This window comes from Stomoxys calcitrans, chromosome 4, assembly GCF_963082655.1.
Source record: "Stomoxys calcitrans chromosome 4, idStoCalc2.1, whole genome shotgun sequence".
Lineage (NCBI taxonomy): Eukaryota > Metazoa > Arthropoda > Insecta > Diptera > Muscidae > Stomoxys > Stomoxys calcitrans.
In genome coordinates, this window is record NC_081555.1 from 135,784,227 (window position 1) to 135,856,315 (window position 72,089).

The following is a 72,089-nucleotide window of genomic DNA, read 5'->3' on the forward strand; positions in this document are numbered from 1 at the left end:
TTTGACATGAACGTCCAATATGCCTTTTGGGACTATTAGACTCCCATTGAAAAATCCGTATTCGTATTTTACTCTCCAATACCTTTCATTTGATATCCATATTGTTCTAATCGGTCCACTTTTGATTTTGGGTTTACGGGGTAGGATGCGCCCCTTCCAATATCAACAAATTCTAAAGCCTATTCCTCCTTCCTGACCATATTCATACCGAATACCTTTCACTTGAGTCCCATATTAACATGATCTTCCAATAAACCTATTTTAGGGGATTTTGGAGTTGCGACGACCCCCCCAGTTTCTTAGACCCAATTTTTGATATGATGAAAAATTCGTACTCTAGTTCTTAATACCTTTCTTTTGAGTCCCATATTGTACCGATCGGTCCTCTTTTATTTTTGGGTAAGGAAGAAGGTCTGTCCCCTTCTGATATCAAAAAATTATATACCCTATGTTTCCTTCCAGACCAACTTACACAATCTGTGAAAGTTTCACGGTAATCGGTTCAGCAATTTTTGAGTCTATACGAAACAAACACAAATTTATGTGACATAAAAGATATTGTGGTCCTCACATGAACTTCAAAAAGTACCAGCAGATTTAGTGTTCCATCACTATTATGAGTATTGATTGCGAGTGAGTAGAGTTTGGCATGGTTGTAAAACGTAGTACTGCCCATAATTTGAAAATACAACATTTTTGAAAATTTAAAAGTACCTAGGTATTTAATGAAAATGTTTGAATATATTGAATACCTAGATCGTTTTGTTTTTTGTTTTGAACTATATGAATTACTTACATATATACAAAAAACACGCCAAAATATTGATCATTTTGATTTCAAACGGAATATTAAAGCTTAATTGAAAAAAAATCTCATACATATGTACCTAGGTACCCTTTTTTATTGAGAAACATTTTACCTCTTATTCATTCCTTAGCTGATAATAGAACTTAATATTAGGAGATATCTTTGTCAAATAGCAACAGATTACTTTGGTGAAATAGGTAATTACCTATAATTAATTTCAAAATTATTATTAATTTTAATTTTATGCCTTAGTGCAAATTTAAAATTTTATTATTATTAGCTGGGTGATTTTGAAGAAGATTTAAATTGAACCGTCAATTTCCCTTTTTGTGCACACAACATAAATTTATTCTTGTTATGTTGTTGTTGAGCTATTTTGCAGCATACCTGAGATGTGATTAACACAAACCGCACCGCCCCCCTCCCCTCCGCCCCCACCATAAAAAACTAAGAAGAATTGATTCTAATATACATTCCGTTACTTAGAACATAAACAGGATGAAGGTGAGAGAGCGAGAGACAATACACCCTCTTCATTGCTTCTTTAATTCCATGGCACATAACGGCTAACACTCAAACTCAATTCTCCTAGCTAGGATACAGGCTTTGTAGTTACTATGTAAAGTGAGTGCCACCGGCATCAGTGTTGCCAATATTGGGAATTTTTCCCCAAAACAGAATTTTTTTCTCATAAGTGGGGATTTGAAAAGGGTTCAAAGCGGCATTTGCGATTAAATTTTAAAATTTTTGATAAGATAAAGAGGATTGAAATAACAGAGAAATTTATGTGCTTTCAAAATTTGACAGCAAATGTCAAGTTTATAGGTGGCGGTAATTATTTAATTTTTTTTAAGCCAAAAAAACTTTAACAAATCAAATTTACAGCAAAAATTCAAAAATCTCCACAAATTAACTTAGTCTGAGGTCATATATATGGTTTAGGTAACAAATTTCTGGTAAATAAGGCAAAAAATTAAGCTTCTAGGGGGCGATAAAAGACGACTTCGGAGTTCGGTTTATATGGGAGTTATGCATACGAGATTATAGACCTATTTGAACAAAATTGACGATGGTTATGGGAAATCATAGTAAAATACTAAGTGCATGTTTTCAGCCAAATCAGATAAGAATTGGAACTTCTCAAGGGCCCAAGACTTCGAATCTGCAGATAGGTTTATGTGGGAGGTATAAGGAGGAGGTTATAGATTGATTTGGACCGTAATTGGCACGATTGTTACGTGAAAAATTTCAGAACAATCGCAAACTGTGGTGATGCTGTTGCAAATACTGGCAACACTGACCGGTACAATGTTGTGCTTTCGCGCCGCATATGATTTTTTGAAAAGAAAATTCCAGACTTGCTCTTGTTATCTATATATTCTATTTTTATACCCACCACCATAGTGTGGGGGTATACTAATCTAGTCATTCCGTTTGTAACACATCGAAATATTAATCTAGGACACCATAAAGTATATATACTCTAGATCTTCTCGACATTCAGAGTCGAATTAGACATGTTCGTCCGTCCGTCTGTCGAAATCACGATAGCGGTCGGACGCGTAAAGCTAGCCGCTTGAAATGTTGCACAGATACTTAATATTGATGAAGGTCTTTGGGGAGTGCATGTGGGTCATATAGGTTCAGATTTGTATATAGCCCCCATATAAACCGATCTCCCGATTTGACTTTTTGAGCCCCTGAAAGCCTCAATTTTCATCCGATTTGGTTAAAATTTTGCACATAGTGTTCTGTTATGATTATCAATAGCTGTGCCAAGTACGGTCTAAATCGGCCTTTAACCAGATATATGTAGCTATATTTTAGCAGAATCCATGGTGGTGGGTTCCCAAGATTCGGCCCGGCCGAACTAAGCACGCTTTTACTTGTTTTATATAACAAGTAAAATCGTGCTTAGTTTGGGCACCCCGGTAGCCGAGTTTGTAGCGTGCTTGGATTTCCAGTGCAGGTCGTGGATTCGATTCCCGCCAGAGGCCTTGGTCTGTCGCTACAAAGGACCTAAAATTATTTAAGTGAGTCTGTAAACGACTGCCACTCTTACCTAACCTAACCCTGAGCCGGGCCGAATCTTTTTTACTCTCAACTATGGATCGCATTTGTCCAATCCTTTGAATGACTTTCTGAATATATTTATATATGAGCAACACCAATTTATTGACCGATATGGACCGTACTTGTCATGGCTGCTAGAAGTCATAGAATAATACCAAATTTTTAAATTTTGCCCATGACCTAAGGAACAGGGGCAAACTTCTCACATATCAATGAGTGCAGTCCGATTCAAGTTTAAGCTCAATTATAAGGGGCCTCCTTTCTATAGTCCGAACGGCGTGCCGCAGTGCGACACCACTTTGGAGAGAAGTTTTACATGGCATAGTACCTCACAAATGTTGCCAGCATTAGGAGGAGAAAACCACAGCTGAAAATTTTTTCTGATAGTCTCGCCAGGATTCGAACCCAGGCGTTTAGCGTCATAGGCGGAAATGCTAACCTCTGCGCTACGTTGGCCTTGGAAATACCACCTCCACAATAGAAATATACCATCTCCACAATTTTATGCAAATCGAGTACAAATTTTGCCCTTCAGTGGCTCAGAACGTGCATTGATCCAATCCTTAGACCAGTACCGGGTGGACCCGGTCCTTAGAGACTGGATAAACCATATGCTAAGGAACAGGCGGATAAATTGTGTGTCCCATGGCATAAATATAAGGGAGAAAGTGGCACAGGTCACGCCACCCCCGAAAAATTGCGCCCTCTATAGGCGCAAGGTATCTTAAAGGATACATTCAGTGTCTGATAGCCTATTTTTGTTTTTGTTCTGCAAAAAAATTAAACTTTTACGATAGTATCCATCGGAAAAACATCAATCGATATTCAGTCAAAAAAAAAAATAATATCGGTTGCATCGATAGTGCCATCGATATTTTGCCAGCTCCACATTCAACCTTGTTCGATTAATAACTAGTTGAACTCGAATTTTCAATTAAACGTTTAGTCAAATAATCCGAAAAATACAATTAAAGGTACACCTCAATGAAGACTATATCAAGATATGGCATATCTTCGAACATAATCTGCCTATGGGAAAAACACTTACTTGTGCCAAGTTGTAGCTCAAAATAATATAACGTTTTGTAACAACTGTAGATTGATTCCTATTAGATACGAACGAATATGGCTAGGTTGTCTTAGAATTTTACTACTTTATTTTTTTAACTTTAGGATCGGATATAAAAGTTTCGATTTATAGAAATCTGAATAAAAACATAACAATATCTTCAACATTCGGTTGTGAGCAAAGAATTAAAAAAAAAAAAATTTTTTAAAATTTTTAAGAAAAATCTTCATTTTTAGAGTAAGAATCGGAAAATTGGCACTTTGCTGTTTTTGAAGTAAAAAATCACCAAAATGCCGAAAAATCAGCAAAATTGGCAACCCTGCCACCAATGATTATAATCTTTCTCTCTAAGCCGGCATTTTCATATGTCCTACCGGTGTTTGATGCAGTCCCTGCAAACATTTGGGTGTGAATTTTTTAGGTCATTTCGAAAGATATCTTGTGGGAATTTCATGATTTAAAGCAACAAAATACACAACTATCGGCATTTTCATTAGTTTCACATCATCGACTATTTTATTAGTAAAAATTGTAAAAACATATTTTTTTGTTGCACATATGCGAATTTTAAACATATTTTTATTGTTATTTCGTCTTTTGTGGGTGTATAACGCAAAGTGGCATGTCTTCTCCTGCACCGAGACACCAATTAGACTCAAAAGGGATATCGCCTGCGACTGTTTTCAACTCCCTTGTGAGCAGATTTAAGGACTCGCACAATAGAAAATGTAGGGGTGGTATACAAAATAAAAGTAGGACTGCATATGTGAGATGCTTTGCTAAAATTTTGAAAATTCTATGCAATTTTTTTGAATTTAATCATGAACATGATCTGGTGTGTTCTATGATTCACGTCCCCTTTTCCCTTCAAATCAAGTTGTTATTATCACGCAAACAAAAGTACCCAATTAATTATTTGTTGTGAGATCCTTTTTTTTTTGATCTAGGTAGGAAATCTCATGATGAAAATTTTGAAACTTTGTTAACGCGATAATATTGTAACTAGTTCATCTTAGGGGAAAATGAAACGCAGAACACACGAATATTAAGGAAACTTAAATAGTTGTCCCTTCTCTTTAGCGTTCGGAACAAAAACAATTTATAAATTGAAAACGGAAAAAAGGTTCGCCTACTTATGCCCATGTTCATTCGTTGACGTCTAAGCAACGACTGACTACGCAAATGAAATAGTGGTGTTAAAGAAATTTTTATTTTACACACCACCACTACTGGTAACATAATTTTTTTATCTCTCTGCAAGTTTCGCTGTTGTGAAACACTCAAAAAAAAATTCTCTTTTGCTGGGTTTTGAGTGGTTTTTGGGCTGCGGAATTCGAAATGCTATTGAAAACAAGTAAAAGAAGGTACTTTTTGTGGTCCAAAAGGTACCATTTTTTTTAGGAAGGCAAACAGAGCGTATTTTTCATTAAATTACTTTTAAATAAGAAAAAATTAGGTCCATTCGCCCGCGCTATATGGTACCAAATATCCTATTTCCATACGCTTGTTCCAAATATTTTCTACACAGGCTCACATTTCGATATAGCCGCCATATACATGATCAATTTTTAGTTCGCCGTTTTATGCTCACGAAGGGCTCATTTATTCGATTTCCATGAAAGGCTCAGAGAGGTCCACTAAAAATTCATCCCATTTGGACCGTATTTGGCACAGTTGTTGAGAGACATAACAGAACACTAAGTGCCAAATTTCGATTTGTAAGGGCTCAAAAAGTCAAATCGGGAGATCGGGAGAAATGGTTGAGAACACTATGTGCTAAATTTAAGCAAAATCGGATGAAAATTGCGGCTTCCAGGGGCTCAAGAAGTCAAGGAAGAAACTGTATCCAAATCTGAACCGAAATGGCCTATTTGCAATCCCCAACGACCTACATCAAAAATAAGTATTTGTGCAAAATTTCGAGCTGCTAGCTTTACGCGTACGACCGCTATCGTGATTTCGACAGACGGACGGACATGGATAGATCGACTCAGAGTGTCGAGACGATCCAGAATATATATACTTTATTGGGTCGCAGATCAATATTTCGAGTTGTTACAGACGAAATGAGTAGATTAGTATACTTCCATCCTAAGGTCGTGGGTACAAAAAGGTTACGAACAAGCGGCTTCAACTATTGAGAGACTACCTTACATCCTTTATTCCGCTGAGCGGTTGATGATACGTACTCTCTTTCTCGGTGGTTGTTGCTTCAGCCAATAGGTTTTGGCGCGTTCAGTTTTTTGATCATTCCACTTTGTGACTCAGATGTGAGCGGTCGTGTGTGTTGCGCTTACCTTTCTCACACAACTCTGTCAAATCTGCTATTTTTGTGTGTGTGTGTTGTTGTTAACACAGCCGGAACAGCGACGCCCGAAAGGAAATTTGATTTAAGCAACAACAAATAATACTTTCTAGCAGAGTTAACTACAAAAACCATCATTATTTAAGTACATTTTTATATGCGCGCTCAAATACTATAAGAGAAGACCTGGGCCAACCATCATCAGTGTTAAGGGAAAATCAAGAAGTGTTAAAAAAAAGAAAAGCACTTCTTAGTTGTGTCGGAATATAACATTGGCCGAAGCCATACGTCTCGTGAGAACTTTTTGTCTGTCCACGGTTATTTGTATAATGCAGTGTGGTAACTTGATTGCCAACAAGAAAATATAATAAAGATATAAAAGAAACTTATGTGAAAATACTAAAAATCTGTGAGCGACATTTTTGCTGAGCAAAAACAAGAAGAGAGAATAGGTGAATCAAAAACTTAACAAGCCAAACAAGAATCATTCTCATTTCAAACCTAAAAGTCACAACAACACTGCAAAAGACGCGCGGACATAACAACTCGAATAACAATATAAAAAAGTTCTATTTGCAATTTTGTTCTTACGGCCGCCAAAAAAAAAAAAAAAAATCCGGGATTTTACAAAATATCCCAGAAAGTGAAATTGCAATTAAAAATAGTGTTTTGTGTTCTTGAAATAAAACGGTTGTTATAAGTGCAAAAAATAATAAATAAAAATTCTTAAAGAATATCCGCAAGGTGGTCATGCCTTATTTGACAAAATTAACAAGAGCATCATCATCAACTGCAAAGAGCGGATTAACAAAACCAACACAAAAAACAAATAGTTTGCAGAATTGTTTGGTAAAAATCAGCGACAATCGCAGCAACAACAACGACGCAAAAAATTGTTGCTGTCAGCGGCTGGAAAAAAATTTGGTGGATAAAAATTTACAAATCACAACAATCATCTTAAAGAAGAAAGGAATATTTTTATTAAAATAAATTAAAAAGAAAAAAAAATTTGGTAAAATAAATTTTGACAAAACTTGATTTTTACCGCAGAAAAGAACACAAATTTTTGTTCAAGTTTAGAGTTTTTATTACTCCCCTCCCCCCTGCCGATCACCCTAAACGAGAAAAGAACACACTTACATTGTTTGTTATTGTGTTTTGGACAATGCATTGCATCCCACAGAAAAACAAAACCAACGTCATCATACACACACACACATGCCAACGCAGTGTTTACAGTTAATTGCAAATTAACAGCAGTCGCACAACGAAGACATCAAAACTATAAACAAAAATTCACCAACAACACAAGAAAGAAAAAGAAACAAGCATTAAGAGTGAATGCAAAAAAAAAAAAGTTTAAAGGACAGTGTTTTCGACAAAATTATAAACGGTGAATTTCAAAAAGTGCATGGAAACTAAGTTAAACAAAAAGTGACCACATTATAGAAAAAAAGAAACAAAAAACTTAAGTTATTTTGACCCCTATTTATTTGTTTTACAATAAGCAACAAAAAAACCAATTGCCCTGCTTTAACCAAAAAAAAAAACGAAGGATTATTTTTGTTATTTCCTCGCAAGCAACCAATCAACAACACCCACACATAGCATCCCTAATTACTCAACATTTAAGAAAAATCACCAACTACAACAACAAAAATTGGATTATATAAAGGAAATAGATACCTATATTTATTTTTGAATTAGCATTAAACAATAAGACAAAAGGTAAGTTTTAAGTAATTTTTCAAAAATATTTTACATAGGTAGGAAAAACAAACTTTTAACAACTAAACAAAAAAAAACTTCAGTTTATGGTTAGGGTAAGTGCTCCAAAGATCGGTATGTACCAGTAGTCGGCACTTTTGCTTTTTTTTAACTCAAATATGAATATGAAGAGCTGATCAATAAACATTAATACTATACTCGGCTTCTTGTGAACAAAAATATTTGAGCTGAGATTACAAATTACGGCAGAAATTCCCTTATAGTGAGAGGGTTAGAAAGTGCCTGTGTATCAAATTTGTAAGTTACAAAAGCATAGACAAATTTTATATTTTTAATCACAAATAATTTTAAATGACAAAGGACGGACAATCACAACAACATATTGGTCATGAAAACTATACAAACAAATATTTTTTTATTCGGTGCCGCCTTGAGGCCCATTACAAATTGGGTTTTCCGTCGGCAATTGAGTGCCGAGTGAAAAATGATTATTCTGCGCCCTTCAAAAATATGAGGAAGAGATATCAATATATTGTCCGATGTAGCCTATCTTAGATATTACCCTGCCTATGGACGAATTCATAGACTGTACTACTTTGGAGGCCTTTGTGGCACAGAAGTAACTTGTCCGTCTGTGAATCTCAAACTCCGGTTTCGAACACTGGCGACAAAATCCGAAAAATTACAGATTATTTGTATAACCAGTGTGGGGTTCAGTTCGATTATAGGGGTCCATTTTAGACCTTTATCTTTATACAGCCTCTTCATAAGTGAACCTCCAGTTTACCGTCTTCAGCTCACAAAAGGAATATTTTTTTACAAAATTTGTTCGAAATTTCAAAAAATTTGTTACATTAGATATACTTTTGTTTCAAAATGGTCCATATTGTACCACAGTTTGATAAAGCTGCCACATAGATCTATCTAGCAATGTTACTTTTTGAGCATATATAAGGCAAATTTGTTTTTACAGAGAGTTTTTTTTTAAGAAAATTTTTATCTATGGAGATTTGTTTTTCTACAATGCCAAAAACTTGATAAGAATATCGAACAAATTTTCTCAAAGGATGAAATACTAAAAAATCTTTCTCTAAAGACAAATTTTCCACGTTTGCGATAAATTTATTTGATCTTGAAATAATTCATACAATCGGATATTGCTCGGCTGGAAACCGTATGGTTCTCAGTTTTTATTAAAAATGAATATATAATATTTGTTTTCTTTTTTGCTGAGTTTTGTGTGGTGCCATACGAAAACGCGATCTACAATAGGAAACCAGTCGAATTCTATTATAGCAAACAAATTTTCTGCTAACTTTATGTTTTTAATTTTCCATTTTGTAATAGGAAAGATAAACCCTACGGTCTGCAACCGGACAATATTCGATTATAAAGATACATTTTCTAAAATATTTGTTTACGAACACAAACGGCCCCATTCACAAAACTTAATGAGACTTTAAAATAGGTTCTATGAAGGAAATCTGTCTAATGAACTTTTTTTTTAATCTATATTAAGCTTTGTGAATACCGGTGAAAATGTCTTAAGTTTTCCAGAAAGAAATAATAATAATAAATAAATAAGTCTTTATAAACAATTTTCTTCATAGACAAATTTTTTTTAAGAGTAAATTCTTAAAAATTAAAAAAAAAATATCTGTGAAATTTTATAATAATATTGAAAAAAATTTACAAAATACAAATCTTAAAGAAAACTTTTCTGAGTCCTAAAGTTCCAAACAATTTGCTTCATAGACAAAATTTTTATAAAGAGTATATTCTTAAAAACATATAAAAGAAAATACAAATCTCAAAAAAAGCTTCTATGCAACCAAAAAAAAATTTCTACAAAAAGTCCAACTTTTTTTTTTTTCAAAATGCACTTCTCAAAGAAAATTCAAAAATAATCTTAGATATCAATAAAAAAATATTTAGAGGCACAACTGTCAGCAAAAGTTTCTCGATTTAAAAAATTTTTCTCAAAAGACAAATTTTATATACACAAATCATGAAAAAATTGTTTTAATAAGCTAAAAACAATTTTTTAGTGGAACAAAAAATCTTTAAAAAAAAGTTTAGGATAAAATGACTTAATAATTAAGTTTTGAAGTCAAAAATATTAGGATATTTTTAAAGGCAGTTTTTTCCAAAGATAAAATTTTTAAGAAATTTCCTCAGAGCATAACATTTGAAAAAAGAAGCTCTGGTCAGCATTTTCTTTAAAGACAAACTGTTCTTAAAATTTTCTTAAAGTTAAATTTCTTTAAAAACAAAATAATTTGAAAATTTTAAAAAGGTATGCAAAATTGCCATTAATTTTGTTTTTAAGAAAATTTTTGCTTAAACTTATTTTCTTACAAATATCAAAGCAAAACAAATATTGAAAAATAAGTTTTTGGAAAAAATAATTTATTTATTTTATTCAAATGTACAATTAGTTTTTTTTTTGCCTTAAATACCGATAGAAAAAATAATTGTATGCAAAATCAAAAGAAAAAAAAATTATAAATAAAATATTGTAATTAAGTACTAATATATTATTTTTTTTATTTGCTTGGATATGCAGAGTATTTTTTTTAAACAAGTAACCAACGTATAAAAATTGCACTATATATGCAAAAGTTTCAACTTTTTTTTTTTTTTTGAAGTGGAATTTGCCTGATTTTTGTTTTGTTTTATTTTAACCACTGTCCTGCATACCATTCCATCATGTATGCAAATGAAAAAGAAATATAAACACAAAAAATACCAAGTTATAACGGTAAAAGACAATAATGTTGTCAATTTGATCGATTGCATCCGAGCTGTTCGCTGTTCTCTGCTCTCTGAGCAGCGGTGGCCATAAGCCCCCGTCAAGCAGCATGCTATAAATAAACACAAACAAACACAAATAATTATTAACGTCCATGTTGTCGTAGGTCGGTTACAATGTTTGACAAACGCAACGAAAATCATTGCAGACAGCAAATGCACTCTCTTCTCTTTGGCTAGAGTCTAGCCATCCATAAAGAGCATTATTATGTTCGATCATACAATTCGAGCAGACACAACCTTGTTAAAGGTGGTCGTTTTTTAATCGACCAATTGCCAATCGACAATTTGCCACTCGGTAAACAAACACTCGCAGAAATGTTTGCTGTTGTGGTTATTGCTCCTTTGCTCGTCTGGTGGTTGAAAAAGAATTTGTTTGTTTATTTTACTTACTTACTTACCTTTTTATTATTTATTACTGACCTTTTAAACAGTTTGCTGTGATTAGTAAAAGATGACGATCCATACGCTTAGGATTTCTTTACAGTTGCGTCGATCGGTAGAATTTGAATGCAAATAGAAAACATTTGTAAATATAGATATAGGCCATTTAATAAGGTGTCCATCACATCAAGTGCAAAAGTGGCTGTTCTTAAGAAAAAAATTAGTGGAAGCAACGACTTTATAAGTTAAGAAAGTGTGGAAAATTTTTAAAATTTTAATCATAAATAATTTTTAATGATACAGGACAATCAAAAGATCATTTTTAAATGAAAATTAAAAAAAAAAAATCATAATAGTTTTTTTTTTTTGTTTTGATGTCGCCTTTCTTTGGTGACTTGATTAGAATTATTTGCAAATTTAGCGCGACTCCCTTTCTCTTCATTTTATACTTTTGTATATGTTTGTTATCGTCAGTTATATAATGTTTACAATTGTTTTTCTGCGCAACGTAATACTTCAATTTGTAAATGTAAATATTTTCCGTCACGATAATGTAATGAAAAATTAATAAGGCGTTACACAAAAAAAAAAACAACGCAATAAAAATTTCAAACCTACCTATACAATAATAATGCAAACAGTAATTATCAATATTTTTATTGATTTTTCTTGAGAATAAAGAAGATTAAAATTTGCTCTGCTTTTAAACTAGGGGCCAATGTAGCTCAGAGGCATGTCCGCCTTTGACGCTGTGCGCCTGGATTCAAATCCCGGTGAGAACATTAACAAAAAGAACTTCTCTCTCGGACTGGGTAATAAGAAGTAAAATAGTGCGACCGATTTGAACCATACTTAGCATAGTTATTGGAAGCCATAACAGAACATCACATGCAAAATTTCAGCCTTCCAGGGGCTCAAGAAATGAAATCGGGAGATCGGTTTATGTGGGAGCTCTATTTCTTAACCTATTAAGACCGCACTTAGCACGGCTGTTGGAAGTCATAAAAGAACGTTATGTGCAACATTTCAGCCAAATCGGACGAAAATTGCGGCTTGCAGGGGCTCAGGAAGTCAAATCGGGAGATCGGTTTACCTGTGGGCTATATCAGGTTTTTACTGATTTGGACCGTACTTGGTACATTTGCTGGAAGTCGTAACAAAACGCTATGTGCAACAATTCAGCTAAATCGGACGAAAATTGCGGCTTGTATAGGCTGAAGAAGTCAAATGGGGAGATCGGTTTGTATGGGCGCTATATCCAAATGTGAACCGATATGGCCCATTGGCAATGCGCAACGACCCACATCAATACTTAATATTTGAGCGTTCAAGCACGATATATATGTATATATTTATATATATATATATATATATATATATATGTATATATATATATATATATATATATATATATATATATATATATATATATATATATATATATATATATATATATATATATATATATATATATTTATTTATATATATATTCGTTATGGGGTCCTAGATCAATATTTCGAAATTAGTATACCCCCATCCTATGGTGGTGGGTATAAAAAGAGGTTCCCTATCATTGAGGTTAAACTTGTGGCGGACATCACTCATGGATGCCCGCCACGGGATGGCAATGAGCAACACACGGGTTGTAACGGTTGTGGTGTGCTGTTCATTGTCATTACTAGAAGCTCAGCTGGGAGTTACCGAGCGCTTCCACAAGTTGCGGTTAGTGGGATTCTTTGTATACGGGGTTGCTGCAATAGCTGACGCGAACAATTGGCGATATCGAGTAACAGTTTTACTATTGCACTCGATCATCCATCTCTTCTAATCACTACGATCTCATGTTTACAATAAATACACTTGTTTTAATTTTTCACTCAACTCACTTCCCGACTGTGCACTCTTCATGCCATAGTCATTAGCGTAACCAACCCGCTTTTCTGGGGGGTGCTTAAACCCTTTGAATGGCAATAACATTAAAAATTAGCTAACAATGTCAATTACAACTCAATTTTTAAAATTCCCGTGGGCTGGGGGGCTAAAATTTTTCTTGCAGGCCCTAAGCCCACATCCCAGAGGCCTTCTACGCTTGTGGCCATAGAATGATACCATCAAGCCATTGTTGTTAGTGTCTTATAACACAATTACTGCTGATGTTGTGGCGAATGACGTTGCTTGGGTCAGCTTTACAAATAGTTGACAAAGATCTGCATCACACGGACGGCTTACATTTGCATGTGTGCATGTACATATGACAATAATCTCTTGTCGTGGTAGGTAGTCGGCCGTATATAAGAAACATGTTTAAGGAAGAGAAATTATTTTTAATAATGTCTCGAGGTTAACGGATCTCATAAAAAAAACCCATTGTCGCCAAATGGATTAGGTGGGATATATGAGAGAGCGAGGTAGAAATGCACTTTCACCGTTTTGTTCTTGGGCTGCAATGAGTGCTATGGTTGTGGGGTTTCTCTTTTTGTTTTATTTAACTTAGTGTGGGTGGATAATTGTTTTGATTTGTGCTCCCATAACTTTCTGACGATTATTCTAAAAGAGAACAAGTAAATATGAGTTAGTTTTGGCCGAACCAAATATTTTATACCCTCCACCATGAATCGCATTTGTCAAGTTATTTCCTCAGTTTCTCGTTATAGGCAGAAATTGTAAAATGTATAAGGTGATGCCGGCCAAGCAATGAACGGATCGATTCTGAACATCAAGACAGTCAAGAAAACTATATACTTTATAGCGTTGCAGATCAATATTTCGAGATGTTACAAACGGGAATGACTAGATAAGTATACCCCTATGGTGGAGGGTATAACAACGACAGACTTCAATTTGGGATTAGAGCTTGTTGGGACTGTCGCTTGTTGTTGTTTTTTTTTTGCAAAATATTTGCAAAACACATATACACCTTAATCATAACTCAAGTGTAGTAAAGCAAATGTGTTATAATTAAAGCAATTAAACAGCAAAACCAAAAGGTAAACATTTCAAATGAAATAGGGTTGCCAAATAGTACGTTAAACTTGCTTAGAAACGCCATAGCAAAGTTATTGCCACCAAAAAAAAATTTTTTTTTTAAGTATATAACTTATTTACGAAAAATTCGGAGGGGGAGAAGTAAAGTTAACTAAAATTTATAAAAAATATAAAAAATACCAAAAATTAAAAAAAAAAATATAAAAATAAACAGAAATAAAAATAAAAACATTTTAAAAAAATAGGAAACATAAAAAAACAGTTGAAAAGCAAGAAAAAATAATAAAAAATTTTTAATATAATACGAGAAAATTAAAGCTGAAATAAAGAAGTGAAGTTAATTAAAATTAAAAAATATCAAAAATTAACAAAACAAAGAAAAACTGAAAAAATAAAAATAAACAGAAATAATAACATAAAAAAGAAAATAGGAAACATAAAAAAATAAATGAAAAGAAAATATAACTAAACAAAAAAATTTTAAAAATGATAATGAAAAAAAAAAATTAAAAAATCTGAAAAAACCACAACAAAAAAAAAAAAACAAATTTTGATTTCAGTTACAGATAAAACGAAACCAAGCCACTAAAATAAAAATATTAAAAATTATAAAAAATATAATACAATACAAAAATTAAACATGTGGTAATTTGGTAGAAAAAAATAATACAAAATTCTAAACAGTTAAACAAATCAGTATTAATTTTTAGTACAATATACCTCTTATAAAATAATCAAATTTATTTCTTATTAGCATAACTTTTTATATCTCTATTATTCCTGCTTAATTTTAACATTTCTGTTTCACTTCTTTGTCTACTTTCAGTTTATTGATTAAACTATAGAGGATCTGGTATCTTCTTTAAACTACAAGAAAAACAAACAAAAATTACAAAATACAACGAAATATAATTTATTTACAAAAACCCAAAAACCTTTAAACAACCTTCAAGCAAAAAGTAAAGGTTTAACTTTAGAAACCAAAAAACAATATATATATATATATATATATATATATATAACAATCAACCCCAGCTATACAATACAACCATTTTTTTTTAATTGTGATACAAGCTTGGATCTTCAACTTGACCCAATGGCGAAAACTCTCAATCTTTTTGGGTGCTCACCCCCTACGAATTCAACCTATTTAAATGATTTAATGCCTACTTTATTATATGAAGATTACATTGCACATGATACATTTGATAATCTTCCGGATTATACGCCTCCCTCCATTTGCAGTGATATACAAAAAATTAATTCCGATATGGGGGGTAGCAGTGATTGTTCTTCATTTGGTTGTCCGTTGGAATACAATTGCATTGATGTCGATATGAAGTTCGAAATATGTAATACAGATTTAATGTGGTCACAGTCTAGCACTTCGTTGGGTACCTCAGCCTCTTCCACCAGCACTGATATCAGTTCGGCAGTCCCACCATCGGCTGTTATGGGAAACTCACAAATTAAAATCGAAAGATGTTTGACCCCCGAAACACCGAATACACTGCCACAAAAGCAGCAACCCACAGTGGTTACAGCTCGCAAATTCAATAAAATGGGTGGGATTGTCATAAAACAGGAGCCAGATGTGGAACAGCAATTGGATCATCATAGTATACCTAACATTAAAGTAACACAGCATCAGGCACAGTCAACAAACATGCAGAGTTTACCACCAGGCGCTTCATTGCTGCTTAAATCTGCCACCATTCAACAGCAACAACAGAAGAAACTCCAACAGACTCGTCTACACATGCCCAAAGTTGGCGATCAATTACTGCCGTGCGCCTCCCCCAACAACTCATTCTCGTCATCATCAGCCAATATATCCCTCAATACCAGCAGTTGCAGTAGTGATACATCCTTATATCAACGTCCCGATACTCCATACAGTTTAGACGATGACAGCTCCACAACTGCGTTCAGACATAATGTCGATTTGACAGCCTGTGTTATGGGCAGTAATAACATATTGCTGGATGATAAGGGCAGTAATAACATATTGCTGGATCATAAGGGCAGTACTAACGCCGTGCTGGATGCTGAAAAAAATTTCATCAACAATGTGAGTCAACAACTGCAGGATACCTCCAAGAAACAGATAGACGCTCGCCTAAGTAATGACATCTCCTTAAACGAAGTGATGGACTTCATTACACAAAAAGACACGGAATTCACAACGACGTCACAGCTGTCGGTAACAACCAGTAACTATGATCATTGTCTCTCAGTAAATACCCCCGGGTCCCATTCGTCCGACCCTGATTCTGATGAAGAATCTTCAATAAGTTCAAGTACACCATCGTCACTGGATCATGAGATCCCCTATGGGGCCGGTGGGGTGTCACCGGTATCAATTCAATTCTCAAACATCAGCAGCAGCCACAACTACATGCAACACAGCGATCATAGTTACACGCGCTGCAAAGATGGCATGGGTGATATGAACCCGCACATAGATACACCCTCGGATTCCGGTGAGTTGGTCAAGTCAATTTTTTTTATATGCTCTAACATAGTCTAAGAAATTTTAAAGAAAAAGTAGTAGACGAGTTGAACGTGATATCCTAGATTTGCTGGAACTTCTAAATATCTATGGGTGGCAACTTTGTTCGTTGTCATTCGTCTGAGACTTGCCGTCCCAGGTTTTTGCCTTCACTTTAGCAGCCCTTTATCACGATTTCAAAATATTGTGAAATTATCAAAGCCATTTTAGCGCCAACGTAATTTTAGCAAGTAGTTTTTTTTTTGTTTTTGTTTTTGCTAAAATAACATTTCTCACATAAATGGCACTACGAGTGTATAGGCAAAAAACACTCGGAGGGCAGAACAAAACCCCACAATTTCTCTCTCTCTCTCTCTCTCTTTCTCTGTCTTCCTCTTCACTAAGAATGACAAAAGTTCAAAAGTTCACAGTATCCACGGGCACATACACACACACACACACACACGAAATGAAACAGGGAAAACAACAGCGTCATTCTATTCAAACTTAGACGGCATATTTTTTCGGTCTCATCGAAGAGAGCACAATGCAATGTGGTAGCGACAATGTAGCGGCATTCAATATTGATTTGAAAAAAATTTGGAAAATTTAAATTAAAATAAGATGCAAGTTTAAGAGGACTTTAATAACAACTTTAGTTCGTTTGATTTTAAACATTTCTTAATGTTTTGGCGCCTTTTAATAACGACGTATAAAGAATATTATAGCATAACACCTAGGCGTTTTCTCTTTCCCCCTCCCCTTGTCAGCGTGTTGGTTTATATGGTGATGCTATACGTTGCCTCTATCTTCTAGACTTTTCTATGGTGCTCAGCTCATGTGCGCAAGTCTCAATAAGCTACATTGCTTTTTCAAGCCGCCTTCAGATATGCTTTTGCGTTGTTCCAAATGCCAAGTTGCTTGCTTTAGAAGGAGAGTAAGAAAGAGAAACAAATGTCTTTTTGGTACTCTCTTAGTTACAGTTGCCGGCTACACCCAATTTTTTGATAAAATGCCAAAACCACGCTGTTTTCGTGTTTCGAAGAAATTTGAAACATATCCCAAAGGCCTTTTATGGCCACAAAAAAAGAATAAAGCATACTTTGTGGATCAAATTGAAGGGAGTGTACAGGTATTCAAAGTAATTAGTTTTGGAGACAAAAACAAGCAAAAGCGTGGTAAGTTCGGCCGGGCCGAATCTTATATATCCTCAACCATGGATTACATGTGTCAAGTTCTTTGAATGACTTTTTTCAAATACGTATGAGCTATGTTCAAAGTTATTGCCCGATATGAAAGATTTGGATATAGCTGCCATATATATGTATCGCCCAATTTCCACTTAAATGGTCGAAGTTACTACAATTTTCAACCGAATTTAGCACGGATTGTTTTGTTACTGATCTTAGCATATTTGCAAGTTTTCATCAAAATCGGTTCAGATTTGCATATAGCTCCCATATATATGTATATCGCCGGATTTGCACTTATGTGCCCGAAGTAAGTCGGTTCAGATTTAGATATAGCTCTCATGTACATATATCTATTGCCCGAATTTATAATTGTATGGTAGGTGTAGATTATTATATAGCCGGCTCCGCCCAGCTTTCTTTATTGGTTTCTTTTAAAATTGTTTAATAATTTCTTTATATTTATATTTTTATCTATTTTTAGTATATAAAGCTTGTATGCCAATTCATGCTATTATATTCTGTTAAATTTATTAACTTATTTTTTTAAATTCAGTTAGAATATTTTTATTTGCATTTTCCATGTTATAACTTCCCTACCCTAACACGTGTAAGCCGGCCGGGTTTTATCTCATCTCACCCTCTCTCTCTCCCTCTCTCTCTCTCTATTTCGATTTATGGAGCTTTGCTCTTACAACGGTTAATTGTAGTTTTTACAATAAATGCGTCGTTAGACGTTGCTGTTGTTTTTGTATTGTCTAGTGTGTCTGGGTGTACGAACACACTTACTTGTCTTCGTCGTCTAGCCAGACATGCGCTTTTTGCAACTCATAAAGGCGTGGGTAATGTGCATTCTGTTGCCCCCATTGCTCGCCCCAGCAGCCACTTCTTAGTAATATATAAGTATAGTTTTTTTTCCTGGGTGTGTGCAACAGGAAGAATTTCAAGAGTATAGGCAATCCTACTCAGCCAGCTTCATATTTTTGCTACACTCTACAGAATTTAGTATACAGTACTGTAGTACTATTATCACTGTAGTGGTGGTAATAGTACTACAGTACTGTAGTACTAGATAGCCAAAACCACAGCATACTTCAGAGCTGAGAATAATATCGTATTCCCAATTGCGGTGAGTTTCGTTAGCATCTTTGTTGATGTTTTTGGCGCGAAAAGAACAAATGCATCAACTTCAGTTGTATATACATTCGTTGCACTATAGCAACGTCATTCATTGTTTTCGGTTTTTTTTTTGCATTCTTCATGCGCACAGTGGGCGTAATGACCGAACTAGCGCCTCAAAACTTATTTTTAAACTTTTTTGCTATCGGAAAAATAGTACCTCAGTGGATCACTAACGCTCCAATGACCTTAAATCTCAATTCTACATTGATTGATTTTGTTCAGTAGAGCAGCTGTAAGCTGTCCAATGGTTCAGCCGGTGCTCACGTAGTATTAGCATATGTTTTTTTGTTCATCGTTTTTAAGTGCAAAAATATTTGTGTTATTAGCGAGTGTTATGTCTTAACAAAAAAACTTTCTGACCTTTGCTCAAATGTTGTAGAAGAAATATTGTTAAGCGAAATAAAGAAATCTTTAAGATATTATACAGCATATTTAATTTTGCCAAGAAATAGGGCAATTATTTGAAATAAACATTTTTTCTTAATTTTTTAAGACGAAAACTTGGTTTTAAATCCAAAGAAATAAATTTCCCACGTTATTTTGAGCATGAATTCGTAAAAATTCAAGCTGTAAACTTTTTTTTTGCTTTATACAATGCCATAATACCAACACCATACAATAATTGTAGTAGACTTCATGCCATGGTAGTTGTGTTGTGTAAACAAATAAAAGTGTTAATTTTTCATGCCCTCTGCTTTATTATGCGAAAATGTACGCCTCAAGATTGAGAAATGCCATAGAAGTCCGAGTCGTTGAGCAGTTCTACACAAACTTAAAGTATAATTATCACCTTCATTTGTTTGCTGAGCAAAAGTTAACAACAAAATATTGATACGTATATTCTAGAAGATGAGCTTAAACGCGAAATGTACAAAATATTGCAAAGAAAAAAAAAGTAGGTATAATATTTGTTAGTTTAGTCCAAACCCCTAAATGTAGGCAATTTTTTTATTTTTTGAAACAGGCTTTCAACAAAAGCACCCCTAATAAAATTTTAAATTTCTTCTAATGTTTATATACTAAAATGGATAATATTTTCATTTAAAATATTTGTGCCAAGAGTAGTGTCTAATCTGAATCCTCAAAAGTATGCAACATTTTTTATTAAAAAAAAAAATTAAGCCTTCAAGAAAAAAACAACTAAATTCGAAATTTCTCCTAATGTCCATTTTTGAGTATATTTAAAATGGATTATTTTCTCTTTTGAAAAATTTTGCCAACAGTTATTTCTAATCTAAACCTTAAAAAAAAGTATACAACATTTTTTTATTTTATAAAAATCATCAAGCTTTCAACAAAAACACCCGCCTAATAAAATTTGAAAAAAAAATCTCCTAATGTTAACATTGTGAAATATATTTGCCAAAAGTTATATCTGCTTAAGCTGCTAAAAATAGCATACAATTCATTTCACAATTACGATTTCATAGAAACATTCCTTATTAGCCATCATATGTCTATTTCATAGATATATTTAAAAATTCAGCATTCATAAATTTTTTTTCGTGGAAATTGTTGCTCTTAAATTTAAATCTTTTTTTTGTAGAGAATACGATACAGAAAAGTGATTAATAAACAGAAAAGCAATATTATTATAAATGAACAAACGTTTCAAATTTTTGTATTCGGCTATAAAGCAAATTTCAAACAACACATGTTAATCAGCAAAAATAAACATATAATCTTGAGTAAAGTACACACAGTAACATTAAATTTTGTGAATGAGAAGAATTGCAATTTTTTGGAAACGTGCTGTTTTTTTTTACCGAATTTACGGGTGGAAACACTAATGAGGAGCAAAAGATAAAATTAAATAAAAACATAAAAAATAGCAGTAAATAATACAAAAAAAAATAAAACGGCTTTTATTAGTTTTTTCTTTCATCAGTTTTAGTTGAAACATAATGTAGTGCATACTTTCAGGGCATAGGAAATTAATGTTCGTTATGCTATACATATAGCTTTAGTTCTACAAATAAACAAGAAGGGATGAGGTTTATTGTTAATAGTTAACAAATATATACATTTTTTGTTTTCTTTGAGTCTTATTGCCGCCTTTTTAGCTGGTAGCTGTTGTAAGGCATACTTCAAGGCGCTTAATGTTATTTTCTATACGATATATAAATTATATTCGATAAATAACAAATAAGAGTACGAGTAAGATTTATTGTTACATATACATTTCTATTGATTAGCTTTGAGTCTAATTTTCCCTCTACCTTTGCGGCTACATAATGTAAGGCATACCTTAAGGGGGCATAGGAAATTATTTTCGTTATGATTATAGAACTTTTATTCAATAAAGAAACAAGAAGAGAAAAGGTCTTTTGTCACATATAAAATATAAAAATAAAATAGAAAGTACAAAAATCTGAAGGCATTTAATTAGGAAATTTGTCTACACCCAGAAAAATTAGTCTGCTGATATCAGCAAACATGCCTGCTGACATAAAATAAAAAATTTTGAGCTTTTAAATAAATTCGTTCAAAAATTTTAAACTTCTAAGCATCTATGGAGGCATTTGCTGTAGGTTCATAAAAAAAATTGCCGTTAATTTTTTGTTTAAAAGCACAAATACAATAGTAGTAGTTATTCAAATTCGTTGAAAAATTAAACAATTTTTGAACTTTTGAAAGATAAGATAGAATTTGAAAATTTTTGATACATTTATGATAATTTTGAGTTTTTTTTTTATTTTTTTACGTTTTAAATTTTGAAAACAACAGAAATTGTTTGCCGTTTTAGCTAGAAATTACTGCTGTTGCATTTTCGGCAGATTTTCAGCAGATTTTCTGCTGTTACAGCAAACATTTTTGCTGTTTTTACTAAAAAATTTTTATGAATGTAGTAAAATTTTAGGCAATTTAAGATTGTTTTACAATAAAACTTAAGTAAATGGTGCCTACTTTAGTCATAACAAGTGCCAAATTTTGTAGTCTAACTTTTCTCTATCTAGTTTACACCCTTGACTCAAGTTTCGATTTCTTTGAAAACCTTTTACATGGGAATTAAGTGAAAAAATACTGCCTACTTTAAGGCTTACCAAAAATTTTTCATTACATCTTTCATCGTTGAATCTTTTAAACATTTCCAATGATCTTACACATTTTTCTGTTCGATTTATACCTTGTCTCAAGTATATTTGTCTTTGCAAAAAATGTTGCCTGCTTTAAGGGCATCTCGAAAATTTTCTATAACCTCTTTTAATAATTTGAATATTTCTAATGATCTTACAAATCATCTAGTTCGGTTAACACCCTTTTCTCAAGTACGGCACTCATTGAAGTATATATCTCCCCTACTCAGTCTCTAAATGGCGCCAAAAATTTATGTGTCTGATATAATAAAAAAAAAAAAATAAAAAATTCTTTGCTTAAAGTTCTGTCTTCCCTTACAATCTTTCTATGAGTTGTGCTCATTTTCCCGCAATTCAACGATGCCAACATGCCATCATTTTCCAAAAAGAAAAAAATTTTGTTAAGCTCTCTTGAGGCTTTACTTACATCCCACAGCCATGTACAAGTGTCGCATAAGGCCATGATGCCACACTACTACCACCCACTTGAGTCACCCGCATATTGTTTTTGTTGTTCTTGGCGTCTGCAGTATTTAGGCATGGCAGCGACCGACCGGCTTTCGTTTACCTCTTCCTTCTCTCTTTCCATGGCTGTCTGGAGGATTTTAATTTCAGTACATTGTTGGTGTTATTGACCCTCTTCCCTCCTTTAGCCTCCTTCTAGATGTCTGGCTCATACATCCATATAGTCATTCGCACGTGTAGCCATAAAAAAAGCTTAATGGATATACTCAAGGTCGTGTCACTAAGCTTTTACCGCTAACGAAGACAATGTAGGAGCATATACTATGCGGAGGCGCGTGTCCTTCTAAATTTACATAGCCATTATTACCCTAACAAAAAAAATGAGAGCAACGTTATGCTGAGAGTCCAAAGCTTTACATAATACTCGTATGTATAAAAGCTTATGCTCTCTTAACTCTTGAGAGAGTCACACTTTTATACATCTCTTTTTGCTAGCCCCAGGGTACTTTCTTTGCTTTTTTTAGGGCATGGTTGGTTTTAATTAAACTTATTAAAATTTCCTGCAAGTTTTTCAGTTTTTTTTTTTTATTTGTTTGTAAATTGTTACAATGTGTTTCCAATTCTCTACACAGCCTGACTGGTAAAGACTTTTGGACAGATCAACTTTTCTAGGACACACCCAAACAAATTCTGCCTATAAATATGTGCGTGCATATATGCAGCAGACACCAACGCCGCCAACCGCCGCATTGCCTTCATTTTTTCGTATATGCACCATCAACATATTTGTTTTTGTTCTCCTCCAGTTGCAGTCACAGTCTTTCAGTTCACTTGTCTGCTGCCTGTCTGCCTGCCTGCTTCCTTTGCCCATTGTTTTGTGATATTTCCGCTCAAATTTCCGTTTAATGTTCTACTGCATAAGGCCTCAGTGGTTCGGCTAGCAGAGTGTATCTGATGCTGATGATGCTTTGTTGTATAGCTCCTCAGCTGCGCTCTGTTGAGTGTCATCATGGTTGTGCTTCTATACGATGTGTACGATGGACTCTTGAATCAAATCTACACTTCCGCCTTTCATTTCCATTACCATAATTCCGCTTTTACTCTGTTTGCACATACATACATATAATTCTGCAATGTGCTTTCCTCATGCTTTTATTATGACGTTTATGCCTTTGTGTTTGTAGGGCTGTTCCCTAATAGATCAGTGTTCCCTTCTTCACATATTTGCATGGGTTTGAAAATGAAAAAAAAAAATATTTTGTAGTAATTGTAAAGGTAAGCGAAAAGTATTGCCTATCTTAAGGGGGTGTCAGAGTAGTGCATATTTTTGAAAGGAAATATATAATTTAAATTAAAAAAAACGCGGAAAACTTCTAAGGGCTTTAAACAATCCGCAGAAATATACTTAAAAAAATAGAGTACAAATAAATTAAAAAAACTGAAAAACTTCTAATCAATTCGCTAAAAAATATGCTTAAAAAATAGAGTAAAATCAGTTTTTTTTTTCATTTCAAAAATTTGTTGCCTACCTTTTGGCGTAGATTTAAAATATGGCAATTTTATAGAATGAAAAAGTGAAAATTAAGAAAAAAATACTTTTGCGGGTTTTAAGTTTTCTTTTACCTTTAAAGCCATTGGTAACAGTTTTATTTCAGTTCAAATCTTAAAGAATTTTTATGCAACTTCAAGAATTTCGATTCCTTAATTTTTTTTTAATATTTGCACTTATCTTTAATGTTGCTAGTAATTTTCTCTTTTTTTTTTCTTTAAATTTGTATCATTTTGTTGACTTTGGCTTGTTCACTTTGCTTTCTGTTTGCCAGCAGCAAACATGTAAAACTTAAAAAAGTTCATATTCTCCTTTCATCATATTTAAAGGTATATGAAAAAATTGTATAGCATACCTAAAGGCTTGAGTTCTTTGCCATCTTCATAGGAATTATGTATTTTAATATACTGATCATTGTCCTTATTATATTACACCATATCCTTTCCCCAATCGAGCAACAGTTACATGTTTTATGTACTGGCTGCTTTTGTGTTCGTATTGTTTGCCTGCAAGACAACGCCTATTCTGTGGCAACTGCTTAACGACTTAACTGCCGTTTTATCCACTCACTCCAGAGATGACACTTGAATCTTATTTGCTCTGGCTCCGTGCGGCTTACCGCCTTAAGCTATGCTAGCAAAAAGAAAAACATTGTTTTTGTGCCTCTTGTCTGCATCCATTCAATGGTGGTTATGTCTGCATTCAGAAGATATCTTTGTATTTCTTATGCAGACAACAGACCCTGGCTCTTTGTACTTAAACTTGTTAGTATGTGGATAGAAGACATTGCTCATTTTATTGCATTGCTTGGGGAGTGGTTCTATTTCATGATTTCGAGGTTTTAAAAACTCGATTATTTGTGAATGGGGTGCTTTGTGTCTCTTGGCTCTTCGTTACTCATGTGCACGTATTTTAGTCATTTATCATTATTATTATTGTTAAGTTGCCGTTTTTGGTCGCAGTGTCCTTTGGCACATTGATGTGAGAGTGACATTAGGAAGGGACAACATCCATAATTACTGCGTCAACGTATGTTTTACGACATTTACCAGTAGCAGCAGCACAGCAATCTAAAAGTCAATTTTATTTGACCAATGTGAGCCTTCTGCAAGTCCTAGTGTAGAGGATCCTAATGGCTTTATGCCTCATAAAAAATGTAAATTTGCTATTTTCTTCTGTTAAGTTTTCTACATAAATTTGTAAAAAGTGCGATGAGCGAGCGGCAACATTGTTGCAGACACATAAAATGATGCGCCAGTGTTTACGGCATATTTGCTCTAGGATTTATTGACTGTTTTTTTGTTTGTTTGTCAATTGAGAAGTGATTTCCTTTTAAGTATCCTTTCAACAAAGCTGCCAACAACAACTACTTTGGAGGAAGCTCTCAGATGAGTTTATGTTGAAATATTGAGCTTAACCCCAAATTTGATTTTTTTTAAATTAAATAAAAATTTTTTATGAATTTTTTATGTGGTCTTTTGGAGTTTGGATAAAGAAATGCAGAAGCCACTAGAGAACGCAATTCTTATCCGATTTGGCTAAAATTTAGCATGAAGTGTTTTATTATGACTTCGAACAACTGCGCTAAATATGGTTTAAATCGGTGCATAACCTAATATAGCCGTTATATAAACCGATCTGGGACCTTAAATTCATCGGCCAATAGAAATTTTGCATGTGGTATTTTGTTATGACTTCCAACAACTGCGCTAAATATGGTTTCGTTTCTAGTTTCATATTTTTAAGATTTCCTACATTTATTTATTTCCAACTTTTTCTTAGTTTTAACTAGAAATATCCAATATTGAGTCAAGACAACCTTTCACTTTTTTTGTTTGTTATTATTTGGAATTCCTTGAATTATTACAAATTATTACTCATCACTTATGGACGGGGAATTGTCTTATAGCGTTCAATCATTCATTCAGTTTTTTTTGTAGTTTATATTAATTTAAAACATTGGCAACAACAAAATATGAAATCATCTTCAGTGGAAAGAAAGAATTGTTTTTAATACCCACTACAAAAGGGAAGGGCGTAAAGTCATTCAGTCATTGCGCTGGCAAAACATCGAATTATCCATATCCGAACCCACAAGGTATCTGACATCCTACTAGCATATAGTTCACATCAGACTTTATTGAGATATGGTTGCCATATAGACCGATCTTCCAATATAGAGTTTCATTCCATAACTCGCGGCTTTATTGTTCGATTTCACTGAAACTGTGTGTATAAGAAACTTGTATAAGAGTGTTGGGGACCTGCATCAAATATGAGCCAGAACAGCTCCTAATTGTATACAACCAAAGTATGATTAATATATCCATGGTGGTGGGTATCCAAAGTTCGGCATGGCCGAACTTAATAAATTTTTGCTTCAATTTTTTTTTTTTATTTTTTTTGCATTTTTGTCTGAGTCTGGCTAAATCTTATTGTAGAGTGAAGAAAATGATGTAATACCCAATACAAAAGTTAACTACTCGGCTAGCTGTTTAAGCAGCGAATAAAGTGTGTTAAATGAGTAGAGTAAAAAAATCTTTCAAATAAATCGCCAACATTATTTTCCCACACTCTCGCAGACTATGCGTGGTGTCTGAGAATGATGATGATGTTGCGCTTCGGTAAAGAAAACAAAACCGCAAAACATATGAAGTGTTGGAATTAAACGCCACTTTTCGCCACAGTAAGTGGTGCCAGAATTTCGCTTTCAAGAAATTCTCCCACAGCTTCTGGTTAGTTTATTATATCTTTCCATTGAACTTGTGAGACAACTTACATGAGCTGGGGCGCGCATTTTTTATTTTTACTTTTTTTTTTCAACTTGCACATGATGGTTTAAAGGTTAACTCTATCAGCATTGCTCATTACAAGTCATTGCAGCAGTGTGAAAATGCTGTCATTGGAGTCTGGAGCAATATGATCTGCTGGATATTGCTGCCTTACTTGCCATGAATGAAATGTTGAAGGAACCTCAAACTCTGGCCCCAAGTGATGTTAATGTCATGGATGAATTACCCCAGGGGGAACTGAGAATGAAATAATAAAAATTTCTATGATGCAAAGGTAATGAGTTGTAGCTAACCCCTCAAAGTGGAAAAAGATCAAGAGAAAAGAAAAACAAAACCGCAAAAGACATGATTCTTATGTAGAAATGTGGCGGGAACCTAATAAGTTTCAATTTCCTCTTGTTATTCCTTTAAACGACTAGTGCTAACGTTTCTGCTATAGCTCTTTGTGGTTTTGGTTCATTTAAAAGAAAAAAAAACTCTTACTTTCCTAGTACTGACAGGTTAATAATTTTCCTTGCATAATAGTTAGCTCTAGCTCTTGCCTAGCCACCGTCTTATTTGCCTTTATCCGCTATGAAAATGTTTAATTTCCTTTCCTCAAGACACTTTTTCTTCCTGCCAGCCATTACTTTTGTTTTGTTTTCAATTCTTCAAAACAACTTGTTTCGATTTTCTTGTCGTGTGAATTGAATTTTTGCCATATTCGCAACATGTGTAAACATTTAATATTTCCTTTTTATCATTTCTTGGAATTTTTCCACCATATGAAAATGGAAAACATGAGAGCCTTTTTTCTACGTATATAATTTTTTTCGTTTCAATGAATACAGATGTTTTTGTTTTCGCTGTTTCAAGTACAGGAGGAAGGAAAATTTAAAATTAACATGTAATGACTTAATTTCTGCTTACCACTCACCCTGACTTGATTTCAATTTCAATTGGAAAACTTAAAATGACTGTATCTCCTAAATTATGCGTTGTAGAGGGAAATGGGCCTTAATTCGTAAATCCACTAAAAATCCATTAAAAATCGAAATTTCACTGGGAAAACATAAAATGACTGTATCTCCTAAACTTTGCGTCGTAGAGTTAAATGGGCCTTAATTCATGGCTCCATCACACATTTCACTTGGAAAACTTAAAATGACTGTATCTCCTAAACTATGCGTCGTAAAGGGAAATGGGCCTTAATTCGTGACTCCATCAAAAATCCATTAAAAATCGAAATTTCACTTGAAAACTTAAAATGGCTGTATCTCCTAAACTATGCGTCGAAGAGGGAAATGGCCCTTAAGTTGTGACTCCATCAAAAATCCATTAAAAATCTAAATTTCACTTGGAAAACTTAAAATGACTGTATCTCTTAAACTATGCATTGTAGAGAGAAATGGACCCTAATTCGTAACTCCACCATTTCCCTCTACGACGCATAGTCCATTAAAAATCGAATTTTCACTTGGAAAATTTTAAATGGCTGTATCTCCTAAACTATGCGTCGTAGAGGGAAATAGGCCTTAATTCGTGATTCCATCAAAAATTCATTAAAAATCCTACGGTGGGGGGTATAAAAAACCTACACTTTTCTAACGGACATACACTCACACAGACACACACTGTTTGCCTGCCTTTTTTAATTCAAAACCAATACGGAAGGGCAAAAGCCGGTCGTTGCCGACTGTATAATACCCTATAAGTACAATGTGGGAGTTATATCCAATTTTGTACCAATTCTGGTTGAATTCGGCGGATGTTTTAGATGGGATATTACCACATATAATGCTTTGGTAAGCCTTTGTGTTTTATTCATGAACCTTTCATGTTGGTATCAACAGTGAGTGTCTACTACTAAACTATTTCTTTGGAATTTTATAATATTGTATATTGCCAATTATTTAGCCATGAAAGCTGCCAAACACCATTTCTTTTTGGCAGCCGATAAAACCCCATTATAACCTCCTGCATTTTTATTTTTACAAAGACAAACAAACCACAGATGGACAGACAGACACATGGAATGGCATGGCATGAAGAAAAAGAAACCCAACCGAAAAAATGTCGCAATTCCCCTTAAGAAAATTTGCATAATTCTTAAGAAGATATAGGAGAGAAAAAAGAGAACTGAATGTATGTTGTGTATGTAAGTCAAGAGTATGTGAGAAGAATTTTTCATGATTTGCTAAAGCAGCATAAATATGCAATACACGCAAGAGTATGTCCAAGAATTTCAAGTCAGCAAAAGAAAGACACCACAAATAGAGGACTTCATGTAATGTTATATGTATATATGTACATATGTACAAAGGGAGACTTGGTAATGAATGAATTCAAATGTGCATAAAAGGTAAACGAACGTTATGGGTTTGGGGAGTAAATATCCCACCTCTTATTTGTCATGGCTAAGAGCCCAGAGATCGAACTTAATTTAATTATTTTATGGCAAAGAAATTCCGAATATAATTCCCCTTAGCAGTAATTTAATTGATGTTATGTGGGCTAAGGAGCAACAGGAGGCAACACTATGGGATTCAACCACCGAAATTACTAAAATTATGTTGCACTCAAAGAAATGTGTTAGATTTTGTTATGAAAGTGGTTTTAGTTCAATATGGAAAATCTAAACATTTGAACTAGAAAGAGAGAGGAAGAGAACCTCTGGTAGATTTGTTTTACATTTCTATACCTATGGTCCTAGTTTAGGAGGATTTAGTTGGCATTTTGAATGCCCCGGTAGCCGTGTTGGTAGCATGCTTGGACTACCAGTGCAGCGGTCGTGAGTGCGATTCCCGCCAGAAACCTTGGTCTGTCGCTACTGTGGTATCACAATGGACTTAAAATTATCCAAGTGAGCCAGTAAAGGACTGCCACCACTCTTACCTAACCTAACCTAGTTGGTGTTGTATGACGACTTAGTAGTGACAAACTATGCTTGGTGTACTATTTTTCCATTCTAGGTGATGACGTCGTCGCACTGTTGTCGCCTTTTAGCAGGAGAGAATTCAAAGTGGCCATAGTGACGATGACTTTGTGGAAAAATAAAGCCATTGCCTTTAGCCACAATAAGTTTTTTAAGATTTATTGTAAAAAAAAACTTGTATACAAAGCAACGAACGAATGGTAGAAGGAAAAAAACTAGTTTCTTTTATTGTTGAAACAACGACGTATATCATCTGAATGGGCTTTATCCATTGGTCTTGCTGATGTTGGAATTACAAACATTTTTTTGTTTATTTTTTTTTTGTTTGCTTAACTTTTTGCCTGTTTGTTGGAGTTTGTTGCCAAGTCCAAGTTTTGTATTATGTATTTTTTTTTTTTTGTTGCTGTTTTTTTTGAAACTGTGCGAAGGCAGCAACAAAAATTAAGCCAAGATCAATAGCGCAGCAAGAAACCACCGACTGTTGTTGTTGCTGCTTGTGTTGGTGAATCGTGTTTGGCAAATCATTGCCTGAGCTCTAAAGTATGAGCATGCGCGACTAACAGACGGACGCCACCGTCAACAGTTGAAACGACATATTTACACTATCTAAATACTGTTGCAATAAAAGCGAACGAAGTTCATTTGACAATGGCACAGGGCATGCGCAAGGTTACATTTTCGAATAAAAAAAATATTAAAATAAAAAAAAATTAAAAATAAAATAAATAAAGGAAAATAAAAGTATTTATATAAAAACAATAAAATATAAAAAACCAAAAAAAAAAAAAAAAATAACAAAAGAAATAATTAAAAAATAAAATAAAATAATATAAAATAAAATAAAAAAAAATAAAATAAAGTAAAATAAAATAAAAAAAGATAAAATGAAATAAAATAAAATAAAATAAAATAAAATAAAACAAAATAAAATAAAATAAAATAAAATAAAATAAAATAAAATAAAATAAAATAAAATAAAATAAAATAAAATAAAATAAAATAAAATAAAATAAAATAAAATAAAATAAAATAAAATAAAATAAAATAAAATAAAATAAAATAAAATAAAATAAAATAAAATAAAATAAAATAAAATAAAATAAAATAAAATAAAATAAAATAAAATAAAATAAAATAAAATAAAATAAAATAAAATAAAGTAAAATAAAATAAAATAAAATAAAGTAAAATAAAATAAAATAAAATAAAATAAAATAAAATAAAATAAAATAAAATAAAATAAAATAAAATAAAATAAAATGAAATAAAATAAAATAAAATAAAATAAAATAAAATAAAATAAAATAAAATAAAGTAAAGTAAAGTAAAGTAAAGTAAAGTAAAGTAAAGTAAAGTAGAGTAAAATAGAATAAAATGTGAAATAAAAAAAAAAATAAATAAAATAAAAAAATATTTATTATAGCTTTAATATATATAAAAGTATGCAACTTTTATATTAATTTGAATTTTTTAAATTTTGAAACTGGTCCTAATTCTTTATTACTTTTTTTAAATTAAAAAAAATTAATAAAAAAAAAAGTAAAATAAAATAAGATAAAAAAATAAAATAAAATAATAAAATAAAATAATAAAAAAATAAAATAATAAAAAATAAAAAAATAATATAAAATAAGCAAAAAACAAAATGTAGAAAAAAAATATTTCAGTTTTCACATACTTTTATATTTATTAAATTTTTTATACTTTTTATTTTTTTATATTTTTCAAACTTGGGTTTTTTTAACTGTTGTTACATTTTTTATTTGTTTTTTTTTCTATATTTGCTTTAATTTCAAATTTCATTTTTATTTTATTCTCGTTTGATTTTATTGATGTATAATTAATATATTTTTTATTTTATTTTTTTATTAATTTTTTTAAATTTTTTTTTATTATTTTTTTCATTTTTTTATTATTTTTAATTTTTTTTTTACTATTTTTTATTAGTTTTCTATTATTATTGTAATATTTTTTATTATTTCTTTTATTAGTTTTTATTTTTTTTTTGTTTTTAATTTTTTTTTATTAGCTTTTTATTTTTCATTTACTTTTTATTTATAAGAGCGCAGAACACGCCGATTACTGGCTTAGGTGTATGTCCATTGTGGCATGGGGCGGATTAATATCCGCGCCCTTTTTCAACCTAACCTTTTTTTATTGTTTTATTATTTTTTTTTAAATTTTTTATTTTTTTTTTTAATTTTATATATATTTTTTAATTTTTTTTTTAATTTTTTATATATTTTTTAATTTTTTTTTGATTTTTTATTATTATTTTTTTAAATATTTTTTTTAATGTTATATTTTTTAATATTTTGTATTTTTTTATTTTATATTATAATGTTATTGTTTTTATTTTATTCATTTTTTATCGTTTTTTTTTTATTGTATGTTTTTTATTAATTTTTTTATATTATAATGTTTATGGGTTTTATTTTATTTTCATTTTTATTTTTATTTTTTTTGTTTTATTTTTTGTTTTATTTTTTTTTTATTTTTTATTTAAAATTCTCTTTACAAATTGTGTTTATTATATTTTATTTTTTGCCCATTACTGTATTATTATTGTTATGCTTTTTGTTGTTGTTTTTCTTGGTACGGTAGATTGAGAATTTGTGCCGCGAGCCGGCTTTTTTTTGTGTTGTCTTTTGTTTGCCGGTCTTTCGCGCCACGTCTGTCGGTCTGCTGTTGCTGGTTGACTAAGCACTGAGTGCGCATGGTTGGCTTGGAAGATGAACGCGAACAGCTTTTAACGCATGCACCACGTTCGCTGTTTGTTTATGGTGAGAAAGTATGAAAAGCATGCACTTTAAATTCACATTGTTGGATGTTGAAAATAAAAACCAAAAGAAAAAAATGTTGAAAAAATAAGCAATGTTAAAAAAAAGAAGTGAACAATGATAAATGTAAACCGGTTAAATCTCAGTTAAATTTAAACTTTCAGTTACCAATAAGAAGAATGTGTCTCCGGCATTGGTAATAAATTAAAATTTAATTTTAATTGAAATTTTTGGTGCAAAAAAACAAAAAGAAGGAACTCCAAACCATTACAAATTAAATTTTGAGATATAATAAGAAAAAAAAAATCTCAAAATGCTCAAAAAACAAGTTTAGGTAGTTTATCGTCGTTTTTTTTTTTTTTGTTAAAGCATGACTATAAATTTTAAGATTTTGATCTTATGAAAACGACGAGGACGTGAAGGCGTATAGAGAAAATCTTAACATTCAAGAACAAGTTGTTATGTGTATTTAATGCGAAAAAGGATATGCGTCATGTGAGATGGACAGACAGACAGACAGACGGACAGATAGTTTTAGAAATGTGCATGCCAGGCGGCGACATTGGCGGCATCTTTAAACATATCCAATAACTTGTCTTGTGCACACTTACTTTCTCATGACAATCTTGCACATTTCAAATCTTTCACCAAAGTGAAGGTAATAATGTTGTATTTAGTTGCACATACAAACAGCAGACACATTGCCTGCCGGTAATGCCGTTGGCAACTATAATAACCCATCATCATCTATGAATGAAAAGAAAAACAAAAACAGATATGACCATGAATGTCACTTACAGAGATTCCAATAACTGTCATTAACCATGGTCGTTGAAATACAAATGAGAAATTTAATTTGGAAAATTAAAAAAAAAAATAAAAAAAAAAATATTAAAAATTAAAAAAATTTAAAATAAAAAAAATGAAATGTTAAAAAATAAAATAATAAAAACTAAAAGTTGGTTCATGTTTGGGGACACAATACCAAACATGAACCAACTTAGTTTCGTATTATGGAAAACAATTAAGGATGTTCTAATTAGCAAGAAATTCCTTAGATTTTCTTTTTCGAGGTTATTCTTTAAGTATGTAGAGCGCACAACAAGTCGATTACTGGCTTAGGTGTATGTCCATATTTCCAACCTATCAAACAATTTTCCAACATTAATATTTAATGAGTCCTTGACAACAAAACAGCACAATTTTTTTTTTACATAAATATCTACATATTACGTTTTTGCCAAAGTCTGCATTTGAATTTCAATCAACTGTATCCACCCTCGGTCATGTTACAATGCCTCAAGAGCAACAAGTTGTTGGGCTTGGTTGTTATTTTTATGACGCACATTGGTGTTTTATGATTCTCATTCAATTTCAGGAAAACGCCTCATACGCCCTCCTCCATGCGTCCATCGGCTTTATCCGTCTTGCTATGCCTTCGCTTGGGCATGAATGATGCAGTACGAAAGCTACGAACGTCAAGTTAATCTAAACAAGTTAAGGTTTTCCTAAAGTGTGGGTGTATATATTTTTTTCCATTGAATGGAAAAAAATCCTTCATGTAAGTTAGGAGAGGACGCAAATATGTGAAGGAGGTGCGTGGTCGGCACCACTAAGTAATTTTAGCTGATTTTTGTTTTAGCAAAATGTTGCCTTATATCTATGTCATACAACATATGTGTGCTGTATAACGATGACTTGATCTAAAAATGGCCTAACTCAATTTTTTTCTAAAATGCGGCTTTCTTTAGAAGACAAATGTCAGATGCATCTTGTTTTATAATTTTAGATGGATTTATAGCGATTTCAAAAAAATATCAAAGTCAAGTTTTTTTCTTCTTTTGTAAAATAACAAAAAATCGAGTTAGCCCCTTTTTGTATTAAGCCATCGATATGGAGCAGACTGGTGACAGGGTAGGCCTAAAATTGACTACTAGTATTCCCAAACTAAGAAATCGCAAAACAACTACACCTACGCTAATATCTATACATACACTTCATACGCGATTTTTTTTTTTTTTTGATATCTACTGCGCGAATTTATTCATCATATGACATTCTTATTTCACATTCTCGTTTGATGATGATAATGTAATAAAAAGCTTTAATATAATAATAAACTTTGTTAGTCGTCATGTTGCCGCGTTCAGCTACAGGGAAATGGGCATATAAATGTACATAGGAGCAGCGGCAAAAAAAAAAAAAACGAAGAAAATTTATACAAAGACATAGGTTTAGAGAAGAAATTTGCTGACAAAGATGACGACCAAGATGATGGTGACAAAGATTATGAGAATCATCAGCATTCTATGACTACACATCAGCATTCTACGATGACACAATTTATAAGGCATGCATTGAAGATACTACAATATTTGAATTTGTTTTTGCTCTTGCCTAGAAAATCATGAAGAATTTATGTTGCGAGAGCACTTACAAAAAGCCTTATTTCATAATTAGTATGAAAAAGCTTGTTTTTAGAATTATTGAGGCTCTTGAGCGAAGTTATTGTACTGCAGCAGATATCACATTATAATAGGTAGATTTTACCCCCTTACTTTTAAACTGCCTACAATTACTTCATTGATGAAAGGTAATGACATTTAATTATATTTTAAAAACAGTAAAAATAATAATTACCCATATATACTTAAATTGCCCTGCTACTGAAAAGGTTTTTTGCATGCATTACTTTGTATATGACAAAATCCTTATCTATTAGCATCAAAGGCATTACCCTGTAAGCTCTTAAGGGTCCTTAAATTGAACTGCTACTGAAAAGGTTATCTGAATTCATTACTTTGTATATGACAAAATCTTTATATATTAGCATCAAAGACATTACCCTGTAAGCTCTTAAGGGTCCTTAAATTGAACTACTATTGAAAACGTTTTTGAATGCATTACTTTGTATATGACAAAATCCTTATATATTAGCATCAAAAGCATTACCCTGTATGTTTTTAAGGGTCCTTAACTGCTACTGAAAAGGTTTTAGAATGCATTACTTTGTATAAGACAAAAAACCTTATACATTAGCATCAAAGGCATTACCCTGTAAGTTCTTAAGGGTCCTTAAATGCATTACTTTGTATATGACAAAACCCATATATATAAGCATCAAAGGCATTACCCTGCAAGTCCTTAAGGAACCTTAAATTGACCTGCTACTGATAAGGTTTTCTGAATGCATTACTTTGTATATGACAAAATCCTTATATATAAGCATAAAAGGCATTATCCTGTAAGTTCTTTAGGGTCCCTAAATTGACCTGCTACTGAAAAGGTTTTCTGAATGCATTACTTTGTATATGGCAAAATACTTATATATTAGCATCAAAGGCATTACCCTGTAAATTTTTAAGGGTAATGTGTTGGTTTATGTTTTCTTTGCTTTTAAATTTGATTTTCCCTAATTGCTTAACCAATAATTTAACAATAATTGAAAAATTCTTTAAAGTTAAGTGATAATGACCTAAGGTGGCTTTAGCTTATTATTATTTTATTCCTGGCATTACTGCCAAAGTAGTTGAAGAAAGAGAGGGAAAATACTTAAGTCAAGATTACGAAAAAACTTGTCATCGCTTGCAATTAATCACTTTTCAACCATTATTTGCACCAAATGAAATGCAATGAAATGAAATGTTTTTAAGTTATGGATGTCAGCTAAGGCGAATGGGTTTTCCCCCTCTTTTTTTTTTTTTTTTTTTTTTGCTCAGACTGTAAAGAAGAAAAGCTGGTGCTGCAATTATTTTATATGCCGTAGAGTAGTCTCAAAGACGTGAAAATCCTTTCTCTTCTGACATTTTTCGAATATTTGAAACCATGCAATCGAGGGTCTCCTCTTCTTTTTGTGCTATGCACAATGTAGCTGTAGCTTGATAACATGCAACCACCACTAGTCCCCAGTCAATCATAATGCATTGCTGGCGGCCTGTCAGCAGCTTAAAGTAGCTGTTACTTCTCTCCAAACTCCATTATCTATCTAGCTAGCCCAGCTTAGTTAGCATGATGCTGGCATGACTATCACTGGTGGTGGTGGCATTCATTGGAATCCCATTGCCTTGAAGTGTTGTTGCCGGGGAAACCGTTTCCTTCTCATGTTGCCTGATGAAAAATGCACAAAAATGCATTGGTTGTAAAATAAAACTTGTTCTCGGCAATACCATAGTCTTAAGCGTGTGGTGTATGGGATGCTGAGGCATTCATACATCTAACCAACCAGCCAGCCAGCCAGCCTGCCAGGAATGCAACATAAAATGACAAACTTCTCATGCAGGCTTGGTGGAGTTAGTCTTCTTTTGCTAGTCTTGCAAATGTTTTTAGCTTAGCGCGCGTGTTGGTGTAGCGTTTGTTTAGTATTGAGTTTTCGTTTTTTTTTTTTTTTTTTTTTAGTTTTTGAATCTCAAACAACTGCACGTTTCATTGGAAGCTATGGTTTTCCTGTTGTGGTTACTTGGGGTTTTGGCCAGACAACATTCTCAAACAGCGATTGTTAGCCACAAAACCAGTACCGGGTGTCTTGTCTCGTCATAATGTCTATACGAATTTTATGGCATTATTATGATACCATTAAATTCCTTGTTGTTGCTACGCCTGCTTGTTTGCAACTTCTAAGGAGGTCCCCACAATACCCATACCATACTCATAGCCATAAATGCCTATGGATATTCCATCCTCCCTTTAGTGCATTTTCTAAAAATCAAATTGTCAGAGCTTGTCAAGAGAGTCCCTCCTATTGTCTAACTGTCATGGATATTTTTTTTGTTGCAATTCCATTTGTCTGTCCAACTGGGCTACTATCAAATTCCGGTTTCTCAGCACTGTTTGAAGGAAAACACAAAAAAGAAAAAAACGTACTGAAAACCAGTAAGGAAAGGCAAAAGTCGGGCGGTGCCGACTTTATAATACCCTACACCTACACTATAGGTACAATTTGGGAGCTATATCTAATTCTGAAGCAATTTTGATGGACCTCGGCGGATGTTTTCTGAAGGGTTATTAAACAATCCAAATCAATCCAATCAAATTTTAAGGGAATCGGTTAATAAATGCCCATATTATTGCAATATTTCTAAAAATCGGACGAACATATAAATGGTAGCTATATGCAAATCTGAACCGATTTCAAGCAAACTTCATAGATATTGTGGAAGTCGTCGCAAAAAGCGTGGTACAAAGTTTGGTGAAGATTGCTCAGTAAATGAACATGCAGTGGCTCTAGGAGTGAAAATCGGGCGATATATATATATAAAAGAGCTATATCTCAATTTGAACCGATTTCTATATAATTCGCCAGTAATGTCAAGAGTCATAAAAAAATTCTTCCTGCCAAATTTCGAGAGAATCGGTTGACAAACGATTATTTTATTGCACAATTACCGCAAATCGGACGAACATATATATGGAAGCTATATCTAAATCTGAACCGATTTTTTCCAATTTCAATAGGCTTTGTCTCTAGGCCGAAAAACATGGCTGTACCAGATTTCAAGACGATCGTATGAAAACTGCGACCTGTGGTTTGTACACAAATTAACATGGACAGACAGATAGACGGACGGACAGACAGACTGACGGACATAGCTTAATCGAATCAGAAAGTGATTCTGAGTCGATCGGTATAGTTCTAAATGGGTCTAACTCTCTTCCTTATGGGTGTTACAAACAAATGCACTAAGTTATAAGTTATACCTTGTACCACAGTAGTGGTGTAGGGTATAAATATGTGCAAACATTCACTCCTCATAACACAAACCTTCATAGTCCCCCCCTCCCCACCTTTTTTTTTTTTTTGAGTAACCAAGGCAAAATTGTAAAATAAAAACAAATGCAGCACAAACACGTGAAACTTTAAAGTGAATGGCTGGCTGGCTGGCTCGCCTAACCGGCTGGCAGGCTAAGCAGATTATGGTGCCGAGTTGATAGTTGGAAAAGTATTACATGAGTCCACAGCATTCAAACATCTATGATCGTCTGGCAAATGAAAAAAAACTTGCATCTCCCTCCACATACCTTTGGAGGTCATTTGAAAATTTAAAGAACATTCAAATATCCAGGGGCAAGCAGTTTTTCCTTCATATGTGAGAGAGACAGAGAAAGAGAGAGAGAGAAAAAGAGAGAGACCATTTAAATGGGTTAAAATTTGCATGAATGATGACAAAACTAGTTGGGGGGGAAGTTTTCTTTCTTTTTTGTAATGGTGAAGATCAATATTCATGGGAGAAGTTTAAAATGTTTGATTTTATAGATGATGGATGGATGATGGATTTTGGCATGATGTCAAGAAATAAATAACCATTACTTAAGTTAGACAAATTTGACAAAAATGCCAAACGTGCCATACAGATAATTGCGCATTCATTTGCGCATGTGCAAAGTCATTTTGGAGCTATTCGCTTTATTCCACCGTATTTTGTTTTTTGTCCTATCAAATTTTTATATGAGTTTTTTCTTTTTTAATTTGGTTGTGTCATTGGCTATAAAAATGGCTAATGAATGCATTTTATATATCATCAGTTTAGACTTTAATGTATGCCAGTTGGTTGTATTTCTGTTGCTGTTGTATATGCCGGCCAGGCACTTTAACTGTCTTTAGGTCTCTTTAGGTAACCTTAATTTGATATTTTTTGTTTTTTTTTTTTCATAAAAGTCTTAATGTTGTCTTTACTTTTAAGCTTGATCTTTGGTGATCTTTTCCCCTCTTATTATCTTCGTTCTTATGCATTTTTATTGCATTCATGCAAAATTCTTGGTAAACTTGTTAAATTGAGATCGTTGCTAAGGCTAACGTTCAACTGTTACTGGTAAACGAAGTCTATGAATAAAATTTCCTAAAATCTGTTTATGACCTTTTTCGGTGGATTTATTTGCTTTCACGCTTTTTAAATCCAATGTAAACGTTGCCTTATTGTACTCAGCGAATCGGAGGTTGGTTATTTTTATAAGATTGGTGCTTTGTGGGATCCATATATCAAATGTTTATACCATTCATTAATAGATGCATGTGTTTTTTTTTTTTTTTTGTTTGTTTGCTATAAATAGATTATACATACTATTAGTTGTCACAAACGTAGGCATAAGTATTTATTTATAGCTAAAGAGATAATATGTAAAACAAATTGTTAATAGTATTAACTGAATTTTACATTTATTTTCTTAACTACTTGTTGATTTTTTTTTCTATTATATTTTTTTTTAATTTTAATGCAAATATTATTTTATTTTTTTTTTTTGATTATTTTTTTTTGGGTTTTTTTCAATCTTTTATTTGGGATTTTTTCAATTTATGATTTTTTTTTTAAATTTTAACGTATGTGCTATCGATTTTGTTTTAATTCTTTTTATTACTTAAATATATATTTTTAATTTATTTTTTAATACCTTTTATTTTACAATTTTTTAAGTTTTATTTTTTATTAATTTCTATATTTTCTATATTTTCTTAATTTTTGTATAATTATTTAACATTTTTTTTATAATTTTTTTAATTATTTTGTTTATAATTAAATGTTTTTTGTGTTTTTAATTTCTTTGCTTTTTATTTTAACTTCGATTTATTATTTATTTTTGTTTTTATTTTTATTTTTTTTGTTTTTGTTTTTATTTTTTCTTTGTTTTTATTTTTATTTTTATTTTCTTTTATTTTTATTTTTTTTTGTTTTTTGTTTTTATTTTTATTTTTTTTTGTTTTTTTTTTGTTTTTATTTTATTTTTTTATTATTTTTTCTTTATTTTTTTGTTTTTATTTTTAATTTTTTTTTATTTCTATTTTTGTTATTTTTATTTATTCTTTTTTTATTTTTTTATTTTATTTTTTTATCTTAATTTTTTTATCTTTATTTTTTTTAATTGTTTCGATTTTATTTTTTTTTTGTAATTTTTTATGTTTTTGTTATTAATTTGTTTGTTTTTATATTTTTTGTTTTTAAATTTTTGGTTTCTATATTTTTAATTATGTTTAGATTTTTTTTATTTATTTAACGTGGTCATTAAAGCGACTAACGCGAATAGAATGATTTATTTATTTTTTATATTTTTTAAAAGTTTTTATTTATTCATTTGATATTTGTTTTATTTTTGTTTGGGTTTTTTTTTATTTTCTTATTTTTGTTATTCTTCTTTCTTTTATTTTTTGGTTCTTTATATTTTTTTTATACCCTTCACCATAGGATGGGGGTATACCAATTTCGTCATTCTGTTTTCAACACCTCGAAATATGCGTCTAAGGCCGCACAAAATATATATTCTTAATCGTCATGACATTTTAAGTCGATCTAGCCATGTATGTCCGTCTGTCAGTCGAAAGCACACTATCTTTTGAAGGAGTAAAGCTAGCCGCTTGAAATTTTGCACAAATACTTTTCATAAGTGTAAGGTCAGTTGGGATTGTAAATGGGCCAAATCGGTCCATGTTTTGATATAGCTGCTATATAAACCGATCTTGGGTCTTGACTTCCGGTCCATAACCTGATATAGCTGCCATATAAACCGATCTGGGATCTTGTTTTTTATTTTATTTTTTATTATTATTTTTTGTTTTTTCGCCGTTATGATAGGAAAATACATTGCTGCATGCCCATAAGTCGTACCTTATGTTTAATGTCGGGTTTATAATCCTATTAAAAACTCATCTCAATTTTTTAAGTTTTATTAATTTCTTTATTTTCTATATTTTCTTAATTTTTGTATAATTATTTAACATTTTTTTTATAATTTTTTTAATTATTTTGTTTATAATTAAATGTTTTTTGTGTTTTTAATTTCTTTGCTTTTTATTTTAACTTCTATTTATTATTTATTTTTGTTTTTGTTTTTGTTTTTATTTTTATTTTTTTTTGTTTTTGTTTTTATTTTTTCTTTGTTTTTATTTTTATTTTCTTTTATTTTTATTTTTTTTTGTTTTTTGTTTTTATTTTTATTTTTTTTTGTTTTTATTTTTGTTTTTATTTTATTTTTTTATTATTTTTTCTTTATTTTTTTGTTTTTATTTTTAATTTTTTTTTATTTCTATTTTTGTTATTTTTATTTATTCTTTTTTTTATTTTTTTATTTTATTTTTTTATCTTAATTTTTTTATCTTTATTTTTTTTAATTGTTTCGATTTTATTTTTTTTTGTAATTTTTTATGTTTTTGTTATTAATTTGTTTGTTTTTATATTTTTTGTTTTTAAATTTTTGGTTTCTATATTTTTAATTATGTTTAGATTTTTTTTATTTATTTAACGTGGTCATTAAAGCGACTAACGCGAATAGAATGATTTATTTATTTTTTATATTTTTTAAAAGTTTTTATTTATTCATTTGATATTTGTTTTATTTTTGTTTGGGTTTTTTTTATTTTCTTATTTTTGTTATTCTTCTTTCTTTTATTTTTTGGTTCTTTATATTTTTTTTATACCCTTCACCATAGGATGGGGGTATACCAATTTCGTCATTCTGTTTTCAACACCTCGAAATATGCGTCTAAGGCCGCACAAAATATATATTCTTAATCGTCATGACATTTTAAGTCGATCTAGCCATGTATGTCCGTCTGTCAGTCGAAAGCACACTATCTTTTGAAGGAGTAAAGCTAGCCGCTTGAAATTTTGCACAAATACTTTTCATAAGTGTAAGGTCAGTTGGGATTGTAAATGGGCCAAATCGGTCCATGTTTTGATATAGCTGCTATATAAACCGATCTTGGGTCTTGACTTCCGGTCCATAACCTGATATAGCTGCCATATAAACCGATCTGGGATCTTGTTTTTTATTTTATTTTTTATTATTATTTTTTGTTTTTTCGCCGTTATGATAGGAAAATACATTGCTGCATGCCCATAAGTCGTACCTTATGTTTAATGTCGGGTTTATAATCCTATTAAAAACTCATCTCAATTTTTTAAGTTTTATTAATTTCTTTATTTTCTATATTTTCTTAATTTTTGTATAATTATTTAACATTTTTTTTATAATTTTTTTAATTATTTTGTTTATAATTAAATGTTTTTTGTGTTTTTAATTTCTTTGCTTTTTATTTTAACTTCTATTTATTATTTATTTTTGTTTTTGTTTTTGTTTTTATTTTTATTTTTATTTTTTTTTGTTTTTGTTTTTATTTTTTCTTTGTTTTTATTTTTATTTTCTTTTATTTTTATTTTTTTTTGTTTTTTGTTTTTATTTTTATTTTTTTTTGTTTTTATTTTTGTTTTTATTTTATTTTTTTATTATTTTTTCTTTATTTTTTTGTTTTTATTTTTAATTTTTTTTTATTTCTATTTTTGTTATTTTTATTTATTCTTTTTTTTATTTTTTTATTTTATTTTTTTATCTTAATTTTTTTATCTTTATTTTTTTTAATTGTTTCGATTTTATTTTTTTTTGTAATTTTTTATGTTTTTGTTATTAATTTGTTTGTTTTTATATTTTTTGTTTTTAAATTTTTGGTTTCTATATTTTTAATTATGTTTAGATTTTTTTTATTTATTTAACGTGGTCATTAAAGCGACTAACGCGAATAGAATGATTTATTTATTTTTTATATTTTTTAAAAGTTTTTATTTATTCATTTGATATTTGTTTTATTTTTGTTTGGGTTTTTTTTATTTTCTTATTTTTGTTATTCTTCTTTCTTTTATTTTTTGGTTCTTTATATTTTTTTTATACCCTTCACCATAGGATGGGGGTATACCAATTTCGTCATTCTGTTTTCAACACCTCGAAATATGCGTCTAAGGCCGCACAAAATATATATTCTTAATCGTCATGACATTTTAAGTCGATCTAGCCATGTATGTCCGTCTGTCAGTCGAAAGCACACTATCTTTTGAAGGAGTAAAGCTAGCCGCTTGAAATTTTGCACAAATACTTTTCATAAGTGTAAGGTCAGTTGGGATTGTAAATGGGCCAAATCGGTCCATGTTTTGATATAGCTGCTATATAAACCGATCTTGGGTCTTGACTTCCGGTCCATAACCTGATATAGCTGCCATATAAACCGATCTGGGATCTTGTTTTTTATTTTATTTTTTATTATTATTTTTTGTTTTTTCGCCGTTATGATAGGAAAATACATTGCTGCATGCCCATAAGTCGTACCTTATGTTTAATGTCGGGTTTATAATCCTATTAAAAACTCATCTCAATTTTTTAAGTTTTATTAATTTCTTTATTTTCTATATTTTCTTAATTTTTGTATAATTATTTAACATTTTTTTTATAATTTTTTTAATTATTTTGTTTATAATTAAATGTTTTTTGTGTTTTTAATTTCTTTGCTTTTTATTTTAACTTCTATTTATTATTTATTTTTGTTTTTGTTTTTGTTTTTATTTTTATTTTTATTTTTTTTTGTTTTTGTTTTTATTTTTTCTTTGTTTTTATTTTTATTTTCTTTTATTTTTATTTTTTTTTGTTTTTTGTTTTTATTTTTATTTTTTTTTGTTTTTATTTTTGTTTTTATTTTATTTTTTTATTATTTTTTCTTTATTTTTTTGTTTTTATTTTTAATTTTTTTTTATTTCTATTTTTGTTATTTTTATTTATTCTTTTTTTTATTTTTTTATTTTATTTTTTTATCTTAATTTTTTTATCTTTATTTTTTTTAATTGTTTCGATTTTATTTTTTTTTGTAATTTTTTATGTTTTTGTTATTAATTTGTTTGTTTTTATATTTTTTGTTTTTAAATTTTTGGTTTCTATATTTTTAATTATGTTTAGATTTTTTTTATTTATTTAACGTGGTCATTAAAGCGACTAACGCGAATAGAATGATTTATTTATTTTTTATATTTTTTAAAAGTTTTTATTTATTCATTTGATATTTGTTTTATTTTTGTTTGGGTTTTTTTTTATTTTCTTATTTTTGTTATTCTTCTTTCTTTTATTTTTTGGTTCTTTATATTTTTTTTATACCCTTCACCATAGGATGGGGGTATACCAATTTCGTCATTCTGTTTTCAACACCTCGAAATATGCGTCTAAGGCCGCACAAAATATATATTCTTAATCGTCATGACATTTTAAGTCGATCTAGCCATGTATGTCCGTCTGTCAGTCGAAAGCACACTATCTTTTGAAGGAGTAAAGCTAGCCGCTTGAAATTTTGCACAAATATTTTTCATAAGTGTAAGGTCAGTTGGGATTGTAAATGGGCCAAATCGGTCCATGTTTTGATATAGCTGCTATATAAACCGATCTTGGGTCTTGACTTCCGGTCCATAACCTGATATAGCTGCCATATAAACCGATCTGGGATCTTGTTTTTTATTTTATTTTTTATTATTATTTTTTGTTTTTTCGCCGTTATGATAGGAAAATACATTGCTGCATGCCCATAAGTCGTACCTTATGTTTAATGTCGGGTTTATAATCCTATTAAAAACTCATCCTTATCACAGCTGAGAGTGAAATCCATCTTGGCACCACTTTCGCATTACTTCGAGGTTACTCTCAAAACGGTCTTATAACTTCGTCTATTTCATTGTCTGCGTCCAAGCTCACATTGTTAAGAGCTCTTATGCCTCGTCGAGATCAGGTGTCTTTCGTCTTTTTTAATTTTTATTATTGTTATAGTTATGATTTATTTATTATTAGGTACTATTTATTTATTATTATGTACTTATATTGTATATATATTTGTTTGTTTTATTTTATTTTTTTTTTCCTACATTTTTTTCTGTATAATTTTTTTCTTTTATGTGTCATCTTTAAAGCCCCAAAGTTTAACTGTGACTCCAACCTCCCTTACATTACCCCTTTGTGAGACTTTTGTTTTTTTTTTTGCCTTTTTTCCACATCAACTAGAATTTGCACTATGACTTATCAGCCTTTGAACCACACAAGTCTCTGTGGCCATTTAAAAATTCCCTTTTGGGCAATAGCAGTTTTTCTCTCTTTGGTAAAGTCTTATTTACATTTGCATTCAAAATTGTTAACCAACATTGTTGGTTTTTTTTCCAAGTCTTTTATAAACAAAGGTGAACTTCCGCTTTTAAAGCTTGCCCACGACACTTAGATAGCGCAAAAACAGTAGAAAGCAAAAAATTCTATTTCAGTCTAATACTTCCTGTGTGACAGCGGCGGTCTCCTAGGTGGGTGTTTGCTCAAAGTGCTGCCGGTTATTTGTATTTGCTTAACCTACCAACTTTACTTTTCCTTTGGCAAGAACGCATTTCAGCACACTTAGGTAAATGTTTATTTACTTTGCAATATTACTGCTATATATATGTTGTTGGAAAATATAGCAAAAAAAAAAAAAAACAAAACAACAACAACAAACTGCTGCTAAAAGTTGGGTTGGGCTGCTACCAACGCCCATAAGCTACACCCCTTGCTGATTGTAGCGTGCTATAATTGCTGCCAGCTGACAGCCATAATTAGGTTGTAAAGGTAGCCGGCAAAAATCTCTTCTTCGAGGGGGCTCACCACCCAAAAATGGTCATATTTAAAGGTGCATGACCTCTAATTAATTAGTGAAATGAGTGCCAGCTACAACTTGTATGCATTTGTTTCTTAATGGTAGTAAAGCATTCAATAGAAACATTTGTTTTGTGGACGAATACCAAATACACTAAGAAAAATATTTCATTTCAATTTCGAGTAAATGCATATTTTATGAATGTTTGCATAAACCTTTGTTTCAAAGTTGGTATTCTGCAGTAAGAGAATTGAAAAACTTATAAGAAAACTCGGTTAATTCGTTTTGGAGTTTTTTTTTTCACAGTGTACCAAGACCTATGCGTGAACTTGTGATTTCATTCAGTTGTCAACTTGGTGTTATTGTTTTATTTTCTAGCTGGATTGAGCTCTTAGTGATAGCCCACAATGCCATTCATATTAAATAATCACCAAGATGTTTAGGCGGCTAGAGGAGGCGAGATGACGGTGTGTCAAAAAAATTAAAGCAGTTTTACGCATGTGCCAATACATTCGACTCTCCCTCATCATTGTCTTTGTGATATGATTTTCCCTGGCAACAATGGCTAAATTAAGCCAAAATTCATTCAAATTTTTGTATTTAAAACAAAGAAAACCTGTTCATATGTAAATTTTTTCCTCTATTTCAAAGTAAATATATAACATATAAATATTGCAATGGTTTTTTTTTGGCAAAGATTATTTGCTTTTTTTAATGTTATTCTTTTCCTAATCAAAGAAAAATATAATGTTTTTTTTGTATTAATTAAAAAGTCTTAAAAATTAATAACTATAGATGCATGCATGAATCAGAGTAGGAGAATTTTAATTGACGAAAAACACTCAAAATGTTAAACGAATACAAATGATAAGACAGCTGTCACAACATGGAAGTCCACAGTCCACAGCGCCACAGCCAATGGCAGCTACTGCAACCTAAGATGTATGGTTATAGCCTGCTATAGCTGCTTGTTTCATTATTCCTGGGCGTTTTTTGTTTCATGGCCCATAACGTTTTTCCACCACATTTGTGTTGCTGCTGCTGCGTCTAGCGTTATATACATATGTTATTAAATTAATTATGCTTTTATCCTTCTTTTACAACTTTGCCTTCCCCCTGCTGACATCGACTCTTCAAATTTGTTTTTTTTCCCCAAAGCACAAATGAGCATGAGACTTTGTTTTTTGCATTTTTGTAATTAACTTTTTTTTCCCCCTTCAACTTGTTTTTGTTGGGCTGGCATTTATATGCTGTGCAAATGTGTTGCTGCACTTCAAGCCATTAGATTTAGCTGACTTGTTTAGGCCATATTTGCCTCTATGCTGCAATTTGCATATCCCATTACAGGCAATTATATGGACGCCGTAAAATTCTTAAAATGAATTTAATGTTGAAAAAACAAAAGAAAAATAGGCATGTACGTATAATAAAAAGTAAAAATTGAAGCAAATGCTAAATATAACAGAAGAAAATTAAATAAAATAATTTTTAATAACAAATTTAAAAAAAAAATTAATAAATTGTAAAAAAATATAAAATGAAAAACCTTAAATGAAAATTTTAGTTTAAGTTTAAACTTCAATGCTTTCTTTTCGAAGAATAGCATATAGCAAAGAACTTATAAAAGTTGAGCAATCGTGTGTTATTATTCAAAAAACACTTTGGCTGGCTTTGTGGATCATGATTTCTGATACGCCATGTATCTTCATAAACGCCTTTGATTTAGGTGCTCTATATACCCAACGACTATTGAGTACGGTGTAGAGCACGCTTTTGTTTTGAAACTGGACCCAATAAGTCCTCTAATTCTCCTTAGCCCATTTAAAGAGAAGAAAGCCTTTCTTTCCAATATTGCGTAACAAACCAATCATCAAACTAAGAATATAAAACGCATCAACATTGCCAAACTGTTTTTGTTGTGCACTTGAATGTAACTGCCAGTGCTGTTTTGTGCTTAGGCCACATTGTCCTGCAGCACATTGACGGATCGGTACGTTTGGTTTGTCTGCTTGCGCTCTTTTATTTTGATCCTTAAAATCTTTTCGGTTTTTTTTGTTTTTTTTTTGTTTTTGTTTTTATCTATTCATTCTTCGCTTATTATATATATATAATATATATTTTTTATTTAATTAATTTTTTTTTATTTTATTCAAGTTATTTTTATATATTTTTTATTTAATTAATTTTTTTCTTATTTTATTCAAGTTATTTTATTTTATATGCTTTTTATTTTATTTATTTTTTATTTTACTTAATTTTTTTGTTAATTTTTATATTTGTTTTATATGATTTTTTTTTTATTTTTTTATGGTCTTTTTATTTATTTATGTTATATGTATTTTTTATTTTTTTATTTATGTTGTTATTATTAACCTTTTTTATTTTTATTTAATTTTTTTGTTTAATATTTATTATTTTTTTTTTATTTTTATCTATTTTTATTTTATATATTTTATATTATATTTATTTTATATTATATATTTTTTTAATTTTATTCAATTTATATTTAAATTTATCCAATTTATTTGCTTTTTGATTTTATTTATTAATGAAATAAGAAAAATATGATTTTATTTTATTTTATATTTTGTTTTTATTTAATTTAGTTTTTTGAATTATTTTTTTATTTAATTTTAATTTATGTTAGTTTTGTTAATTTTTATATTCGTTTTATATGATTTTTTTTAGTTTTTTGTTTTTTGTTTAGTTTTAAATTTATTCTTTTTTATATTGTTATTATTAACTTTTTTATTTTTAATTTTTGTTATTTATTTTTTTTTAATTTTTTTATTTTAGTTTTTTATTTTTAGTTCTTTTTTAATTATTATATTATTTTATATATTATTTATTTTATATTATATTGATAAATTTTTTATTTATTTAATTTTTTGTATTTAATTTATTTTATTTTGGTTTTGTTAATTTTTATATTTGTTTTGTATGATTTTTTTATTTTTTTGTACGATTTTTTTGTTTTTATTTCTTATTATTTTTAATTTTTTTTATTTCTTTCCTTTAATTTTTTTTTATTTTTGTTCCTAATTTTTTTATTTTTATTTTTTTGTGTTTTGTTATTCGTATTTTCAATTTTTTATATATATTTTTTGTTTTTTTTTTATTTTTATTTATTTTTATTTTTTTATTTATATTTTTGTTTTATTTTTAGTTTTTTTTATTCTTTTTTGTTTTTATTGTTAGTTTTTTTTATTTTTTTTAATTTTTTTTTTATTTTTTTTTTATTTTTAATTTTTTATTTTTATTTATTTTATTTTATTTTTTTTTATTTTTTTTATTTTATTTTTTTTTTATTTTTATTTTTTTTATTTTATTTTTTTTTATTTTTATTAGTTTTTTTTATTTTTATTTTTATTAGTTTTTTTTATTTTTATTTATTTAATTTTTTTTATTTTTTATTAGTTTTTTTATTTATATTTATTTTTTATCTTTATTGTTTTATTTTTTATATATATATTTTTTTTTTTATATATATTTTTTTGTTTTTTATTTTTAATTTTTTCATTTTTAATTTTTTGTTTCTATTTCTTATAAATATTTTTGATTTTTTTATTATTTTTTTATTATTTTTTATATATTAAATTGTATCTTTTCATTTAGCCAACATAGTTGTTTTTACCACTAAATGATAGTTCATGCTTGAATTGAATTTACGATGTATGTCTGCTATATTTTTAAATTCCTTTCGAAATTATCTTTTTTAATCTTTGGTTTTCCCATTTACTACCACTCCAAATTAGCAACTCAAAATAATTTCTATCAAAATTTCTATTGAAGAGTTCACTTTCAACTTCATTGGCCAATAATAAATGCTTAAATTTAAAGCAATGGCATTAAATGGGATTTTCCTCAATTCTAGACAAGCGATTAAGTTGTTGTGGGGTAAAAAATTGTTCTATAATAAATTGTCCAATTTATCAAATTCAGAAAAACTAGCAACAGTTTTGAGTTTGAACCATAACCAAATTATGACTGCGGTTTCTCCAAATATAATAACAATGATTTAATTTATAAGGTTGAAGTTTTTTTGTGTATATACAAACTCTCGCCTTCTTTTCCCAATAGCAGCAGGGGCAGCAGATGAATTGCTGATTGGCGGCATTTGGTATTTAATTAAAACGCATTTAAAAAAAAAACGTATTTTTAGGTATATACGATTTCTATTGTTTCTCCCGCAACGACTACGACGACATCAACAACAACAACAGCAACAACCAAAATAAAACGTAAAGAATAGAAATTTTTCATTAGTTTAAAATTAAAATGTTTGATTTGCCTGCCAACAGAGGAAGAAGAAGAGGAAGAGGACGACAGGTTGCCTGCCGGAGCTTTAGAGAGCCAATTTCACATGATGAAAATACGCAGCAGCATGCTAAAAAGAGCAACGAAACGCAAAAACGCCCCAAATTATCGTCAGTCTCCACCAATGATGATAACACTTTCGTAACCATACATGTGCGCCGCACCATCTATTCTTTTAGTTTTTAGTATGCGTAGTTTATTTATATTTGATATTTGGTCTTAGATTTTTTTTTTTTTTTGTGGTGCTGGGTTACTTTTTTGTGGACTAGGAGAGTTAGTCGGGTAAGGGGGAGTGTAAGGCGCACCGATAAAAGTAATGTTAGCTCCCGCGGGGTGTGGTTGTGTAAGGTGTAGAGGGCGCGTATTCTATCAAGAGTCGGTGTCTATGTGTACGCAAAGATATTTGGTTTGTTTCTCTTTCTTTTCTTCTTTACCGAGGCACTTGTAATAAACGCATATGTTATCTTTGTTAGATTATTTTTTTTTTTTTGCTTGTATTTGCCTTAAAAAAATGTGCCATATGAAATATATCAAATTCAGAGACGTAGCAGGTGATTGAATGAAAGTGGAAAAGTTTGAAATGTTTGTTGTCTCAGAAAACCTGTAGGATGGATGTTAGTTACCATACCAAAAGGTTGTTTGGGTACGAGAATGCAAGATAATGTTCGGGGAATTAATTCTATTGAATCCCATGTGCGATAAACTTTGTCACCAGCAACCTCTTGTATAGTTGCCGAAAATAGCTCTAAATAGTTCCCAGACTCCCTTAGGCATTTTAGACTTTTTCAATAATTTTTCTTTTCCCTTGTATATATATTATATTTTCTTTCTCTTTAGACGTGACAAGAACTTGAAGAATTTTCGTGTAGCATATGCCACCATTAACAACCCAACCCCTGATGTATTGGTACTAGGTGCTTTTAGGCCTATACATACGCTGTGTGTACACATTTCATTTCAGGTCTTCTTTTACTTTGCACATATGATTTGTGTTGACGCCTACCCCGTCCGCTCATCTGTTCTAATAACCCCTCCGACGTTTAGTCGCAATGGCTTTGCTGTTCGGTCATACAGTTGTTTAGTTGCTGGCGCCCCTCGTTCATATGATTCGGTTTAAATTTGTAGGCTTTCTTTATTAGATTGCTGCTAATATAAATGTTTTTTTTTTTTTGCTATTTATATTAAGAAATAAACATACAAACCAAAATGTGTGTGTGTGTGTGTATATATATGTATATAGAAAGTTTACGTCAAAAATTTTGTAGGCTCTATTTAAACTCATATGTTTGCGTATCCATAGTCGGTGCGTCCGCTTGTCTTGCCTACTGCCTTAGAGTGTGATGTTTAGCAGAGGATCTTTTTGTAGCATTGCTGCTGCTACGGCGCAACTATTTAGTTTGCTTTCTTTGCTAATATATGTTTAAATTTTTAGTTGCGGCTGTGTTGTTGTTTTTGTTGGTTCTTCTGTGTGATTTTAGTTGCCTGCGTTGCTGTTTTAACATTATTGTTTTTGTTGCCATGCGGAAGTTTTAAGTGTGTCGAGTGCTTGACGCTGACGCCGCAATATTGTCGCCGTAGCCCTCGTCCTCGTCCTCGTCGGCTACTACGGTATCAAAAGTCGTTAGCATATACACTATTTGCTGCCGTTAGAACTTTAGTATGTCATCGTGGGCTTTTCCGTCTCAACTTTCTTGAACTTTGCTGTGTGTCTGCCTATCAGCTGCAGGAGCAGCAGAGAGGTAGAGTGGTAGCGTCAAAAGATGGGTCTGACCAAGTCCATGTGATGGCATTTGGGCGGTGGGTGGTGTTGGGAGGTTTCACACCCTTAAGTCCTATGCCGTTTCGTGTTGTGGATTGTGTTTTTGTTTTTTTTTTTTATTACCTTCAGTTTTATTTGAATTGACTGCAGGTTGGGTTATTTAAGTTACCTTAAGTACATAGTTCGTTTTGCTAGTAAGTAAGTAGTTCATGTTGCGATTTAGCCATAAGAAAAAAACAACGCCAAGTGGAATATGAAATCAGGTTATAGATAGTAAAACTTATGATTATTTGCTTGATTTAACACAAAAAAAAATGTTTTTTTTTTATTGTTGCTTAAGTAGAAGGTATTGGGAGGGCAAGTTGTAAAAAAAGACATTAAACAATTTTGAGTAATAAAGCAATCAATCAATGTTATGATTATGTTTGTGTGTGCGTGTGCATGTTTTTGATGTTTACAAACAAATTAGAATTACATGTTATATATATAGAGTGGGTTTATGAGGAATTAGTTTCATACAATTAGGTTACAGTACAAAACTTTTCATAACCCATTAACGCCTGACTGACCCCCGAGCCTTGTCCGATTTTGAGGAAATTTCATATATTCATTATTTAGGGCATTTGTACTGAGGTAGCAATTATTTGTAAAACTTTTAACATTTATAAAATTTTTGAAAAGAAAAACAAATTTAGAAAGAATTTATTTAAATTTTTAAAAAAAATTTAAAATTTTTTTTTTTATTTTGTCAAAAAAATTTCAATACAAAATTCTTTTTATTGTGGCTTACTATGTTTTTACAACAAAACAGTAGTAGGCTTATCGCCATAAATTCATTTATTAATAAAGAACCCATCAAATGCAACAAGACAATAATAGGGTTTCCAGAAATCTCATTCTAAAAATTTTTTGTTTAATATAGCTCCAATAGCATAACAGTTCTTATTCAATATTCTTTGTTTGCCTAAAAAGAGATACCGCGCATAGAACTCGACAAATGCGATCCATGGTGGAGGGTGTATAAGATTCGGCCCGGCCGAACTTAGCACGCTCTTACTTGTTTATTTCTATAGTTTTTCTTTAATGTTTTTTATTTAAATAAAATGAAATTTAAATAAAAATTAATTTTATTTATTGCGTTTTTATTTATTATTTTATTTATTTATAATTGTATTTATGTTTTTTTGTATTTATTTTTTTGTACTATTTTTTTTACTATTTTTTTTATTATTTTTTATTTTGTTTTTATATATTTTTTTTATTTTTTATGATTTTTTTTTTATTTTTTTTATAATTTTTTTTTATTTTTTTATAATTTTTTATATTTTTTTTTTATAATTTTTTTTATTATTATTTTTTATAATTTTCTTATTGTTTATTTTTTTTAATTTTTTTTATTATTTATTTTTAAAATTTTTTTTATTATTTAGTTTTTTAATTTTTTTTTATTTTTTTAATTTTTTTTTATTATTTATTTTTTTAATTTTTTTTTTATTATTTATTTTTTTAATTTTTTTTTTATTATTTATTTTTTTAATTTTTTTTATTTTATTTATTTTTTTTATTATTAATTTTTTGATTATTTATTTTTTTTTATTTTTTTTTAATATTTATTTTTTTATTATTTGTTTGTTATATTTTTTTGTTTTTTTTTTTATTATTTTATTTTTTTTATATGTTTTTATTATTTTTTTATTGATATATTTTTTGTTTTATTATTTTTTTTTATTGATATATTTATTGTTTTATTATTATTTGTTTTAATCTTACAGTTTTTCTTTTATTAAAATTTTTATGCTATTAATCGAGTCTTTATATGAAATTGTTTCCTTTTGTTTTTTTACCACTTATATCCTTATTTAACCATTTACTCATAATTCCATTAAGTTTCCTATTCTTTGGTTTTTTTTTGTTCATTTGACTTAATTTTCCATGCTACATTGCATGCTTTTGGGGGCTCTCCATCCGCTAGAGCAGCACCACTTACACTCCTCCTTGGCCTTTTTGAGCCATAAACCATGAAAAAAAAACTATTTTTATTGCCTCATCTTGCTTATTTGGCCCAGGATTTATAACCTAAAAAAGATTTTATTGTATGTCCTTAAATAAATGGCTAAATGGCGCCAAAAATCTAGCAGTAATTTTCCTCATGCTTATTTTGTTTCTATTTTCTTTTTTCGCTCCAAATTCACATAGACATGATTTGTCATGTCTATATGCTGATGTGCTTGGGAGCGGAGGGGTCAACGGGGATTGATTGTAACCAGAAAAGTTCAATGACTTGTATTTTGTGGAGATAAGTACTACTATCGTCAGTATGACTCGTATAAGAGGAGGTTATAGTCAGTTATATATTAGGATGGGGCGGGGGTGTGATTTTGTTTTTTTTTTGTTCTGGAGTGGGCATAGAGTGAAAAAAGTTTATTAAGCATACACAACTTTTTGGAAGCGTAAACAGTAGAAGAAAAAAAACTGAAATTCAATTTTGTATTAGTTTAACCCTTTTAAAGTTTTGTCAGAGACGTCGAAGACGCAGAGGGGTTTAAATTTTCTTTGCCACCTACAACATACAGGTCCTTCCTGGGATAATGCAAAGTTGTGCAATTTTTTTAGTTGTATATTTTTGAGTATTGCAAAGGTTCTGGGCCAAAAATGAATTATCATGATATATTGGTTTTTCCTTGCCATTGTCCGCAGAGACGTAGCAGGTGGGGGCGCAATTATAAAACGTATTTAATTTTAGTTTGTTTCATTTTGCTAACCAACATTTACCCATCACCATCGTTGCTGCTACTCCCTTCCATGCATACCCAAGAAGCATAACCTAGTGAATATATAGAAGAGTCTTTAAAGTATCTGCCTACCTTAAAGACCCTTCTGTTGACTAGGTTATGCTTCTTAGGTATGCGCAATAGGGCGGAGCAGCAACTTATATAATCCGCTTTATAAGTCATTGCATTTTTGTGTGTTGATTTCAATATATGGCATGCCGTTCGTTCCTACTTTTCTTGCTTCAATGTTCTAAGTTTTGCCAATGCTCGTACTACACGGGCATATCCTCCTTATGAATGAATAATTGCCTAACATGTCCCCGTTGTGGTAGTAGAATTTTTGCCTTTCTGCAGCAGCAGCAGCAGCTTATGTATATAGGCTTACACGCTGAGGTATCGGCTTAGAAATTCATCATTCTGTGAATGATACATATTTCCATGTTTACGACAATATGCGGCAAGTTACTACGTACGTATGCAGCAAGTGTGAGTAGGTGGGCCGGAAAGCGTAAGGCCATTAGGCTAGAAGGATGGTGCCGCCTTCGAATAGTAGTGTGTGGGAGGATTGGTGCAGGTTTTCGAGATGATGACGAAGACATAACTGTCGCCGCCATCTATTACTACTATTGTCTTTGTTGCTAGCTGCTTGCTTGTTGTATTAGGCGACAGGAAAGTAGGATGACATAATATGCTCTGCTGACAGTTGTTACCGCTGCTTGGCTTCGTTTGCCACTTGTGCGCTTGTACTTGCTGATAAGACTGTAGTACAAGAGTTGTTCGGTTTGGCATACTGGCAATGGGCCCAGCCATTTCTCCACTAAATAGGTTTTGAAGAAGGCATTGACTTTTGCTTTACTTTTTTGCATAAATATTTTTGTCTGTGTACTCTTGAATTTTAATTGAAAAAAATATTATTTTTTTAAACTATTCAACGCATAAATTATGCTCTCTATTATATATTTTTCTTTCTTGGTTTTTTTCTAATTGCAGAAGACGAAATCGATGTGGTCTCAATCAATGACAAAAAACTTCCCACAAATCCCTCGGACAGGGATCGTCGTGCTCTGCAGACAAAAGTTGCTCACAAATTTAATTCAGCTCGCGTTGTCAAGACACCGAATGGTGTACGCACCATACCCCCACGTCGTGGCGGCTCCTACGAACTACCCTATACACCGGTCAGTAATAGTCCTGTCAAATCGGTCAACAGCTCACGATTCCCCTCGCCAGCTGCCACACCCTACAGTCTATATACCAGCAAATATGTCCAACAACAGCAGCAACAAATGATGTCGGTCATTGTGACCGACTCCAGCACCGGTACACCCGTTAATATTCTAACCAGCGACAAGTCACGCAAACGAATTTTGGCCAATGCAGCAGCATTGACAAACGGTGGCAGCTCTACCATCAGCAATGGCAGTCAGCTGACAGTGCTGCCGCCCAGCAAAAAGCATCGTGGCAAAAAGTCCAAGCATGTGGTAACAGCTATACAGCTGCAGCCGGCCGGTGCTATAAATCGCAGTTTTAGCGCCGACGAAACCGCCGACACCATTGAGAAGCGTAATTTGCACAATGACATGGAGCGCCAGCGGCGCATTGGTTTGAAAAATCTCTTTGAGGCTTTGAAAAAGCAAATACCCAGCATTAAGGATAAGGAGCGAGCACCCAAGGTGAATATATTGCGAGAGGCTGCAAAATTGTGTGAGGCCCTGACGCGAGAGGATCAGCTGTTGTGTGAGCAAAAGGCCAAGCTTAAGGAGGAGTTGAGACGAAAACAAGAACTTGTGAATCAATTGCGACAGCAGCAAAGGGATTGATAAAACATGACATTGCTGTTGAGTGAGAAAGCAAAATGGAGCGCGAGTGTGAGTGTGAGTGTGAGAGAGATGGAGATGGAGAAAGCATAAAATGTATACAAATTGAGTAAAGAGAAAAGCTCTGCCAGCAGATATGGGAATATATCGCCAGAGAGCGCGTAATGGCATCGTCAGGTACGATACGATACGATATGTTTTTATTTTCCATATAAACAAAGGTAAATCGTAACAGCAGAAGCTCTTGTGACAATAGAGCATCATAACAGAAGAGAATGTACAGAAGTTTTTATGTTTGTTTTCAATACGAGATAAGTCATTTAAAGTTTAAAATTTTTTTGATTGAAAGGATTATACGTTACGTTTTGTTAAGTTTAAAATTTGATTTTTTTTTTAACTTTAAAATTGGAATTTGAATTGGAATAGTTTATTTTTTTTTTTTAATTTTAAAAAACGTATTTTTCTTCATAGCTTTTAGGTTAATATGATTGATTTTTTAAGCGAACGTAATTCATTAGATTTAAAGCTTTTTTTTTTTTTGGTTAAGAAAAAGCTGATTTTTTCTACAAAAAAAAAAAAAAAAAATCTTTAACAAACATTGACAATTTTATTCGATAAACAAAAACGAAAATAACTTGTTTTGTAAATTTTTAAAACTGTATAAACGATGCTTACTAACTATTATTAAATATTACCATACTATTTTCCTATTTTTTTATACATACACATCTATAATGGTTATCTATGATAGTTAGTTTTTTTTTACAATGATTTTCTATAAACATGTTTATTTTGTGATAAAAAAATATAGTCTTAAAACTTACCATTTTCGTGGACTTTCTAGAAGAAAGAAGTGAGAAGATGATAAAATTACCCAGAAGTTACTTGAAATACAGAATATTATTAATTTACATGTTTACAAAAGCTAAATCTGCCGTTAGTTTAAAAGTCTTCAAAAACAAAAAACAAAAAAAAAACACAAAAAAGAAACCTAAAAAGCTTTTATCAAAGTTTTAGCTATTGAATTTCTTTAGAACTTTACCAAGTTAAATGAGGAACTTTGAATTTAGAGCTTTCAATGGTTTTCAAAACTTTTGCAAGGGTTGTGTTTTCAAACAAAATACCATATAAAGCTTTTAACAAGAACTTGCAAGATTTTTTTGAAGCTGTTCTCAAAGCATTAGCTTTTAAGGTTTTGAAAACACCTTAAAGCTTTGAACAGAAAGTCTATAGATGGCTTGAAATTGCCCACAGGCAGGGCAAAAAAAGAGGGCTTTGAGCTTTGTTTTTCAGCCTTGCACACAAATCCCTTAAAAGCAACGCCCAAAAGTTTAACCATGCTTAACTTTGACGTATAGCCACGTATATAATGACGCTCGATTTCGGTTGTCAAAGTTGGAATTTGTTAAACTTTTGCATGTTGTTTTTGTGTGACTTATTTGCAGAGTTGCATTTTTCAAAGCAGCGCTTAAAACAAGGAAAGCTCAACGCCTTAAAAGTTTTCTACAAAAACGCTTACCCCAGGTTTCCTTTGAAAACAATGTGCTGAAATTTAAGAAGCCTAAAAAACTTTTTTTGAAAATTCTTACCAAACAGTTTGACAGTTAAACTTTGTGATTTGGATTTTGAGTTCTCAGCTTTACACTGAGAATCTATGAAAATTTTGAGAAAAAAGCTGAGTAGGGGTTTTTTTTCTAAGGAAGAAAAACAGAAATGGTAGTACCTTAAAAAAACTTTTGCTTGCAGTTTCTTATGAGATTTGATTTCAAAAGCTTTTTATACCAAAGCATTTGTGAGCTTTTACCGAAAGCTTTAAACTGAGATTTTATTTCAAAGCTTGGTATACGAAAGCATTACAGAGCTTTAAACTGAGATTTGATTTTTTTCTGAGCTTTCACTAAAAGCTTTAAACTGCGTATGAATGTAGATGTTTAGAAAAGGCTTTTTTCTGAAGTAAAAACTGAAATTAAATTAAATGGAAACTTTGTAGCTTAAAAGCATTTGTTTTTCTTAAAAGCTTTACACTTCCTGTAACGAGATAAAAAGCTCGCATATTTAATTGAAAATCTCATGCTTTTTCTTAAACTTTTGATTGCAATTTCTTAAGAGATTTGATTTCAAAAGCTTTGTATACGAAAGCATTTCTGAGCTTTCACCGAAAGCTTTGAACTAAAAATGAATGAAGATGTTTAGAAAGAAGCTTAAGTTATGTTTTTCTGAAGGAAAACTGAAATTAATTAAAATGGAAACTTTTAAGCATATACACAAGCAATAGTATTCAGCTTAAAAGCATTTAAGCATTTGCTTTATAAAAAGCTTTTTCTGCAACGAGATAAAAAAGTTGGGATATTTAATTGAAAATTTTATGCCTTGCAGTTTCTTATGAGATTTGTTTTCAAAGCTTTGTATATGAAAGCATTTCTGAGCTTTTACTGAAAGCTTTGCTTTTATAACAAGCTTTACATTTCCTGCTACGAGATAAAAAAAAGCTCGGCTACCTAATTGAAAATCTCACGCTTTGACTTGAACTTTTGCTTGCAGTTTCTTATGAGATTTGTTTTCAAAGCTTTTTTGAGCTTTCATTGAAAGCAACTTAAAACTGATTAAAGATGTTTCGAAAGAGGTTTGAGTTATGTTTTTCTGAAGGAAAAACTAAAATTTAATAAAATGGATACTTGGTATTCAGCTTTTTTCACATCTGTTTTTATAAAAAGCTTTGCTTTTACCGCAACAAACTGCAAAAATTGAAAAATCTGATGCTTTTACTTAAACTTTTCTGCAAATTTCATATATAAATCTTGGAGTAGAAAAGCTTTTTGCGATATAAAAGCTTTTAAAAAAGCTTTTAATTTTTTTTTTTTTAGAATTCAAAATAGATTTTCTTAGCTCTTTTCATTGGAAACCTGGAAGAGCTTATCTCCTTCAAAGCTTCCTCAAATTACAAATTTACAAAATACACCGAAAGCAAATAAAACAGAAAAATACCCCGCAAATGTGTTGAACTATAAAAAATTGCGTTTATTTTTTTTATTATTTTTTTTTTATATATATAAATATTTACAAGTGATTTACAAAGAAAGAATAGAACGAAAATTTTAATTTCGTAGAGTTAAAAATGATCTTAGACGTGATTATATTTTATTGATAAAAAAAAACGCTTTATATTTTCTTTATACAGAAAACTTTTGCCTAGCATTACAAAAACAAAAAAAAAATACTTTAGAGACAAATAAAAATAAATTCATCTAGCACACATACACCCACATCAAATCAACTGGAGGAATTTTCCCCAAAAGCAATTTTCATACAATTTTCATTACATCATTACATAGCAGCTTTTGTTAAAGGCACTTGAAAATATTTTCATAAAAAAAAGAAACAAAGCTTTCAAAGATTTAAAAATTTCAAAAAAAAATTTCTTGTAAAAAAAAAAAAAGAATTTTGTAAACAAAATATATATAATTTTCTGTTTTTGTTTTAATAAAATATGAAATGCAAAATATTATTACAGAAGCAAAGGCTAACATATTTTTGTTTTGGATTTTTTTTTTATTAGAAATGATACAAATTCTCCTGGTTTATTTTTCCTAAATCTTGAAAATATAATATATTTTTTTCTATACATATATATATATATATATAGAAATATATATCTTTTACCATATATCGAGTAATAATTATAATAATGATAATCATTTACTAAATATTTAATGCTATTTAACTATATGAGTTTTTTTGTTGCTTAATGAAATATATAGTTTCTTTTGTGAAATATTTTTTTTTTTTCAAAAAAAAAAAAAAAAAAAAACGGAAAAACAAAACCAAGAACTTTACTTTACCAAAAAAAAAAAAGCAAAAACCACAAATAAAGGAAAAGGACAAATCTATCCGCCACCCAGACACTTTGAAATTAACAATAATAACAACAGAAATATTTAAGTCACAAAAGTGCAACGAAAAAGAAGAAAGCAGATACCCCACACATTGAAAAGAAACAAAAACAAAACTAAAGTTAGAACTATAAAACGAAATGGAAGTTATTTTACTTTTCCTAACGCCAAAATACCTGAATTTTTTTACAACTTACTACATAAATACATAGATACAACTACTGCTACTACATGTAAACCTAATTTTTTGTACAAATCTTTTTTTTTATTTTTCTCTTCATTTTTAAGCTTTGTTACATTGGTAAAGTTTATTCGCCCTAAGATTTATAATAAAAAAAACACACACAATAAAAAATTTAAGAAACTTTTCTTAGCTACATTTCACATAATTGTTTTTAACACTTGATAACTTCATATATAAATATATATATATACAATACTTATATAATAAATATATATAACATATTGATATACAACTATACATAAATATATATTTAAAAAAAAATAAAAAATATCAGCATATAAATTGTAAAGCAAAAAATCGGAAAAATGCGTAATTAAACCATTAAGTAAAACTAAAACGAGGTTGAGGTCCTTTCGCAAGGTCCTTTCTTTCCTTGGTTGCCTTAGAAACCTAAGCCCTCTAAGGGCCTAGTGTTGTGGTAATCCAGCAAATTGGAAAAGGCCAAACCCTAAGGATTCTCAACCGATCAACTGTCGATGTTTTTAGTAAGGTTATGTTTAAAGAAAAACTTTATTTTTTTTTAATTAATTTTAATTTTGTTTGGTCAAAAGAACCCTATTTTAATGAAGTTCGTGTCAGATATAAAGTAATATTAATAATTTAATTAGTTTCTAACAAAACATACAAATATGGAAAGCATAGACAAAACAAATATTGAAAGGATAGACAAAAAATACACTAGATTTGTAAGCTAAAATACAAGGACTTGAATTCCGCATTCAAATGAAATGTAAGACCAAACTCTTTACGCCTCAAACAAATACCCAACCCCCTCAAACATGTACGATATACATATTTAAGAAAAAAAAAAAACAAACCAAGAAATAAATAAATTAAACTACAAGAACAACTACCCTAAAGATGCAAAGAAGATATTATGCCACGGCTATTGTTAAACTAAAGCTCATAAAATGCTGACTAATAAAACGGGATATGAATTACATTTTTTTTATATAATACAAAACTTTATTTGAAAAAAAAAAAAAACAATTTTTAATTATTTTTGTTTTTTTTTCCTTTTCTCTTTAAGTAACTGTAAATATTAACTACTTAGCATTTATTTTTTCTATATATATTTATATATACATTTATAAATATATGTGTAAAAAATATATATATATATATTCAATATGTATCCATACTATGATAAGCTATTAACTTATCTGTACAAAGAGATGGCAATTTTATTTTTTTTTTCTGAATTATATTTACGTGCATAAATTTAAGTTATAATGGATCGCAACAGATAATGCACTTAACATAAGCAGAGAGAATGAGAAAACCTGTTTTTGTGTCGCCTATGATTTATTTTAAAAGAACAATAAAGTACATATGATATAAAATTGAATTTTGAAATTAAAAAACAAAAAAAAACAACAAAAACCCAAAATAAATGTTCTCAATGTAAAGGGAAGGCAAAAAAAAAAAAATACAAAAAAGGTAAGATTTTCAGCAATCTGAAATAATTGTTGCCATTCATGGGGAAAAATTGCTTCAAATGATAGCTGAAGCGAATTAATTAGGTATGGCAACCCTATAGCCAAACACACATAAATTCGTATGCGCGTCGGCATAGGAAAAAAAAACAACTAAAAACCCAAAACAAATGTTCTCAATGTAAAGGGAAGGCAAACAAATACAAAAAAAGGTACGATTTTCAGCAATCTGATATAGTTGTTGCCATTCATGGGGAAAAAATTGCTTCAAATGATAGCTGAAGCTAATTAATTAGGTATGGTAACCCTATTGCCAATCGTGTGATTGTAATAAATTCGTATGACCGTCGGCATAGGAAAAACGAATAGTAGTAGCACACGTACAGTGTAAGCATCATCACATAATGGGATAGGTTGGGTTAGGTTTAAGGGGCAGGCTAACCACAGACTCTTAGACGTTTTCGTCCACAGGAACAGAACTACTTCCTACCGTTGAACCATCCCGATCGTCCAACAACTTGCGGATGGTTACATCCGCTAAATCAGACAGGTTCTCAAAGAAATGAGAACCTAAAGTAGGTTATAATGGGATATAATCAAAGAAAAAACAAGTAAGAGAATTGCGCCCTCTACTCAGACGAATATTTCTAGGTGTTACAAACAAAATAACGAAATTAGTATACTCCCCTCCTGTGGTTGAGGGCATAAACAAAAATGTTTCATTTTTTCACTTTATGTCGCCACTGTGTCATCAGACTGCAGAATAAAAAACCATGAATGTGGAGCGTATTGTTGAGACGGCGAGTGAGTGAGAAAAAATACCTTTTTAGAATAGCCTCAAATTCATAAATACACCAGGCGCCCATGAAAAAGAGGGCATACAACAATGTCTCAATGTATATTAAGGTGGGTACCATGGTTGTGGAGCGGGTTGTTGAGACGGCGAGTGAGTGAGAAAAAATACCTTTTTAGAATAGCCTCAAATTCATAAATACACCAGGCGCCCATGAAAAAGAGGGCATACAACAATGTCTCAGTGGTAATCTCAATGTATATTAAGGTGGGTACCATGGATGTGGAGCAGTTGTTAGGACGGCGAGTGAGTGAGAAGGAATAGCCTCAAATGAACGTCTCAAATTCATAAATACACCAGGCGCCCATGAAAAAGAGGGCATACAACAATGTCTCAATGGTAATCTCAATGGATATTAAGGTGGGTACCATGGATGTGGAGCGGGTTGTTGGGACGGCGAGTGCGTGAGAAAAAATACCTTTTTAGAATAACCTCAAATTCATAAATACACCAGGCGCCCATGAAAAAGAGGGCATACAACAATGTCTCAATGTATATTAAGGTGGGTACCATGGATGTGGAGCGGGTTGTTGGGACGGCCAGTGAGTGAGAAGGAATAGCCTCAAATGAACGTCTCAAATTCATAAATACACCAGGCGCCCATGAAAAAGAGGGCATACAACAATGTCTCAATGGTAATCTCAATGGATATTAAGGTGGGTACCATGGATGTGGAGCGGGTTGTTGGGACGGCGAGTGCGTGAGAAAAAATACCTTTTTAGAATAACCTCAAATTCATAAATACACCAGGCGCCCATGAAAAAGAGGGCATACAACAATGTCTCAATGTATATTAAGGTGGGTACCATGGATGTGGAGCGGGTTGTTGGGACGGCGAATGAGTGAGAAAAAATACCTTTTTAGAATAACCTCAAATTCATAAATACACCAGGCTCCCATGAAAAAGAGGGCATACAACAATGTCACAGTGGTAATCTCAATGTATATTAAAGTGGGTACCATGGATGTGGAGCGGGTTGTTGGGACGGCGAGTGAGTGAGAAAAAAGACCTTTTTAGAATAACCTCAAATTCATAAATACACCAGGCTCCCATGAAAAAGAGGGCATACAACAATGTCTCAATGTATATTAAGGTGGGTACCATGGATGTGGAGCGGGTTGTTGGGACGGCGAGTGAGTGAGAAAAAAGACCTTTTTAGAATAACCTCAAATTCATAAATACACCAGGCTCCCATGAAAAAGAGGACATACAACAATGTCACAGTGGTAATCTCAATGTATATTAAAGTGGGTACCATGGATGTGGAGCGGGTTGTTGGGACGGCGAGTGAGTGAGAAAAAAGACCTTTTTAGAATAACCTCAAATTCATAAATACACCAGGCTCCCATGAAAAAGAGGGCATACAACAATGTCTCAATGTATATTAAGGTGGGTACCATGGATGTGGAGCGGGTTGTTGGGACGGCGAGTGAGTGAGAAAAAAGACCTTTTTAGAATAGCCTCAAATTCATAAATACACCAGGCGCCCATGAAAAAGAGGACATACAACAATGTCTCAATGGTAATCTCAATGGATATTAAGGTGAGTACCATGGATGTAGGGCGGGTTGTTGGGACGGCGAGTGAGTGAGAAAAAAGACCTTTTTAGAATAGCCTCAAATTCATAAATACACCAGGCGCCCATGAAAAAGAGGGCATACAACAATGTCTCAATGGTAATCTCAATGGATATTAAGGTGAGTACCATGGATGTGGAGCGGGTTGTTGGGACGGCGAGTGACTGAGAAAAAAGACCTTTTTAGAATAACCTCAAATTCATAAATACACCAGGCTCCCATGAAAAAGAGGGCATACAACAATGTCTCAATGAATATTAAGGTGGGTACCATGGATGTGGAGCGGGTTGTTGGGACGGCGAGTGAGTGAGAAGGAATAGCCTCAAATGAATGTCTCAAATTCATAAATACACTAGGCGCCCATGAAAAAGAGGGCATACAACAATGTCTCAGTGGTAATCTCAATGTATATTAAGGTGGGTACCATGAATGTGGGGCGGGTTGTTGGGACGGCGAGTGAGTGAGAAAAAAGACCTTTTTAGAATAACCTCAAATTCATAAATACACCAGGCTCCCATGAAAAGGAGGGCATACAGCAATGTCTCAATGTATATTAAGGTGGGTACCATGGATGTGGAGCGGGTTATTGGGACGGCGAGTGAGTGAGAAGGAATAGCCTCAAATGAACGTCTCAAATTCATAAATACACTAGGCGCCCATGAAAAAGAGGGCATACAACAATGTCTCAGTGGTAATCTCAATGTATATTAAGGTGGGTACCATGAATGTGGGGCGGGTTGTTGGGACGGCGAGTGAGTGAGAAAAAAGACCTTTTTAGAATAGCCTCAAATTCATAAATACACTAGGCGCCCATGAAAAAGAGGGCATACAACAATGTCTCAGTGGTAATCTCAATGTATATTAAGGTGAGTACCATGGATGTGGAGCGGGTTGTTGGGACGGCGAGTGACTGAGAAAAAAGACCTTTTTAGAATAACCTCAAATTAATAAATACACCAGGCTCCCATGAAAAGGAGGGCATACAGCAATGTCTCAATGTATATTAAGGTGGGTACCATGGATGTGGAGCGGGTTATTGGGACGGCGAGTGAGTGAGAAGGAATAGCCTCAAATGAACGTCTCAAATTCATAAATACACTAGGCGCCCATGAAAAAGAGGGCATACAACAATGTCTCAGTGGTAATCTCAATGTATATTAAGGTGGGTACCATGAATGTGGGGCGGGTTGTTGGGACGGCGAGTGAGTGAGAAAAAAGACCTTTTTAGAATAGCCTCAAATTCATAAATACACCAGGCGCCCATGAAAAAGAGGGCATACAACAATGTCTCAATGGTAATCTCAATGGATATTAAGGTGAGTACCATGGATGTGGAGCGGGTTGTTGGGACGGCGAGTGACTGAGAAAAAAGACCTTTTTAGAATAACCTCAAATTCATAAATACACCAGGCTCCCATGAAAAAGAGGGCATACAACAATGTCTCAATGTATATTAAGGTCGTACCATGGATGTGGAGCGGGTTATTGGGACGGCGAGTGAGTGAGAAGGAATAGCCTCAAATGAACGTCTCAAATTCATAAATACACTAGGCGCCCATGAAAAAGAGGGCATACAACAATGTCTCAGTGGTAATCTCAATGTATATTAAGGTGGGTACCATGAATGTGGGGCGGGTTGTTGGGACGGCGAGTGAGTGAGAAGGAAGGGTTTTTTTTTAAATAGCCTCAAATTCATAAATACACCAGGCGCCCATGAAAAAGAGGGCATACAACAATGTCTCAATGGATATTAAGGTGGGTACCATGGATGTGGAGCGGGTTGTTGGGACGGCGAGTGAGTGAGAAAAAAGACCTAATTAGAATAACCTCAAATTCATAAATACACCAGGCTCCCATGAAAAAGAGGGCATACAACAATGTCTCAATGAATATTAAGGTGGGTACCATGGATGTGGAGCGGGTTGTTGGGACGGCGAGTGAGTGAGAAGGAATAGCCTCAAATGAATGTCTCAAATTCATAAATACACCAGGCGCCCATGAAAAAGAGGGCATACAACAATGTCTCAATGGTAATCTCAATGGATATTAAGGTGGGTACCATAGATGTGAAGCGGGTTGTTGGGACGGCGAGTGAGTGAGAAGGAATAGCCTCAAATGAACGTCTCAAATTCATAAATACACCAGGCGCCCATGAAAAAGAGGGCATACAACAATGTCTCAATGGTAATCTCAATGGATATTAAGGTGGGTACCATAGATGTGGAGCGGGTTGTTGGGACGGCGAGTGAGTGAGAAGGAATAGCCTCAAATGAACGTCTCAAATTCATAAATACACCAGGCTCCCATGAAAAAGAGGGCATACAAGAATGTCACAGTGGTAATCTCAATGTATATTAAAGTGGGTACCATGGATGTTGAGCGGGTTGTTGGGACGGCGAGTGAGTGAGAAAAAAGACCTTTTTAGAATAGCCTCAAATTCATAAATACACCAGGCTCCCATGAAAAAGAGGGCATACAACAATGTCTCAATGTATATTAAGGTGGGTACCATGGATGTGGAGCGGGTTGTTGGGACGGCGAGTGAGTGAGAAGGAATAGCCTCAAATGAACGTCTCAAATTCATAAATACACCAGGCGCCCATGAAAAAGAGGGCATACAACAATGTCTCAATGGTAATCTCAATGGATATTAAGGTGGGTACCATAGATGTGAAGCGGGTTGTTGGGACGGCGAGTGAGTGAGAAGGAATAGCCTCAAATGAACGTCTCAAATTCATAAATACACCAGGCGCCCATGAAAAAGAGGGCATACAACAATGTCTCAATGGTAATCTCAATGGATATTAAGGTGGGTACCATAGATGTGGAGCGGGTTGTTGGGACGGCGAGTGAGTGAGAAGGAAGGTTTTTTTACAATAGCCTCAAATTCATAAATACACCAGGCTCCCATGAAAAAGAGGGCATACAACAATGTCTCAATGTATATTAAGGTGGGTACCATGGATGTGGAGCGGGTTGTTGGGACGGCGAGTGAGTGAGAAGGAATAGCCTCAAATGAACGTCTCAAATTCATAAATACACCAGGCGCCCATGAAAAAGAGGGCATACAACAATGTCTCAGTGGTAATCTCAATGTATATTAAGGTGGGTACCATGGATGTGGAGCAGTTGTTAGGACGGCGAGTGAGTGAGAAGGAATAGCCTCAAATAAACGTCTCAAATTCATAAATACACCAGGCGCCCATGGAAAAGAGGGCATACAACAATTTCTCAGTGGTAATCTTAATGTATATTAAGGTGGGTACCATGAATGTGGGGCGGGTTGTTGGGACGGCGAGTGAGTGAGAAAAAAGACCTTTTTAGAATAGCCTCAAATTCATAAATACACCAGGCGCCCATGAAAAAGAGGGCATACAACAATGTCTCAATGGTAATCTCAATGGATATTAAGGTGAGTACCATGGATGTGGAGCGGGTTGTTGGGACGGCGAGTGACTGAGAAAAAAGACCTTTTTAGAATAACCTCAAATTCATAAATACACCAGGCTCCCATGAAAAAGAGGGCATACAACAATGTCTCAATGTATATTAAGGTCGTACCATGGATGTGGAGCGGGTTATTGGGACGGCGAGTGAGTGAGAAGGAATAGCCTCAAATGAACGTCTCAAATTCATAAATACACCAGGCGCCCATGAAAAAGAGGGCATACAACAATGTCTCAATGGATATTAAGGTGGGTACCATGGAGGTGGAGCGGGTTGTTGGGACGGCGAGTGAGTGAGAAGGAAGGCTTTTTTAGAATAGCCTCAAATTCATAAATACACCAGGCTCCCATGAAAAAGAGGGCATACCACAATGTCTCAATGTATATTAAGGTGGGTACCATGAATGTGGGGCGGGTTGTTGGGACGGCGAGTGAGTGAGAAAAAAGACCTTTTTAGAATAGCCTCAAATTCATAAATACACCAGGCTCCCATGAAAAAGAGGGCATACAACAATGTCTCAATGTATATTAAGGTGGGTACCATGGATGTGGAGCGGGTTGTTGGGACGGCGAGTGAGTGAGAAGGAAGGCTTTTTTAGAATAGCCTCAAATTCATAAATACACCAGGCTCCCATGAAAAAGAGGGCATACCACAATGTCTCAATGTATATTAAGGTGGGTACCATGGATGTGGAGCGGGTTGTTGGGACGGCGAGTGAGTGAGAAGGAATAGCCTCAAATGAATGTCTCAAATTCATAAATACACCAGGCGCCCATGAAAAAGAGGGCATACAACAATGTCTCAATGGTAATCTCAATGGATATTAAGGTGGGTACCATAGATGTGGAGCGGGTTGTTGGGACGGCGAGTGAGTGAGAAGGAAGGTTTTTTTACAATAGCCTCAAATTCATAAATACACCAGGCTCCCATAAAAAAGAGGGCATACAACAATGTCTCAGTGGTAATCTCAATGTATATTAAGGTGGGTACCATGGATGTTGAGCGGGTTGTTGGGACGGCGAGTGAGTGAAAAAAAAAGACCTTTTTAGAATAGCCTCAAATTCATAAATGCACCAGGCTCCCATGAAAAAGAGGGCATACAACAATGTCTCAATGTATATTAAGGTGGGTACCATGGATGTGGAGCGGGTTGTTGGGACGGCGAGTGAGTGAGAAGGAATAGCCTCAAATGAACGTCTCAAATTCATAAATACACCAGGCGCCCATGAAAAAGAGGGCATACAACAATGTCTCAATGGTAATCTCAATGGATATTAAGGTGGGTACCATAGGTGTGGAGCGGGTTGTTGGGACGGCGAGTGAGTGAGAAGGAAGGTTTTTTTACAATAGCCTCAAATTCATAAATACACCAGGCTCCCATGAAAAAGAGGGCATACAACAATGTCTCAATGTATATTAAGGTGGGTACCATGGATGTGGAGCGGGTTATTGGGACGGCGATTGAGTGAGAAGGAAGGCTTTTTTAGAATAGCCTCAAATTCATAAATACACCAGGCTCCCATGAAAAAGAGGGCATACAACAATGTCTCAGTGATAATCTCAATGTATATTAAGGTGGGTACCATGGATGTGGAGCGGGTTGTTGGGACGGCGAGTGAGTGAGTGAGAAGCCTCAAATGAATGTCTCGAATTCATAAATACACCAGGCTCCCATGAAAAAGAGGGCATACAACAATTTCTCAGTGGTAATCTCAATGTATATTAAGGTGGGTACCATGAATGTGGGGCGGGTTGTTGGGACGGCGAGTGAGTGAGAAAAAAGACCTTTTTAGAATAGCCTCAAATTCATAAATACACCAGGCTCCCATGAAAAAGAGGGCATACAACAATGTCTCAGAGATAATCTCAATGTATATTAAGGTGGGTACCATGGATGTGGAGCGGGTTGTTGGGACGGCGAGTGAGTGAGTGAGAAGCCTCAAATGAATGTCTCGAATTCATAAATACACCAGGCTCCCATGAAAAAGAGGGCATACAACAATGTCTCAGTGATAATCTCAATGTATATTAAGGTGGGTACCATGGATGTGGAGCGGGTTGTTGGGACGGCGAGTGAGTAAGAAGGAATAGCCTCAAATGAACGTCTCAAATTCATAAATACACCAGGCGCCCATGAAAAAGAGGGCATACAACAATGTCTCAATGTATATTAAGGTGGGTACCATGGATGTGGAGCGGGTTATTGGAACGGCGAGTGAGTGAGAAGGAAGGCTTTTTTAGAATAGCCTCAAATTCATAAATACACCAGGCTCCCATGAAAAAGAGGGCATACAACAATGTCTCAGTGGTAATCTCAATGTATATTAAGGTGGGTACCATGGATGTGGAGCAGTTGTTGGGACGGCGAGTGAGTGAGAAGGAATAGCCTTAAATGAACGTCTCAAATTCATAAATACACCAGGCTCCCATGAAAGAGGGCATACACAAATGTCTCAATGGTAATCTCAATGTATATAAAGGTGGGTACCATGGATGTGGAGCGGGTTGTTGGGACGGCGAGTGAGTGAGAAGGAAGGGTTTTTTTTAAAATAGCCTCAAATTCATAAATACACCAGGCTCCCATGAAAAGGAGGGCATACAGCAATGTCTTAATGTATATTAAGGTGGGTACCATGGATGTGGAGCGGGTTATTGGGACGGCGAGTGAGTGAGAAGAATAGCCTCAAATGAACGTCTCAAATTCATAAATACACTAGGCGCCCATGAAAAAGAGGGCATACAACAATGTCTCAGTGGTAATCTCAATGTATATTAAGGTGGGTACCATGAATGTGGGGCGGGTTGTTGGGACGGCGAGTGAGTGAGAAAAAAGACCTTTTTAGAATAGCCTCAAATTCATAAATGCACCAGGCTCCCATGAAAAAGAGGGCATACAACAATGTCTCAATGTATATTAAGGTGGGTACCATGGATGTGGAGCGGGTTGTTGGGACGGCGAGTGAGTGAGAAGGAATAGCCTCAAATGAACGTCTCAAATTCATAAATACACCAGGCGCCCATGAAAAAGAGGGCATACAACAATGTCTCAATGGTAATCTCAATGGATATTAAGGTGGGTACCATAGATGTGGAGCGGGTTGTTGGGACGGCGAGTGAGTGAGAAGGAAGGTTTTTTTAGAATAGCCTCAAATTCATAAATACACCAGGCTCCCATGAAAAAGAGGGCATACAACAATGTCTCAGTGATAATCTCAATGTATATTAAGGTGGGTACCATGGATGTGGAGCGGGTTGTTGGGACGGCGAGTGAGTGAGAAAAAAGACCTTTTTAGAATAGCCTCAAATTCATAAATACACCAGGCTCCCATGAAAAAGAGGGCATACAACAATTTCTCAGTGGTAATCTCAATGTATATTAAGGTGGGTACCATGAATGTGGGGCGGGTTGTTGGGACGGCGAGTGAGTGAGAAGGAATAGCCTCAAATGAACGTCTCAAATTCATAAATACACCAGGCTCCCATGAAAAAGAGGGCATACAAGAATGTCACAGTGGTAATCTCAATGTATATTAAAGTGGGTACCATGGATGTTGAGCGGGTTGTTGGGACGGCGAGTGAGTGAGAAAAAAGACCTTTTTAGAATAGCCTCAAATTCATAAATACACCAGGCTCCCATGAAAAAGAGGGCATACAACAATGTCTCAATGTATATTAAGGTGGGTACCATGGATGTGGAGCGGGTTGTTGGGACGGCGAGTGAGTGAGAAGGAATAGCCTCAAATGAACGTCTCAAATTCATAAATACACCAGGCGCCCATGAAAAAGAGGGCATACAACAATGTCTCAATGGTAATCTCAATGTATATTAAGGTGGGTACCATGGATGTGGAGCGGGTTGTTGGGACGGCGAGTGAGTGAGAAAAAAGACCTTTTTAGAATAGCCTCAAATTCATAAATACACCAGGCTCCCATGAAAAAGAGGGCATACAACAATGTCTCAGTGATAATCTCAAT

General features: G+C 32.4%; 1 protein-coding gene and 1 long non-coding RNA gene across 2 annotated transcripts; one reads left to right on the forward strand and one right to left on the reverse strand.

Moving 5' to 3' along the window:
- Window positions 1–6,183: 6,183 nt before the first annotated feature.
- LOC106088374 (myc protein) lies at window positions 6,184–57,201 on the forward strand. The gene is made up of 3 exons (XM_013253866.2): window positions 6,184–7,983; window positions 14,990–16,646; window positions 55,840–57,201. Exons 2-3 carry the CDS (start codon window positions 15,260–15,262, stop codon window positions 56,667–56,669), a joined length of 2,217 nt encoding a protein of 738 aa, XP_013109320.1. The 5' UTR covers window positions 6,184–7,983; window positions 14,990–15,259; the 3' UTR covers window positions 56,670–57,201.
- LOC131997355 (uncharacterized) lies at window positions 8,524–12,336 on the reverse strand. The gene is made up of 2 exons (XR_009398213.1): window positions 11,218–12,336; window positions 8,524–11,147 (listed from the first exon to the last, which is right to left on the reverse strand). It is a non-coding gene; the product is annotated as an uncharacterized LOC131997355 (long non-coding RNA).
- Window positions 57,202–72,089: the final 14,888 nt, after the last annotated feature.

Bases quoted from the DNA above. Each gene is read 5' to 3' on its own strand.
- LOC106088374 (XM_013253866.2), top strand. From the start codon at position 15,260: ATGGCGAAAACTCTCAATCTTTTTGGGTGCTCACCCCCTACGAATTCA. The intron at 16,647-55,839 runs GTGAGTTGGTCA...TTCTAATTGCAG, and splicing joins AGATACACCCTCGGATTCCG to AAGACGAAATCGATGTGGTC.